Below are 72,089 nucleotides of genomic sequence, written 5' to 3' on the forward strand. Positions count from 1 at the left end.
TCTTTCTTTGGGCCGTGCCCTTCTGAACTCTATTGGTGTGGGACCCTCATCATTAAGTACAGATCCTGTAAAGCACCTTTCTTCCTTGACATCCTTTCTTATGAGAATCAGCTCTCCTGGAATTTTTAAGAAAAAGTTTGCTACATGTCTTGATCAGCAAAAATAGGACCATATTATCCATATTGTTCAGTTAACTCCCTTTTTTTTCACACCTTGCTGCCTCATGGATATGTTTCCATGCCTGTGCATTCAAATCTGCCAAATCCTTATTAAGTCTGGTGGACTGTTCCATTGAATGGGGGGTTCACAATTTATTTAAACACTCCCTTGCTGTTGGACATTTGGTGGTTTCCAAATTCTGCTACGAAGAAAAATGCTGCAATGACCATCTCTATGACTTTGAACTTGTATACCTTTTCTTTTGCTTCCATATTGACCTCTTAGCCTGCCCCAAGTTTCAGTGTTCTAGAAAGATGTCTGAGAAAGTTACAGGTTTTTTTTTTGTTTTTTTTTTTTCTTTCCCTCCAACACATATTTTCATTGTTTTCTTTGTGGTTCCTTTGGGAAACTCCATCCCACCCCCACTCTATGTGATCCTGGGAGGCACTGTCATGATGCCCCGCCCCTGGGATATGGGCAGGCACATCACCTGGCCAATCAGAGCACCCCTTCCTGCTGGCCACTGTGATAATCCAGTCATTGTCACTGTCCTTCTCCACTGCCCTTGCCCTAATGCCACCCTCATTGTTCCTCACCCAGATGACTGCAATGGCTTTCTCTCTGCTACCTCTGCTTCCAGGCTGCCCAGCTTTCATCCATTCTCAAACAGCTGCTCATAGTCTCTGACTCTCATTGCTGGGCTTAAAACCTGTCATCGACTCCCTGATTTATATCAATAAAGTCCCACGTCCTCGGTTGGCCATCCAGAGCCCTGAGAACATGGCTCCTCCTTACTGCTCCACCCTGTTTCATGTACCACATTCCAGGCATATTGTAGCACTTCCTTGTGTTTTCATTTTCCTGCTTCCATCCTTTTGGCCATGCTGTTTACACCACAGAAGTCTTACACCCCACCCCGAACAATGTAGGTCCATGTCCTACCTAAGTTTTAAGACAGAGCTCAAGGTCCCCAAATCTCCATCAGCACCAACAGGAAGTAATCAATTTCCTATTTCCTGGAGCTCCCTGAACATGTTGGCAACCTTCCAACTTTTTTTTGCATTCCTTGGGGATCACTGGTGGCAAAGGAACAGAAACCTACTCAAGACAGCTCAAATATGGGGAGGGCGACTATTGCAAGGATTGATCATATCATAGAAACCAAACTCAGGCAAATCTCCTGAATTGAAACTGGGACCTGGGAGACCATCAGAGGTTGAAACAGGCTCTCTCCAACTCAGCAGGCACATGGCTCACTCTCTCTACACTTGCATCTATTTCATCATGTGTGATGGCAATTTATGTCCAATACTTGCCTCCTCCCGCTCCTATACTGGAAATACTTTCAAATTTATACTCCTCCCCAGGGTCCAACCCAGTGCCTTATATACTGTAAACAGGAAAAAGCAAGCTAACACCATTTGTGCACTTACCATGTGTGATACACAGTGATACATGTTTTCATGCTCTTGTTTAATCTCCCAACTCCCTCCAAGAATAGGTACTGTTGTTTTCTCCATTTTACAGTTGAGGAAACTGAGGCAATACCTTGCCCAAGCTGACAAAACCAGCAAGTGAGAGAACTAGGATTTGAATCCAGGTCTGTCTGCATGAATTCAGTAACTCATTAATTAACAGAAAGGATTTTGAGGTTTATTCCAGACTCCTCCCTCTAGATAAGGATCATATGACCACCACCATCCCCAAATGAGAGGCAGCTAGCTCTTTTCACCTTAAACAGCTCCATGGCGAACCCACCTTTTGTCACCTGCTCCAATGGTTTTATCCTTCTGAACGCCAGGCATTTCTTCCTTCTGCTCAATCATAATCATTTTGCCTGGAAGTTCCTTTCCTCTTGTCAGCCTTCTTCAGATATGAAACCTGCTCTTGACTAGCAAATAGTCACCTTTTTTTTTGTTTTTTGCAATAGCCCTATGAAGTAGATAAGAATCTCAAAGCCTAGGAGGTGAAGAAATTCAACTGAGGTCACACAGGCCAGACATGGTGGATCTACAACTTGAACTCAGGCCCTTGGAGGCTGAATGACTACTCACATCAATCACTTCATGCCTCACATTAAGTTTAAGCCACAGTGATCTATCTGGGACCTTGGAAGCAGCAGACTTGGCTCTTTCCAAAATGGATAAAGGGGAATAAATAGCAAGGTTGAGAGAGGGGTGCATGAGAGGGAAAGAGCTATCTCTTAGGTACAGGGTGGAATGTGTAAGGGTAGGATGGAGAAGGACAGGGATCAGCCTGGAGATTGGAGAGAATAAGGAGAAAACACAGTATTAAAAATCACACTCTTTACCATGGTCTACAAGTAGGGGGGAGCCGTATAATTAAGCTGGAAATAACAGCTTAAACTAGGACTATTCCGGGTAAACTGGATCATATTCCTACCCTGTCTAAAAGGCTCTTCCTGATCTGCCTTCTTCCTGCCTTTCTGAACTTATCTCCTTCCATCCTTCTCCTCATTTTATTATGCCCCAGCCGTGCTGGCCTTCTTGCTTTTTTGTGAACCTCTCAGGATGTTGTTACCCCACGACCTTTGCCTGAAACGTTCTTCCCCCATATCTTCACATGGCTGCTGTTCTTGTAATTCAGGTCTCAGCTTTCATGTTACCTCCCAACAAAGACTTTCCCGACCCCTAATGTAAAGTAATCCCTTTCCTCTAGTCACTCTCCATTCTTGGTATCTATTGGTGTATAATAAAAAAAACCCAAATTTAGTGGCTTATTCAATGATAACCATTTCATTATGTCTCAGTTTCTGTGAGCCAGGAACTTGGGAAGGGTTCAGCCGGGCTGTTCTGGATTTCTCATGTAGTCACAGTAATGGTGGCTGCAGCTGGAACAGTAGAAGGCTGGAGCAGCTGGAGGCTGGCTGGCTGGCATCTCTCTCTGTTTATGTGGTCTCAGGGTCTCTCCATGTGGTCTCTTGGGAAAGTCTAACTCAGGCTCCCTCACAACATGGCGGCCTCAGGGCAGCTGGACTATTTTCATGGCACTTGGGGCTCCAGGGCAAGTGTTTTTTCAGACAAGACAGAAAGAGCATCATCTTTTCTGACCAGCCTTGGAGGTCACACAGTTTCACTGCCACAACATTCTATTGATTACAAGTGAGTCACAAGTCTGCTCAGATGCAAGGGGAGGGGGATTTGATTTTCATCGGGACTTGATAAGTTTCTAGAAGGACATGTGGTATCAGAGATATTGTTGTGGCTATCTTTGCAAAGTGCATTCTGCTGCACTCTCATAGTACCCCGTGAAACTTATCAGTTCTGGAAATTGCCTTAATTATGCATGTTTAAATGGTTTAATGTCTTTCCCTCAACCTCAAACTAAATAAAAAAACCAAACCCACTTCTGTCGATTTGATTCAGTCTCATAGTGACCCTATAGGACAGAGTAGAACTGCCCCATAGGGTTTCCAAGGCTGTAAATCTTTGTAGAAGCAGTTGAGCAATTTAACCACTGCACGCACCATTAGGGCTCCTTTCTCCCACCCACACCCCGCTAGGAAATAAGATCTATGGAGGAAGCCATCTTTTCTGTCTGAGTCACCTTTGTATTCCTAGTGCCTGCCTTACAGTGGACACATGAAATTTTTATTGAAATGATGAATGAAATGCCACAAAGTACACCAAAGATGTGAGATAGCCTTTCAGAGAACCTGTAGCTCTAGCCTTCCAGAAGTGACTAAAAAAGCATCACTGGAAACTCTGAAATATATTTTCTGGGTTGTTTTGTGGGTTGCAGTCCTGGGCTTCATTAATCTGAGCGTCCCAGTCCCCAACTGCCCCTCAGCTGCCTGCTAAGTCTTAGCATCAGGGCACACACAAGGCAAGAATTCTTCTTCATCTTCGAGGTCCCCCAGAGGCACCAGGCATCCCCAAGTATCTGCCTCCAGCTTTGCCTTGGCTTGCAGACACTTCCCTTTGGTGAAGGACACACCAATTTCCCAGGGAGTCTGACTCAGAGGAAAGTGCCCATCTACTCTGAGCTCCTGGGCCTTCCAGGAAATACTTCTTGCTGGTCTTTTGGGTCTGAAAGAAAATTTTACTAAGGCTTTTTTACAAAGGCCACCTGTGAACCCCCACCCAGAACTCATGCAACAAACACTTACTAAGGGGCCAATGCAGAGGATAGAACTGAAAAAGACCCTGGCCATGTGAAATTCACATCCTAACAGGGAGACAAATGACCACCTTAATGGTTCTTAAATGTATACCCTGTCGTTGTTGTTAGCTGACGTTTCATTGATTTGGACTTATGGCTACCCCATGTGTGCAGAATGGAATTGCTCCATAAGGTTTTCAAGCCGTGACCTTTTAGAAGCAGATCACCAGGCCTGTCTTCCGAGGCAACTCTGGTGGGTTTGAACCACTACCCTTTTGGCTAGTAGTTGAGCCCTTATCCATTTACGCCACCCCAAGGATTCCTAACATATATCCTAATGCACACAAACACACATTTCAGAGCCATGCCCTAGGAGATTCTAACTTGAGGCTGGTAGTCCATGGACCATATTTGGTCTAACACTAACACAGCAACTGTAATGAATTAGGGGTAAAAGAGGAGTGTGTGGCTCATTCTGAAGGTGAGAGAAGGCTCTTTGGATGGGTCTTCCCACAGTTTGGCCCTGAGATCTCAACGGTGTAAAGATAAGATGGAGAAGAGTGTTCCAGGCAGAGGGAACGGTAGGAACAAAGGCATGATGAGAGAGGCTGGAGCACGGAGTGTAGGGGAGGTGGAGGCAGGAAATGAGGCTGATAATGAGATATGGAGTCCACTGAGGCAGTGTGGTCAGGTGGCAAAGTCCATGCCTTTTAGAATCACACAGACTTAGAGGTGAACACGCACTCAGATACTTAGAAGCTCTGCAACTCTGGGCACAGTCACGTAATCTCACCAAGACTCAGTTTCTGCATCTAGAAAACTAAAAGTGGGGGTGGGGGAGGGGGAGAGGCTGTGATAATCACATTTTATGGGTTTTCTATTGTTGCTGTAACAGATTACCACAAATTCTCTGGCTTAAAAGAGCGGAAACTTATTATATTACAGTTCTGGACGTCAGAAGTCCAAAATAGGTCTCACACAGCTAAGACTGAGGTCTCAAAAGAGCTGTGTTCACCCTGAAGGCTCTAGAGGAGAACCTGTCCCTCATCTTTTTCAGCTTCTAGAAGGCCACCCACACTCCTTGGCTCATGGCTGCATCACTCTAACCTCTGCTTCTGCCGTCACATCTCTTTCTCTAATTCTGAGCCCCCTGCCTCCCTCTTTCACTTACAAGGACCCTTGTGACTACATCGGACCTACCAGGATAATCTCCACATCCCCAAATCCTTAACATAATCATACCTGCAAAGTCCCTTTTTTCCATGTAACACATTCACAGGTTTGGGGAATTAGGATGCGGACTTCTTTGGGGGGCCATTATTCTGGCTGCCACATGTGTCTACTTCACTGAGTTGTAAAGAAGAAATGAGACCACGTGTGTAAAGCATTGAGCCCTTGCCTGACACATGGAACCTGCTGGCTAGATGTCAGTTACCATTCTTACAAAGAGTTGTGCACCTACTACAAGAGGCATGGCCAGGGAAAGATACTACTTTTTCTGTTTTTTTAAACTATGAGTTTCAGGCCTTTTAACAATGACTTTTCCTCAAAAAGTTAAACACAGTATTATCATATGGCCCAGCAATTCCACCCCTGGGATTTTACCCAAAAGATTTGAAAGCAGGGAGGCAAAGAGAGTCTTGGACACCAGTATCCCTTGCAGCATTATCCACAATAGCCAAAAGGTGGAAACCACCCCAGTGCCCATCAGGAGATGAATGGATAAACAAAAGGTCATATAGCCATTACAAAGAAATAAACCAAACCAAACCCAGTGCCATTGAGTCGATTCCGACCCATTGCGACCCTATAGGACAGATTAGATCTGTCCCATAGAGTGTCCAAGGAGCACCTGGCAGATCCAAATTGCCGACCCTTTGGTTAGCAGCCGTAGCACTTAACCACTACGCCACCAGGGTTTCCATACAAAGAAATAGTCAGCCATAAAGAGAAATGAAATTCCGATACCTGCTACAACTGGATAAGCCTTAATACCACCATGCTGAGTGAAAGAAGCCAGGCACGAAAGCACACATACTGTACGATTCCACTTACATGAAAGATCTGGGATAAGCAAATGCATAGAAGTATAAGTTTATTAGCAATTACCAGGGTGAGTGGGAGGGAGTAAGGGGAGATACTACTTAAGGGGCACTGAGTTTCTGTTGAGGATGATGGATAAATCTGGAAACAGATTGTAGTGATGGTTGTACATCTTTATACTTAAAGATGATCGAAATGGCAAGTGTTTTGTTATATACAATTTATCATGCACACACACACCCTATGTATATGTATTTATTAAATACATAAAAGAGTAACTTGCTGTCTCCTCACAGCATGTGCCAGGCCACACAGATGGAGGAGGCCTGGGCCGAGTTAGTTCCCGAAGTTCTCTTTCTAGAGCTGATGCAGGAATTGGTCATTGTCTGACCTGCCCTCCTCTTTCCCTCTTTGGTTCCCTGACACTGGTTTGGTTCTCAGTTTGAACAAATTTCCAGTCTTCCTCTTTTGCTGCCCAGAATCTGCTTAGTGCTCTTCTACCTGGCACAGAGTCTCTCCCACCTGGCACAGATTAATAAGCTGATGATGGACATTTACAGGCTGGGCAAGATCACAAGGCCTCCACCCTGGCCACTCTCAAGGGCATCACTGACCAAGCGCATCTGGTTCCAAGAGTTGGCCTTGAACGGGCAAATCAGATTCCAACACAGCAGAGTCATGAACGGGGGGTGAGGCCTCTGCCCAAGATCCCCAGCCACCTTCACACAAAGCAGGAGACCTTAACCCGAGAGTCAAGGACCCTGGAGGAGGTCAGAAAGGGCTCCCCCTGAAATTGTAGGCAGGCTTTGCTCCTGAAGGGGTGTGCATTTTTCTAAGGAGTGAGGCCATAATTTTCAGCAGATTCTTCAATAGATCAGTGAACCTCAAATTGTTTACAATCACAGAGGCATGTCATCTCTTACATCCTTAACTCTTGTTGATCTTGCTTTCTATTTGCTTATCCCAAAAGTCCAGACAATCATATTGTGACCCTGTGGTGCCAGAAAGGACCAAATGCTGCTTCATTTTAGCTGGGAGAAGCTCCATCCTGCTCTGGTTTGGAGGAATTTAATTGTCCCGCAGACCCAGAGCCTTCTCTTTTCTGCTGAGCTCTGCCACTCAGACCCCCATTCATTATGTGGGGGCTTCTGGGCAGAGGCCCCGGGAGAGAGAGAGATGGCTTGACCCACCCCAGACGCACAGGGTCCCCCGGTCATGGCCTCTATTAGAGCCCAGCTGGGCAGACCCCTCGGCCTTTCTCCTGGAAGCTGAAGGGATCAGGGTGAAGGCTAAAGCTTAGATTTTTGAACAGAGGTAATTTCAGAGGGGAGAATCATAGCTTAAGGAACTCTCTGGAGGATTTTTCTGATGCAAAACTAACAAGACATTGTGATAATTTCTCCGGAGCTGGCCTCATTCCAAGCTGGATTTTAAACGCAGATTATAAAGCAAACACCATCCCCCACCAGTATTAAAGGAGGGGGAAATAACAGAACGGGGGCTGCAAAAATGGTCTCTATTGTGGGACCAAAAGCCGTCAATCATGCAGGCTGACAGGCGTCAGAGATTGACAGACAGGCCCTCGCTCCTGACTTCAGTTATCAAGGGGAATGGGAAAAGTGTCTGCAAGAACATGTTAAATTGCCAAAGTCATTACCAGTCACCAATTACCAAAGAAAAGATAACAAGGTGTATTTTAGAAAAATCGATGCAACAACATGCATTTCAATACAGCAAGTTTTTTAGAACTTTAGAAAACAAAACAAACTATTTAGGGAATACACAATGGTTTTCAGTGAATACCAAACACTGGGCTTTGTAAAGTCATCAATATTCACTTTAGATTTTGCTCTGCTTAAGGGGAGCAAAGAGCAAGTAAAACTAATATACTTCATTTTTTTCTCCAGTTCTACCCAACGGATAAAAAGATGTGTGGAGGGCCAGGTGGCTGTTCTGTAAACTCCCCAAAGAAGTCCGGGCTGATCATTGATGGCCCCTCCTGGGCCCTGGATGTGGAGGTGACACAGGTCAAGTAGGCAGTAGTGTGCTAGTGAAGTGTGGGTGTCTGTCCCCCCAGAACCAGAGGATGCAACAGAACTTCCTAATCAACTGCTCTGAGCCCTGCCCTGTGCTGGGCTCTGGGAATGAAGAGATGAGGGAGTCCCTGCCCTACTGGGTCTCACAGCCTGGAGGAGGAGGAGACGTGGACCCAGTGAACCACAGGACAAAGCAGATGTGAGTTTCGATGTGAGTTACAAAACACAAGTATGAATGTAGTGCACCAGGGAAGCAGGCAAGGGAGAGGCTACTGCAGCCGGAAGGAATCAGAGAAAGGAACAATCAAGCTGAGAGAATAAGGACCTCTCTAACAGAAGAATGCAAATGCCTGAAAGGAGGAATGTTATGGATTGAACTGTATTCCCCAAAATTTATGTCGAAGTCCTAACCCCTGGTACCTGTCAATGTGACCTTGTTGGGAAATGTTTGAAGATGTTACCAGTTATGTTAACACAAGGTCATATTGGAGTAGGGTGGGTCCTAATCCAATCTGAATGGGGTGTCTTATAAAGAGGACACGGGATACAGAGAAAGATATAGAGGGAAGACGGCCATGTGACACTGCAGCTGCAAACCAAGGAACACCTGGAGCTACCAGAAGTTAGCAGAGGAGTATAGGACAGATTCTCTCTCAAAGCCTCAAAAGGAATCAGCACAGCACCCTGATCTTGCACTCTCAGCCTCCAGAATTTCTGTTTTTATAAGCCACCCAATTTGTGGTATTTTATTATGGGAGCCCTAGGAAACTAATCTCAGGAGAGTGCAGCCAGATGTAGGTGAAAAGTCTCAAAGTGGAGAGGGCAGTGAAATGACAAAGAAAGGGCAGGGATGGCATCTATTGTAGTAGGCCTTAAATGATAGGCTGAGGTATTCAGCCATTTTGGAGGCAGGGGGGAACTACTGGAAATGTTTGAGCTGAGGAGTAAAAAGACCGGAGCTGGGCTTTGGGAAGACAGCTCTGGCAGCCACGTAGAGGATGGACAAGAGGATGACACATCTGGGAAAAGCTGGAGTACATTCTAGGAGAGGGGCCGAAGTCCTGGACAAGGGTGAGGGTAGTGAGGAAAACTCATGGGTTGCCCTCATTGCGTGCATGAACCCAAGGTGCCTGTTCCTGGTCTCTGCCTCCAGAAAGCCTTCTCACCTCTCAGGCCCTGCTTAGACACCATGTCTGTGATGGTTAATTTTGTGTGTCAGCTTGGCAAGGCTATGGTTCCTAGTGGTTTGGCCAAGTACTAGACTAGTTGTTGTTCCATAATGTAATCTAATACAAAGCAATCAATCAGTTGAAAAGAGAATTTCCTTAGAGTGTGGTCTGTCTCCAGACTATGAACAGATATTTTGGCAGAACTCACTCTCTCTCTACTTTGCACTCCTCCCTCACCTGACCTATGGATCTTGAGACACAAGCCTGCAGAATTCTTCTGCTCGATGCCTGACCTACAAAATTTTGGACTTGCCAGCCACTCACAATCCTATGAGCCAGCAGGAGTCTTCAGCCAATTGCCTGACCTTTGGATTTTGAACTTGCCAGCACCCACAATCATGTGAGCCAATCCCTTGAACTAAATCTCTCTGTATATGTATATATATACAAATCTCTCACTGGTTCTGTTTCTCTAGAGAACCTTGATTAAGACAATGTCCTCATGCTGCCTCTCCCCATCCACTGTTAGAACATCTTGGCCTCCAAGGCTCTCTGTTGAGGGGCCCACCATGTATGAGCTTCAGTTACTCACCACAGTTGCCACACTAGTCCAGGTTAGAAGCTCTGCAGCCCCATCACATACTCCATCTCTGTGGCTTTTCCAGTTCAGGGTGCAGCCTGACAGAGGGAAAGAGTTAAAAAGCAAAACCCTGGACAGGGGACGCAGTCATAGGAATGCTCAAGAAACATCAGGGCTGTTGTGAATTTGCCCAATGGGCCACTTATTTTCAGCTTGGATCCAATCTGCAAAAAGGAACTTATGTGACTGGATAAAATAAGCTTATAAACCCTTCACAACCTTGCCATGTGAGCAGGACCTGGAGGCAGGAGGCTGAAAGTACCCAGGGAGAGAGAAAAAGCTGCTGGGCCTCAGAAATAGGAAGTAATGGGAAGGAGGTAGAGGCCTTTGCAGTCGTCGGCATTGGAGGAAACAACCCCTTTACGTTTGATTGGTAGGTAACATGATCACATCGTTAATTGTCCAAACAGGGGCACTTTTAAGGGTGAAAAGGGCGCCATCTGTAATTACTACGTGACTGCAGGCTTAAACTGGGATTGTCCCTGAAAAGATACAGTATGTGGTCACAGCAATGACAGGCATTTCTTATCTCCCTGTCTCCCACCATGACTCCCTATATTTTAGAGGTGGGAGACAGCCTGGCCTCTCTCCACTCCTTACACCCTCCTCCTTCTCCCCTGGTGGGTGGGTTTGGAATGAGGACTGAGTGAGGCTCAGCCCCTCGCAGGCTTTTTGTCTATGGAGCAGCTGTCTTAGGGACCCCGCATTCTCTACTCCTCAATGTACTCATCATAATAGGCAGGTCTGCCCTTGTGCAAGGGGCAAGGTTGTCTGATTGGCCAGTGACTTGGTGGGGAGAAAGTATTTAGGAGTTCAATTGATTATTGACCTAAACACAGTCTTAATCAGGCTTAGCAAAGACGGACCTGATATTTTCAGTTCTGTTTGTCTGGTTCCAGTATCTTCTTCTCAGTTGATTCTTTACTTAGAGTAGGGAGTGCGATGATCATTCCCCCAAACACAATATCTGTCACATATATGTATGTATGCATGTATACATATATGTACATTAATATATACATACATATGTATACGTGTATATATACAGAGAGACAGAGAGAGATATTTACTTTAAGAAAATGGCTCACGCAATTGTGAGGCCTGGCAAATCCCAAGTTCATAGGTCAGGCAGGAGGCTGGAGACCTCTGCTGGCTCACAGGATTGCGGGGACTGGTGAACCCAAAATCCGTGGGTCAAGAGATAGGCCGGAGGCTTCTACAGGCTTATGTCCCAGGAACCAGAGGTCAGGCAACAAGAAGAATCCAGGGATAAGAAAGAGAAAGTTTTGTCAGAACATTCATTTATGTCCTGGAGGCAGACTACACCTGAAGGAAACTCCCCTTTCAACTGATTGGCTGGTCACATCAGATCATATCATAGAATAAAATTATATTATATTACAATATGGAAGAGCAGCCAGTCCTGTGTCTGCCAAACCACTGAGAATCATAGCCTAGCCAAGTTTACATGTTACATTAACCATCACGAAAAGGATCCTTAGAACCTTAACAAGCCAAGAAAAAGAACCATCTGAGCTAACTTTGTCTTTGTGTCCATATCTGAGTGTTAGTTTTCACCAATTTCCATTGGGAGGAGCCTTAGTTATCTAGCACTGTTATAACAGGAATACCACAAGGGGGTGGCTTTAACGAACAGAAATTTATTTTCTCATAGTTTAGGAGGCTAGAAGTCTGAATTTAGGGCACTGGCTCTAGGGGGAGACTCTCTCTGTCTGCTCCGGGGGAAGGTCCTTGTCTTTTTTCAGCTTCTTTCCTCAGTGATCTTCATGTGGCTTCACATCTGTCTTCCCCCATGTCTGCTTTTTATATCTTAAAAGACATTGACTTGAGACACACTAATCCTGCCTCATTAACATCACAAAGGAAGCTCATTCCCAAGTGAGATTATAACCACAGGTACAGGGATTAGGATTTACAACACATACTTTGGGGGGACACAATTCAATCCATAATAGGAAGCCATAGAAATTAATTATCGGAACTCCACAATATTTACATATTTTTAAAAATAAATTTTAATGAGGTAAATCATACAATAAAATGGATCAATTAGAGTTTTGACAAATGTATACATTTGTGTAACCACCACACCAATCAATATATAGAACATTCCCATCTTCCTAAAAAATGTCCCTTTACCCCTTCCCAGCAATGCCTCCCTAAAACTCCCCGGGTCACCACAATGGGATTTTCATCAGTATAGATGAGGTTTGTCTGCTCTAGAATATCATACACATGGATTCATACAGTATCTTTTGTGTCTGATTCATTCACGTTGTTGTGTAATAGTAGTTCTCATCTTTTCATTGCTGAGTAGTATTCCATTGCAAGAATATAAAAAAACAAAAACTTGTTGCCATCAAGTCGATTCTGACTCACAGAGACCCTGTAGGACAGAGTAGAACCGTCCCATAGAGTTTCCTAGCCTGTAAATCTTCTGGGAAGCAGACTGCCATGTCTTTCTCCTGTGGAGCAGCTGGCTGATGAGTTTTAATTGCTAACCTTTCGGTTAGCAGCTGAACGCTTAACCCCTGAGCCACCAGGACTCCTCTTGTATGGATATACCACAATACATTTACCCATTCCCCTCCTGATGGACATCTGGGTTGTTTCTAGTTTTAGGCTATTATGAATAAAGCTGCCAGGAGCATTTGCATACGACCCTTTCTGTGGACATGCATTTTTCTTGGATGAATACCTAGGCATTGCTGGATCATACAATAAATGTATATTTAAATTCGTAAGAGACTGTCAAACCGTTTTTAGAAAATGGCTTTAGAAATGTCTGTGCAACTTCACACCCTCTACCAACAATGTATGAGAGTTCCAGTTGCTCTACATACTCACCAACACTTGATATTGTCAGTCTTTTAAATTTTAGCCATTCTAGTCTTTTTTTTTTTTTTTTTTGTAGTGGGTGTGAAGTATTACTGCATTGAAATTTTAATTCGCATTTCCCTGGTAACTAATGATGCTGATCTTCTTTTCGTGTGTTTATTGGCCATACATATGTCTACTCTTGTGAAGTGGCTGATAAAATATTCTGCCCATTTTAAATTGGCTAATTTGTTTTCCAATTGAGTTGTGAGAGTTCTTTATGTATTCTGGATACAAGTATTTTCTCGGATACATAGCCCACTGCCGTCAAGTCAATTCTGACTCATAGCAACCCTATAGGACAGAGTAGAACTTGCCCCATAGAGTTTCCAAGGAGCGCCTGTCAGATTCGAACTGCCGACCTCTTGGTTAACAGCCGTAGCACTTAACTACTACACCTCCAGGGTTTCAGGTCAGTTATATAGTGAATATTTTCTTTCAGTTTGTGTTTGCCTTTTTTTTTTTAATGGCATGTTTTGACAAGCAGGAGCTTTCTTTTTTTTTAATAATATTTTATCGTATTTTTGATGAAAGTTTACACAGCAAAATAAGTCCTCATTCAACAGTTTCCACATACCTTGTTCAGTGACGTTGGTTACATTTTCTACAGTGTGTCAATATTCTCATTATTTCCGTTCTAGTTGTTCCGTTTTTGGTACCTAGTCTCCCTGCCCCCACCTTCTTATCTTTGCTTTAGAGTAATTATCGACCATTTGGTTTCATATATATGATTTTTTTAAAGAAGTACAATACTCACAGTGATATTCTTTCTCCTATGAGCCAACTTGTTATTTAGCTAAAAGATGACTTCAGGGGATATTTTCGGTTCAAGATTTAAAGAGTATCTTAGGGCAATAGTCTCAAGGATTCCTCTAATTTCAACCAGTGCAGTAAATCTGTATTTTTTTTTTTTCTTCCCCTCTATCAGGATCAATCTACTGTGGGCCCGATCAGAACAATTGGTAGTGGTAGCCAGGTACCATCTAGTTTCTCTGGTCTCAGGGTAAATGAGGCCATGGTTCATGTAGACAATTAGTCCCGTAGACTAGTTTCTTCTCTGAGTCTTGGATTTTATTCTTTCTCTTTTGTCCCAGACCAATAAAGACCATATATCATTTGTGATTGTTGTAAATAAATGTGCTTGAATTAAATGTATAATAAGTTGTATGCATTATCCTTCCCTGGTTGTGTTATGCAATCACTCTTAGTCAATATGCTTGTGCTCTTCAGAGAGTCCTGAGTTAAAGCACTCATTAAGGTTTTGTAATAAATAAAGATCTGTACTGGTGGATTCACTGGCTATAATAGCAGTCAGGATTCTGGTTGCAAACCAGACAACCAGGTTCCCTTACAGGATTTTCTTTAACAAAGTGGATTCCTGTCTGGCTACCCCTCACACTGGCACATAAAAAGGTATCAATGCATCTGTTGTCTGGTTTTACCAGCTATAGTGTGGTGGAAAGAATTTGGGACTAGCTGGCTACAGAGTAGACATCTTTGGCATTCACCACAAGGTTACTGGGGATTTTCACAAATAGCCTTAAAAAGGCCTCAGTCAGAAAGTTGCCTTGAGGACTCACAAAAGCCTCTGCACCTGGGTGGGTCCAACCCTTCAGTGGATCTGCTGGTGTCCAGCCAGGAGCTGCCCTCAGATGGGGTTTGCCAGCTACCCAGACCTGGGATACACAATAGATCCTGATCAGAGCCTGACTCCTAGACAGGCATTGACTGGAGGCCCAAGCAACTATCATTTCATTCCAAAGGGATTGTTTTCCCAAACTACAATTTGATTCCAACGGTTCTTATTTCCCTGTGGCTGGTGTGTTTAGCAGAGTCTTCTACTTAGACTGCAGGGTAGACTTGGAATCAAATGATGTGGGTCAAGTCCTGGTTCTGACACGTACTAATAGACCTTGGGCAAAGCAGACACATTTCTAAGAGTCTATTCTTCCCCTGCGGAGTAGAGACTGACATCTTCCTCACAGGCCTATCGTACCCACATGTGAGTGTTTGATCAATATAAACCATAGCACAGGAATCCATGTGAAGGATTTTTTTTTTTTGCGATTATTTTTCATTCCAGCCAAAATGTAGGTAACAGGCCCATGAGTAATGTCAATGGTTTCTATAAGAGAAAAGATGAATTTTTTTCCTATGGCGACTGTAACAAATTACCTCCTCAAAATCTTTAGTTTACTCACACCTGCAAAAACTACCATTTAAGGTAACATTCACCAGTTCCAGGGATTAGGACCGTTCAGTCCACCACAGCATGCATGTGTGTGTATGTGCATGTGTGTGTGTGTGTGTGAGAGAGAGAGAGAGAGAAAATGGTGGTGGGCATGATATGGAGCAGGAAAAGAAAGCATACCCTCTGTATCATTATATAAATTACCTTCCAAGACAAAACACCTTGTGATTCTGTTTAAATAATCTTTTTGAAAGCTTGTCCCAAAGTTTCTTCTGTACTTCCTGGGAGGAATATCGCTTTTACAGATTCTTAGAACACGAGAGCTGCCAGGGCCTTTATTATCCAGCAAACTCTAGGCCCGTGGGCCAAATTTAGCCCTGCTTGTTTTTCAGAGTTGTGTGGTTGTGACAGAAACGGTATGTCCCTCAGAGCCGTCTAGTGGATCCTTTACAGAAAACGTGTGCCATCCCTGACTTAGGCCAATGCCTCCACTGTACAGATGGGGGAACCTTCCAGGAAGGAAGGCTACTTGGAGGCTGATTCCAGACCTTCGAGCACAGTGCTCTTTCCCAAGCCGACACTCCCCCAGGGCTCCTCTCTGCTAGGCCTTGCCTTCTCCTTGGGCATAAGGATGGGTAAGGAGCCCTGGTGGTGTAGTGGTTAAGTGCTCGGCTGCCAACTGAGCAGCTCAAACCACTAGCTGCTCAGGAAAAAGATGTGGCAGTCAGCTTCTGTAAAGATTACAGCCTTGGAAACCCCATGGGACAGCTCTACTTTGTCCTATAGGGTTGCCATGAGTCAGAATTGCATATGTGGATGGGTGGAGCCCAGTTCCTCAAAAGTCAGATTCAGGTAGATTTCAGCCTTCTATAAGGAAGACCTTTTATCAGGGGCCGCCTTGGGAGAGAATGAGCTCCCTGCCTCTGGAGAGGTTCAGGAAGATGCTGGATGTCTTCTGGGTGAGGATCCTCAGAGCCTGCCATGGTGTTGGGCAAATGAAGGAATGGATGAGCAATTGGATGAAAAAATGATGTGGTCAAAGTGTTTTCAAGCTTTAAGCTGGGATGGTGCCGCCCAGGCCTAGGAACACTGGAAACCTTGAGCTGGGGCAGCAGGAAGGATCCTAGAGACCCCACCCAGCATGTAAACCTCTGGCCTGGGACCAATACGGGGCTCAACCCGCAACTCTCCACCTTGTGGGAGGCCTCAGGAAAACAGGAGAGTTTGCAGAAGTAGCGGAGCTGGTGAGTCCCACTGGTGACTCTTAGAGAGGTGGGGAGGGACCGTGGGGCCTGTAATGATGACTAATTTGCAGCTTATTAATATGGCGGTAATTAAGAATATTCATTTTATTAAAAGCCGTTTATTGTAATAGTGCATGCAAATCTGGAGACTGCCATTGTGCTCACGTACCAATCGACACAGGTCTATTGTGGCTCTGTGGATGGCAGGTCGCTGCGTCACTAATTGTTAAGAGTTTAGAGTCTAATTTTAAACCTTTTTAATTCCATTTGAAATAATTGCCCTAATGAAATTCAAAGCACTCAGAGGCAGTCTTGGAAAAGGTGGATGAGGCCCCCCCCCAACCCCCTGGGAGTTGGGCTCTGAGAGCTATGGAAGGAGCTGTACTTGTCCTGGGGCAGTGCTGCTCTCTCTTCCCACAAGAGGAAGGGCCCCAGTGAAGGGTGGTGAAATCCCATAAGGCCAGACTCTTGTCTGCAGTGGGCTGAGGCTGGGGAGAAGCTGGCCTGGATGGAGAGGGCCTGAAGGAAGAGACCATGGTCCGGATAAGCCACCTCTGTAAGCCACACAGGTCCCCTGGGTGGTGCAAATGGTCTGCGCTTATTCTACTCTGTTGTATAGGGTCGCTATGAGTCAGAATAGACTCATTGGCACAAAACAAGAACAACTAATGTAGAGGTTGGCAGTTTGAACCCACCCCATGGTGCACTGGAAGAAAGGCCTCGTAACATGCTTCCATAAAGGTTAGAACCAAGAAAACCCTATGGAGCACAGTTCTACTCTAACACATTGGGTCATCACGAGTCAGAATCGGCTTGATAGCAAAGGGTTTGGTTTATTTGTTTATTTATTTTTGGTAAGCCACAGAGGGTTAGGATTTGCAGAGAGGAGAGCAGAGCCTCTGCCCAGATAACAGATGTCCTCACCTCCAGTGGCATCATTGACTCACGGGGACATGCCAGCTGAACCCAGGAATTGTCTTCAATATGACAGAACTCATTGAGAGCTCCCTGCCTTCAGGTACTCTATCAAACACTTAACCTGTATTACCTCAGTTAATCCTCACAGCCACCGTTTGAGGTAGGTAGCATCACTTTCTCCATTTTGTCAATGAGGCAACTGAGTCTGGGAGAGGATCAGTGTCTCTTCAAAAGTTAAACAGGTTTAGTGGCAGAGACAGACTCGAATGAATTTTTTTTTCATCTATCTTCTCAAGGTTGTCCATGCAGTCCACATCCTGCAGAGGTGGGTCTGGAGCCAGCATGGAGTAGCTCCGGGGGAGCCAGCATCAGCTATTACACAGCAAATCGTGTGCAATGTGCGCTTTCCTCACGTCAATCCTTCCAGCAACCTGGTGACCTAGAAGTGAACCCTTTCTTCCTCTGGTCGGGGATCAGATTCACCTGGGGAGCTTTTTATAACTGCGGGTTGCTGGGTCCTACCCCAGATACAAGGAGCCCTGGTGGCACAGTGGTTAAGCACTTGAGAGCTAACTGAAAGGTTGGCAGTTCAAACCCAACCAGTGGCTCTGTGGGGGAAAAGATCTAGCGATCTACTCCTCTAAAAATTACACCCTAGGAAACCCTATGGGGCAGTTCTATTCTGTCACATACGGTCACTAATAGTTGAAAACTGACTCAACAGCACCTAACAACAGCAACCCCAGAGGCAAGAATTCAGGATTTTCAGGGACTAGGGCCTGAGAATCTTTACCTTTTACATGCTCCCCATGTGATTTTAATGTGACCAGTCTGTGAACTGGCTTTAGGGAACCCTCACCACAGACTGCCATCTTCTTGCTTTTTTTTTTTTTATCCCCAGCACTGAGCTTAGTCTATGGCATGTAATGTGTGCTGCCTAAAAGCCTGTTACAAGGAACCCCGGTGGCCCAGTGGTTAACTGCTTGGCTGCTAACCAAAAGGTTGGCAATTCAAACCCACCAGCTGCTCCACGGGAGAAAGATGTGGCAGTCTGGTTCCGTAAAGATTTACAGCCTTGGAAACCTTATGGGGCAGTTCTACTCTGTCCTGTTGAGTCACTATGAGTTGGAATCAACTCGACGGCAATGGGTTTTTTAAAAAGAGCCTCTTGAGTGCTGCTCACTATCACCAGTCAACACCTTTTGCTGAGGGCCAGTGCAGCTTTAGAACTAATTCCAAAAAATCAGCCATTGAAAACTCTATGGAGCACGTTTCTACCCTGACATGCATGGCGTCTCCATGAGTAGGATCAACTCCACAGCAACTGGTTTGGGGCTTTCAGAGTAGCTTTATGAGCAAGATGTCCCGGAGCACAGTGATAAGAAACTACTTTTGAATGAAAGCAGAGGTAGAACTTGGCAGGACTTCACGAAAGTAAGTAGGATCCAGGGAAGAAAGCGTGAGCAAAGGCTTCGAAGCTTGAAAGTCCATGGCATCCCCAAAGAGATCCCCAATGATGTCCACCTTCGAGTGTTTATGTCCTTTTGTAATTCCTTCCCCTTGAGTTTTAGCGGACCTGTGACTTGCTTTTAACCCATAGACTAGGGCAAATTTGACAAATGTATATACCCTGTAATTATTATGTTCCTAAGGCTCCATCTTGCTCTTGCTCTCCTGCTGACCTAGAAGAAGCAAACACCCATGTTGTGAACTGCCTGTGGGTGGACCCATATGGCAAGAAGCTGTGGGTGGCTTGTAGATGCTGAGGGCCTCAGTCCTACAGCTGCAAAGAACTGAATTCTCCCAGCAATCTGAGTGACCTAGAAGTGGACCTTTCCCCAGTTAAAATTCAAGATGAGAATACAGCCCAGTCAACACCTTGGTCGCAGCCTTGTAAGACCCCGAAGCCAAGAACTCAGCTAAACCATACATTTACCCCTGACCAAAAGAAACTATGAGATAAAAAAATGTATGTTGCTTTAAGCTGCTAATCTAGTGGTAATTTGTTACTTGGCAATAAAAAACTAATACAGCATCTAAAAAGAATGACAAGAAAAACAGTGGCTAAGATAATTTTAAATCTTTTTGCCCATCTGACACGTTTTTCGTCAGAAACAGTGGCTTTTGATGGCAATAGCAGAAAGTGAGGGTGCCAAGAGGGGAAAGCTTTCAGTATGAAGGACTTTGTGTTAAGGATTTTGGACTTTATTTTGGAGTATATAGTGGAGTGGAGTTTGAGGAGCAACACGGATATATGTTACAGAAAGAAGACGCTGGTGGCCAGAGCCTAGATCAGTTGGAGAGGTCAAGACTGAAGGCAGGGAGACCTGGAACGCTATGTAAAAACATGATTGAAGCAAAAGATGATAAGAGCTTAGACCAATGGAGTAGTGAAGATAGAGAGGAAGGCAGTTTGCATTTCGGAGGCAGAAAGTGGAACATCCGGGAGGACAGCATTTCTTCTACTGTTAAAAGTCTTCAGGGTCACGTCTTCATTTCGTCCAATACTCCCGCAAGGCTGACTTCATTGACTTGGTTTCAGCAGCACTTCATTAGTGCTAATGGTCTTTTTATAAAGAGTCTCCGTGTTTTGGGATGCCCTTCTTCCACCAAGCATGTTGCATGGTGGCCTCACTTTTTCGGGGGCAGCCATGACTGTTTTCATCTTACAGAGCCCCAGAGAAAGACTGCAGTGAAATCACTCCTGTAGGGTCTTCTTGGTCAAATGCCTCTTATTATACCTGCTGCCACCACTCCAAGAATGTAGCATTTCTTTTTCTGCAGAGAACTTATTTGAACCTTAATATGATTTTGCAGGAGGAATGGTGATCACAGAGAGAGGAATCTTGCTCTGTCACCATCCATCCATTTTTTTTTTGACATTATTGACACAAGGCATAGGGAGTACCAGAGTTAAATAAGAAATAGCTTTGCCCTCAAGGCATTCACAATCTACTGAGAAAGACAGATGTGTAAAGCAAAGATTATAGAAAGATTCCTATACTAGAGGCACACACTAAATGATCTGGGATTCCCAAAGAAAGGATTCATACATCAATCAAGTCAGGTCTTTAAAAATGAGTGGGAATTTTCCAGGTGAACAAGAACTGGAGTGATTTTCTAACCAGAGGGCTCAGCTAATGCTAATGCATGGAGGCAGGAAAAGACACAGGACCTTGGGATATAAATGAAGCAGAGGATTCAAGGGAGGGAGAAAGGGAGAGTGATGGGACCTGAAGTTGGAGAAGTCAGCAGATTATATAGGGCCTCAGGTGTCTAAGAAAACCAAAAACCAAGCCTGTTGCTGTCAAGTCGATTCCGACTCATAGCAAAGAGGCTTGGATTATGTTTTGTAGGCAGGTGGACCCACTGAATGCGGGTAAGCAAGGGAGGAACATGATCAGCATATCATCCTAGAAAGCTCACTTTTGTGCATTGTAATCTTTTCAAGAGGGACCAGTCCCTGGAGAAGGACATCATGCTTGGTAAAGTAGAGGGTCAGCGAAAAAGAGGGAGACCATTAATGAAATACATTGACACAGTGGCTGAGACAATGGGCTCACTCAAACACAGCAACGATTGTGATGATTGCACAGGATGGGCAGTGTTTGGTTCTATTGTACTTAAAAAAACCAAAACCAAGCCCATTGCTGTCAAGATGATTCTGGCTCATAAAAAAAAAGAGACCCTATAAAGCAGAGTAGAGCTGCTCCATAGGGTTTCCAAGGAGTAGCTGGTGGATTCGAACTGCAGATCTTTTAGTTAGCAGCAGGGTCACTATAAGTTGGAACTGAGTTGATGGCACCTCACAACAACAACAATCTTACCTTACAAACTGGGTGCTCCTTTGGGGTTCTCCATCTTCGTGCATGAAGCCAGAAGCCTGGAAGTAGTCCAAGACACCCCTTTTTCCTCCAATTACCAAGCCCTGTCTATATTACCTCCTTAATATATCTGAGCATCGTTCACTTCTCTCCAATTCCGCCACCACCACTGTTCTGCAATCACCATCAGCTCTCACCTGGTCTGTGCAATAGCCGCCTGACTGTTCTCCCAGAATTCACTCTACACTTCCTCGAATCCATTCTCCTCAACCAAATCTATTTTTTTTGTTGTTGTTGTCATTGTTTTGTTTTAAGCAAAATTTACCTACAGCGAAATGCACAGACCCTAACTATAAAATCTGATAAAATGTGACAAATATATATACTCACGTACCCATCACCCTGTCGATACAGGACATTTCCACCACTCTAAAAAGTTCCCATTTTTTCTTTTCCAGTTATTCTCTACCCACCACAGGCAACCCCTGTTCTGATTTCTAGTATCAGAGGTTGATTGTGAATCAGAATTCTTTTGCCCAATATGTTTTTAAGATTCATCCATGTAGTGGTTAAGAGCTATGGGTGCAAACTAGAAGGTTGGCAGTTTGAATCCACTGGGCACTCCTTGGAAATCATGTGGATCAGTTCTACTCTGTCCTAGAGGGTCACTATGAGTCGGAATTGACCCAACAGCAACGGGTCGGGTTTTGGAAAGATATCTGGAGGAAGAAGCGGTATCTTAACGACATTGAGACATCCAATTCATGAATATGGTATATTTCTTCATTTATTTCAAAATTCTTTTATCTCAGCAATGTTTTGTGGTTTTCAATGTAAAAGTCTCACACATCCTCTGTTAAATTTATTACTGAATATTTTGTTTTTTATACTATTGTAAATAAAAATTTTAAATTTTCTAATTTGCTGCTGATATATATGAATACAGTGGTTTTTTTGTATATTAACTTTGTGTCCTGTGATATTGCTAAATTATTTATTAGTTTGAGTAGTTAAAAAAATATTTCTAAGAGTTTCTACATAAGTAATCATAACCTTGTTGAGTAAAGACAGTTTTACTTCTTCTTTTCCAATATTTATTTATTTTTCTTCCTAATTGTACTGACCAGAACCTCCAATGTAACATTGCACAGAAGTGTTGAGAGTAGACATCCTTATATTATTCCCAGTATTAGGTGGAAATCATTCTGTATTTCACCCACTAAGTAAGTTCATTGTAGGTTGTTGTTTTTATTACAGTTGTTGATGATGTCCTTTATCAGACAGAGGGAGTTTTCTGAGAACTGTATGGGTACTAAGTTTCTCAAATGCTTTTTCTGTATCTATTAACATGATTTTTCTCCTTTATTATTTTTTTTAATGTAATGAATTGCATTGATTTTCCAGTGTTTAATCAGCCTTTCATTCCTGGGATAATGAATAAGATGTGGTATACTTTCTATATATTTCTGATTCAATTGGTTAACATTTTATTAAGGAATTTTGCACCTTTGTTCATGAAAGAGATTGGTATATGACTTTCTTTTCTTGTAATATCATTGTCTGGTTTTGGTATCAGGGTTATGCTGGTGTAATGAGTTTTAATTTACATTTAAAAATGCATTTTTTGTGGACATAAAATGTTCCATCCTTCTCCATTTTCTGAGTTTGTGTAAGATTGATGTTATTTATTCCTTAAATGTTTAATACAATTTGCCAGTGAAATCGTCTGGGTCTAGAGTTTACAGAAAGTTTTTTTTTTTTTTATGACAAACTCAATTTCTCTAATAAACATGGGCCTATTCCAATTTTTTATTTTTTCTTGTGTGAGTTTTGATAAGTTGTGTTTAGTATGTTTGTTTTTAAGGAGTTTGTCCATTTCATCTAATTTTGTCAAATTTATTGGCAAAAGTTATTTGTAATATTGCTTTTTCTTTTAATAGTATCTTTGATACAGACATTTCTATTCATTCTTGATATGAATCATAAGATTTCCTACTTTCTCTTGCTCTTTTTTTCTCATCAGTCTTGGCAGAGGCTTATCAATTTTCTTAACCTTTCCAAAGAATCAAATTTGACTTAGTAAATTTTTTCTCTTCTTTGCCTTTTTTCCTATTTATTTCTGCTCTTGTCTTTAGTATTTCCTTCCTTTTACTTACATTGACTTAATTTTCTCTTATTTTTCTAGCTTCTTAAGGCAGAAACTTAGATCATGTATTTAAAAACCTTTCTTCTTTTCCAATATGAGCATCAAAAAATATATGCATACCAAACCCAAATCTGTTGCCCTTGAGTTGATTCCGACTCAGTGACTCTATAGGACAGAGTAGAACTGCCCCATAGGGTCTCCAAGGAGCAGCAGGTGGATTCAACTACTGACCTTTTGGTTAGCGGCCGAGATCTTAACCACTGTACCACCAGACTCCATACATACACCCAAAACCCATTAACTCATTGCCACCAAGTCTATTCCAACTCATAGTGACCCTATAGGACAGAGTAGAACTGCCCCACAGGGTTTCCAAGGAGTGCCTGGTGAATTCAAACTGCAGACCTTTTGGTTAGCAGCTGAATTGTTAACCACCGAGCCACCAGGGTTTCCCCATGCATATACATATGTATATATTTCCCTCTGAACATGTGTTGGCTACATCCCATAGATTTTGGTATGTTTCATTTTCATTCTGTTGCAAATATTTTACAAGTTCCTTTGTGATTTCTTTTTTTTTTTTTGATACATATGGTTACTTAAAAGTACATTGTTTAAATTTAAAATTATGTGGCACTTCATGTTATTGATTTCTAATTTAATTCCTCTGTTGTCAGAGAACATATTCTGTAATTTTCCAATCTTTTGAAATTTATTAGAATTTGTCTTACGGTCTATCTTGGTGAACATTCCGTGTGCACTCAAAAAGAATGTATACTTTGCAGTGGTTAGCTATAAAAACTATAAATGTGAATTAAGTAAAGCTGGTTTACAGTGTTCTTCAAATTTTCTATATCCTAACTGATTTTATTTTTTTCTAGTTCTTACTGAGAGAGCAGTCTTCAAATCTTCAACTATGATTGTTGATCTTTGCTTCATTTCTTTTGAAGATCCTTTAAAAGGCTTGTACACATATGAAATAGTCATGTCTTTCTGATGAATTCACCCTTTTATGAAATATCCCTTTTTTATCTCTGATAATATTTCTTATCTTGCAGTCTAATTTGTCTGATATTAATATAGCCACAGAAGCTTTCTTATGCTCACTGTTTACATAGAAATTGCATGGTCTATCTTTTTCTGTCCTTTTCCTTCCAACCTATCGGTGTCTTTACATTTAAAATGCATTTCTTTTTTACGGGCAGAAAACAGATGGGTCTTGCCTTTTTTTAAATCCAATCTGATAATCGCTGGACTTGAACTTTTCTAAAGCTATCTGACGAGAGGCTTCACCCAGCTGATTGTGAGTTGTCTTCCAGCTCTGTCACTATGACTCTGATCAGTTGGGAGAAGAGTCTATTGAGTCTCTGGGGGTCCTTGTCCTTAGCTAAGGAACCTACTTGTCATCTGGCTTGTCATAATTTGGAGCCAGGACTCAGAGTGGTACCATCTAAGGGGAGTGAGCTGAGGGTGGGGTTGGTGATGTGGTTATTACCAGTATGTAAAAAAAGAAAAGAAAAAGAAAAAATCCCCCTCTGACAACTTTCTTCACATGTCCCATGGTCCTGTTTTCATTACGGTTGTTTTAATCATAGTTGTATTCCCTTAATTATATCTTTGGCAACACATTCCCTTAATTATACTTTTGTTGTGGTTGAAATGTGCTGCTTTGCTTTAGAAAAAGGTACTTAAGGAAATTACTTCTTCTACCTCTTTCCCCATTGCTTTTAGTCCTTCCAAAGCCCAGAGAGTTGTTTTGAGTAACTTGCTGAGTTAAGAAAAGAGAAAAGAAAGCAAGAGGAAGAAACTAGAGCAAACTGAGGGCCTACTATGCTTTGCAGTTGTTAGTTGCCATTGAGTTGGCCTGACTCATGGAGATCTTATGTATAACAGAAGGAAATGTTGCCTGGTTCTGCGCCATCTTCACGATCGTTGGAACGTTCAAGTCCATTGTTATGGTTATCATGTCAGTTCATCTCACTGAGTGTTTCCTCTCTACCAAACATGATGTCTTTTTCTAGTGATTGGCCTTCCTGGAGATGTGTCCAAAGTAAGGGAGCTGAAGTCTCACCATCCTTGCTCCTAAGGGGCATTCTGGTTATGTTTCTTCTAAGATTGATTTGTTTGTTAAGCTTTGGCTCTATATTAGAAAATCCTTACTACAAATGTATGAGGTGGTGCTTTATTGTCTCCATTTTACAGACAAGGAAACCGTGCTTCAAGGAAATAAATAACTTGCCTAAAGTCACTATAGTGGATACCCCAAACCCAAACTCATACTCCGTCCCTATAGGGTAGAGTAGAACTGCCCCAGTGGGGTTTCCAAGCTGTAAATCTTTACAGAATCAGACTGCCACATCTTTCTCCCATGGAGCAGAGTGGCAAGTGGGTTCAAACTGCTGACCTTTCAGTGAGCAATTGAGCACTTTAACCACTGTGTCACCAGGGCCTCTTGTAGTGGATACTGCTTGTTTCCTATTCATCATTCATGTCTCTGCTTCTTCCTTCCTAATAATATCCAGTCCCAACATGATTCAGAGGGAAGCACACCCCATCCTAGCCCTATGGAGGTAGATCCTGATTAGTCTAACACTCCATGTGTGACCTTCTCCTGGGGAAAATTATTGCTCCAGAGGTAGACAAGTGGAATAATTAGCTCAGTAGACTGAAGGGAAGAATTTATGTTCAGTGCTAGGGGGACAGTTTCACTTCTCCTAGATGAGAACCGGGAAACTTGTCTCCTCATTTGCCTCTGGCAACCATCTTACAACCTTGGGCTGTGGGGAGGACCAACATTAGGGTAAAGCCAATGTTGAGAATGGCAGAGTGGAGAGAGAAAATAGATCTCTGATTATATTGATCCATTAATTGTACCACACCTGGAACCTGCACTAGAACTAGTGTTCTTCTCATGCAAGATAATAGATTTCCTATTGCGTAAGCTTTTTTTTTTTTTTCTCTAAGCCGGTTGAGGAAACCCTCATGGTGTAGTGGTTAAGCGCTACCGTTGCTAACCAAAAGGTCGGCGGTTCAAATCTATCAGGTGCCCCTTGGAACCTCTACTCTGTCCTGTAGGGTTGCTATGGGTCAGAGTCAGCTCTATGGCAACGGGTGTTTGTGTGTGTGTGTGCTAAGCGAGTTGAAATAGCATCTGAAGCTTCCTGAAGTGTAAGGCATCCTAACTGGTAAAGTCACAGAACAAGTAAGTGGTGGACACGGATCCAAAAGTGGGTGTGTCCAGCTCCGGAGCGTAAATTACCAACTGTTCAGCTTTAGACTCGCTCCCTTCCAGTTAGAGTTCGTGACCCACGTCCTACAGCTGAGAAAGCTGAAGTTTCAAGAGGGGAAGTGATTTGTCCAGGGTCAAAGAGCCAGCAGGTGGCTCACCCAGGCTCAGAACTCATGTTTTTCTGACTGCAAAGCCCATGCTCTCTGCCTACACCCGCACCCTTGCCACCCGTCTAGCTGCCACCGTTTCGGTACCTTTGACTCCAAACAGAGGCCTCTCCGTCACCAAATAATGTGATCAAATCAAACCTTCTTTCCATACAATTAGAAAACATAACAGGTTACGGCAAAAAATGCAAAAGCCTCCAAGCCGCTCAAAGCTAATTAATTTCTATTACTAGTGAGAGAAGAACCACTTAACACGTCTTTTCTTATTCAAATCACCATTGACGGCACCTGCTTTTTTATTCTTGGGAAATCCTGCTACAATGCGGGGTAAATTATGTAAGACTGCAGAATTTATGAAGATAAGGCAATTAGCATTACAAAACCGAGTCCGGGCTACAATTTCTGGGGAACAGAAAGAGTTATGATGCTCCCTTAAATGGCCCAGTGAAGTCTCACATATTGAGTTAATCCTTGTGGTAGTCAGGAAAATTGAAGGCTAAACGGTGCCATGATGGTGGGTAATTAATTGTCTGGGCCCTTTGGAGATGGGGCTGTCTGTGCTGAGGAGGACAGCAGCCAGGGCTCTGCCTATTCCTTCTGGAAGGAAAAGGGATGAAAAGGCTTCTGGGGTCCAGGTGGGAAGAGAAGGGAAACTTCCCAAGGTCTCTAGCATTTTGGGTCAAGCAGCATCCAGTAGCTTGGTGGCCACCCTCCCATATTTTTTCTAAAGTCTTCCTCCTGCCCTGCACCCCAACCCCCAGCACAGCTGCCATGGCTGTTGTGGCAGCTGCACTGAGCAGGTGCCACCTTGGAGTGTTTTGATGGTGCCTGGATTTTGCATCTGAACTGGGAGGACTCTTTGAGACATTCTGGATTCCAGGGGTACTTGACTTAATAGTCACAGGAAGAGAGGGTGGGGCAGATGGGTGATGTAGATCCTGGGAAATTGTGTGCAAATTTTAGGATGTGTGTATATGTGTCTTTTTTTCTGCAAATGGGTCTGCAGCTTTCATAAAATTCTGAACAAGTTTTAGGCTGCATCTGACCCTGGCCTAGTTGGAACCCACCTTATATAGTTAGGGAGGCAGAAAGAGGCAGGGATTTTCCCACAACCCACCTAGGTTCCCTGCCTGTTGTGGGTTTCCCACTGCTAGGCTCATTCAGAGGAGCCCTGGTGGCACAAAAGTTTAAATGCTCAGCTACTAACTGAAAGACTGGTGATTCGAACCCACCTAAAGGCTCTGTGGGAGAGATACCTGGTAATCTGCCCCCATAAAGATTAAAATCCAAGTAGATTCTGACTCAGAGTGACCCCACAGGACAGAGTAGAACTTCCCCATAGGATTTCCAAGGCTGTAAATCTTTACAGAAGCAGACTGCCACATCTTTCTCCTGTGGAGCTGCTGGTGGGTTCAAACCACCAGGCTTTTGGTTAGCAGCCGAGCACTTAACCACTGAGCTGCCAGGGCTTCTCCCATAAGGACTATAGCCAAGAAAACTCTATGGGGCAGTTCTACTCTGTCAGATGGAGTCACTATGAGTCGGAATTGACTCAACAACACCTAACAGCAACAACAGACCCACTCGGCACCCACCGTTTCCAGGATTAGGACTGAGGCTACAGCACCTGCCTTCTGAGCTTCTTCTCACTTGGATGCCAGCTGCCTCCCAATCAGCCAGCTCCTATAGCTGGGTCAGCTTTGCAAGCAGGTCGCTGTTGGCTCACATGACACCTTTGTGTGGATTAGAAAATGCACCCTTCCTCTGAAAGAATTCAACCCTGTTCTAGGGCACACTGGTGGCAAGCTTGGCAAGCAGAGCTCATGTTAAAATTCAGTCTTTATTTGATCCCTTGGCTGGTGTCCTTGTGCAGTGTACAACTTGTACAACCATACATGGGTGCCCTGTTCTCAAATTCTTACTGGCTTTTTCTCTTGGCAAGGACCTGAGCAAGCCCTAGGTAGTCCTAGCCAGCTTAGAGTTCAAGAGACCATTTAGCTGGAAACAGAAATTTCGTTACAGCAGGACAGGTGCATTGAGTATAACACACATCTCAAGCTGACCTCAGAGCCAGGCCAGGCACATCTGGAAATATCTAGGCAGAGGGAAGAGCAAGCATGGAAGCCCTGAAACTAGAACATAGATCATACCTGTGTGTTTGAGGACTGGCAGCAAGCTACAGTGGCCAGAGAAACTGGAAAGGAATGAGTGAGGGGAAATTGGTCAGCAAGATAATGGGGGCCAAACTCTGGGGGCCAAACACTGCAAAGATTTTTTTTTTACTCTGAGTTGTGATGGAAGTGGAGGCATTGGGGGATTCTTTGCAGAAGAGTGACATGATCTCACCTAACTTTTTAAAACAATTTCTGTGGCTGCTGTACAGAGACTAGAAGCACGGAGTCTGTTAGGAGCTGCTGAAACTATCCACATAGAGATGCTAATGGCTTAAATCAAGATGGAAGCTGTTCAGATGGTGAGAAGAATTGCAGTTGGGACATTAATGCAGGAGCCAACAGGATTTCATGATGCAGTGAACGTGTGGTGTATGAGGAGAGAGGCATGAAGAATGGCAGCAAGGTTTTTCACCTCCTAAAATGGAAGGGAGTGGAGGAGGGGTGGTTAGATGTTATCTGAGAGCTTGGCAGCACAAACAGACTCTGTCTGTTTTTTTATGACTCTGATTCCAGGCCAAGCGCTCCCACCACTGGCCTTCCTCAACGGGCCTGCACAGGACGACCCTACTCAACTGTCCACCCTCTGCCCCAGGACTGTGCCCTGGCTTTCCTTCTAGAATGTCATCTTGGCATTTTTTTTTTTTTTTTGCTAAACTGCCTGTACATGAACATTGATGTCACTCACTCATTCATTCATCACCAAATACTTACTGAGAACCTGTCATGCTCAAGACACTGATCTAGGCACAAAAGATGCAACAGTGACCACAACAGGTAGGTTCACTACCCTCACAAAGCTTAGGTTTCCCCTAGACACTTGTGCTAAGAAAGTACCCTATCTAAGTAGGGCTCACCTACCTACCCAGGGCTCACCTACCTACCCAGGACTCACCTACCTATCCTATCTGCCTAGTTCCACCCCAGTTCTTTGTAGTTTAACCATGTTCATCATTCAGGGCAGACCTGAGAAGCCCTTGTGCTTTACCTCTCTGCCCCTTGTCATTTCTTCAGTAATCAGATGCTCAGTTATGGCAGTATAGGAAGAACTGCAGGCCCTCTGAAACATGAATCTTAAGCACAGGGTTTTTTGTTTTTTTTTTTCCAACCCTATCTGCAAACCATGTATTCCATGAAGTTCTGTGGAAGGCTTAGAAGAACAGCTGAGAACACAAGTTCCTGTAACTCTTTCCAACTGCTCGCCTGGGCTATCTTGGGACCCCAAACTAGCATGACCCAGGCTAATGTGCTGACAAGGGGTGTTTGGACTTGGAATTTGACCTGTTCACTGGAGAGGGCTTGTGACTTACCTGGAAAGAGCCATTTGCGGGTTCTGAAAGGAAGTCCAGTCAGGCAACAGACTATAGAGGTGGTAGGAAGAAGATTACATTCATGGTGTGGGAGGGTGGTGCCCCATACCACCAAGATGGGAAGCTGAGGAACATGGTCAAGGTCAAGGTTAGCAACCCCCATCTGATTGCCAGGACCTCAGATGAGGCCATCCCTGGGGAGTCAGGGCACAGCTTGGGAGATGTCCAGGTGGTGATGTGAGCGTTCACATAGGCCATGGCACTGCTTATGGATTTGAAACTTCAAAGAGTCTTTGAACCATTAACTCATCACTCAACACACTGCAGCTTTGAGCACAATTATCCCTCATTTTACAGACAACAAAGCAGATGGTGAGAGGATGAAGCACCTGGGGGCCCCATACGGCCAGACAGAGCTGCAAGGATTTCCTGGTCTTCGGTCCCATCCCCAAAGAGCTCTGGTAGTGAAACGGTTAAGTGCTCCCCTGCTAACTGAAGGAAGGGTCAGTGGTTCAAACCAACCAGCTGCTCTGTGGGGGAAAAGGCCTGACAATCTGCTCCCATAAAGCTTACAGCCCGGAAAACCCTATGGGGCAGTTCTACTCTGTCACATAGGGTTACTATGAATGGAAATCCTCGATGGTACACACCAACAACAATATTCTCATCCCCAAAGCTGCTGCTTCTGTCCAAAGGCAGACTTCTGGACCATACTGCCTTGGCTCTATCAAAGGTGGAAGCTGGAAATGAGTCCCTGAACTGTCCTTGCATACTGAGCCCTAGCCGTGTGCCAGGCCCTTGGGTGATTATGTCACATACTCCATCTCATTTAGTCCTCCGTGTGAGGCTGCATTGTGATCATTATAATCATGTCCCATTTCATAGAGGAAATAGAGGCTTACAAAAGTAACATCACTAGCTCTGTTCACTCTCTCTGGAACCTATCGAGATGGATTCAGGCCTTGGTCCTACCACTTATAGGGTAAGTTTGAGGAAGTTAGGAAAGTTCCCTGTGAAACAGGGCTATGGATACCTACCTGAAAGGGTTGTGATGGGGATTAAAATGACTTAGAATATGCTAAGTACCCAAGGGAGGGCAGTGGTGGCTCCATAGCAGAATTCTCGCCTTCAACATTGGAGATCCGGGTTCAATTCCCAGCCAACGCGCCTTATGTGCAGCCTCCGCCCATCTGTCAGTTGGTGCTTGTGTGTTGCTATGATGCTGAACAGGTTTCAGCAGAGCTTCCAGACTAAGACAGACTAGGAAGAAAGGCCTATCATCTACTTCTGGAAATTATCCGGTGAATACCCTGTGGATCACAATGGTCCAATCCACAACTGATCATCAGGATGGCGCAGGACCAGGCAATATTTTGTCCTGTTGCACATGGGTTGCTATGAATCTGGACCGACTCGATGGCAGCTAACAACACAAGTACCGAAGAGTGCCCCTCAGCCTCCACGGATCTGAGGGAACCCACACCACGGAAAGTCCGGGGGAAGAAAGGTGCTGTTACCCCAGCGTCCCTTCATGATCTGAAGGTGCCAGAGGCAGGGCTCATGGGAAAGGGGTGGGTGGCATGTAAGGATGCCAAATTTAGCAAATTAAAGTACAGGACGCCCAGTTAAATGTTAATTTCAGATAGACAACAAATAATTTTTTTAGTTAAATAGGGCCCCCACTGACACATCAATATTTTTATCTGGTAACCCTCGTGGGCAATGACCTTTCAGAAGCAAATCACCAGGCCTGTCTTCTGAGGTGTCTCTGGGAGGGTTTGACCAGTGAACATTTTGACTAGTAGTCGAGTGCCTTGAAAACTCTATGGAAGAGTTCTCCTCTGCACACAAGGCATCACCATGAGCTGGAATCGATCAGGGAGCAACTAACATCAACAACAACCCTTGTGGGATGTAGACAAGCTTTGGGTCTGTTGCTGGTCTCTCCTGGAACCCAGCAACTTCTAACTGGTTCCTAGACTGAGCTGCTGGAGTAGCAGGGCAGGGCCGTGTTGGGTCTGCAGGCACCACCCCCTCAAGGTGCTCTGCTGGGCCCAAAGGCTTCACAAAAGAGTAATTGACCAGTAATTATCATCAGTTAGAAGCTCTGAGCGCAGGCTTTTTCAGCGTAGAAGTGAATTCTAGTTCTTAAAAGGATTTGCAGACTTGAACAAACTCCTTTCCTAATCAGTACAAATTGTTCCTTTAAATGGGAGGGAGCTGTGGGCCCGCTCTTCCTCCGTCCAGCCAGTTAATGAGTAGTCTGCATCATTTCTGGGGGACTGGACTCTCACTCTTCCTCCAGTGCTGCTGTTGCTGGTGAAGGAGGTGGGGGTTGGCATTGCTTGTGGGTGAGGGGGCTCAGACTGGAGCAGGCTCTGGGCTGGAGCCAGGAGAACTGGGGTTCAGTAGAGGCACTGCCTTTAAAACCTATGTCACCAAGGGCAGGTTCTAATCCCTGCGGGTGCAGTTTTCTCACCCGTAGATAGGAATAATATCACCCTACCCTACCAGCTTCACAGGACTGTCCTGACTATTAAACAGGAGAATGTGTTACCAGGCTTCCCTGGTAGAGGGACCCTCATCCCGCTCTGCATCCCTGCTCCCTCCTCCCCATCATTTTCATTTCTAGGACTGCTGGAAACACATTGGCATCCAAACCAGCAAGAGATGGAGAAAAAAAAAAAAAAAACTGATTCTGTACGCATTCCTCCTCTCCTCTTGTGTTGTACCCACACGCCCCTGGCCCAACTGTATTTGTTCCTTTAGGTCCCCATTTCAGTTTAAATGCAGAGGCACATTTATCGGTTGATGTCACATTGGAGCTGTTCTGACTTTCTTTGATCCCCAGCCTCGCCACCAGGACCACCCTTCCGCTTCTTCTGCCCAAGACGGAGCTCCGCTTTCCCCACCCCAGGCAGCCTGCTCCTTCCTGCCTGGTCCTGGCCATGCCTCTCATACCTGTGTCCCCTTGCACAGGCAGCTGGCAGAAATAAGGAGAGGCTAAAGCCTCTCGTGTAATCCTGAACCAAGGGGACCCGTTCGCATCTTAGAGGCTGGGATTCCTGGACCGCTAAGGGCTTTAGTATTTTGATTGCTCTGTAAACGGTGCTGAACTAGGGCTACGGAATGCGTAGTCATTATAATCCTGATGAGACTTCCGGGTGTCTATTCTATTCTCTCTGCTTTAGCAGAAAAGAGAAAGCAGGGGAAAGAGGAAAGGCTGGCAGAGGCAGATTGTCCAATAGGCAAGGTAAGCACGGTGCTTACCTGGCTTACCAGGTCATCTGTAGTGAGCAATCTCACATTTTTTTCACATCAAAGATTCTGCTTCTAGGTATGGCTGGCATCTGTTTCTCTTCCAACCCCACAGCATCTTCCCACAGAATCAAAGCTGCTTTTCAAATTTAAAATGCCTGACAGGCACCCAGTAAGCAAGGTAAACATAAGCTTACTTGTACTTATGTACTAATCTATAGAAAACAATTTCACGGGGTTTCATTTTCATGTGACGAGGTGAAACTGAAGTGAAATTTTTCACTACAGATTAGTAATTGTGGTGAAACTCACATGAAATTGTTAACTACAGATTAGTAAGTGAGGACAAGTAAGCCCCTGCTTACCTTGCTTATAGGATAATCCGCCTCGATAAGGGAGAAAGGAAAGGGTGGCTGACAACTTCCACATTAGGATGGTTACCCCACATGTCTGTCAGTTTGTTGTACTGTAGTGGCCTGTGTGTTGCTGCGATGCTGGAAGCTATGCCACCGGTATTTCAAATACCACCAGGATCACCCATGGTGGACAGGTTTCAGCAGAGCTTCCAGACTAAGACAGATTAGGAAGAAGGACCTAGTGGTCTACTTCTGAAAAATTAGCCCGTGAAAACCTCATGAATAGCAGAGGAACATTGTCTGATATACTGCCAGAAGATGAGCTTTTCAGGTTGGAAGGCACTCAGAAGATGACTGGGCAAGAGGGTGGGATGTCATGGATTTAATTGTGTCCTCCCAAAATATGTGTCAACTTGGTTAGGCCATGGTTCCCAGTATTGTGTGGTTGTTGCCGGGTGAAAACCCCAGGTTTTGCTCAGAGTGACTTGTTACAGCCAATAAACAAGAGGCCAAGGTGGGAGATCAGAAAGACACCTTTATTTTCTTGTACAAGGAAAGGAGTAATCAGGGCTGTTGCCTCCAAGGCTTGCTCACAGGCAGCTAGGGGAGGTGAGCTTTTACAGAGAGCAGACAAGGAAATGTAAATTCATCATGAATATTCAGGACTGACCTTCACGCTGGTGCTCAGAGCTTTGGGATGACTATGCATTTTCTTTAGACAAGGGTTTGATCCCCCAGCATGGAGGAAGGGATGATTTTTTCTTCATTAGGATGTTAAGTCTCCACCCAGAGCCAAGCTGAGGCCATCTATGGTCCATTCTGTAGTTATCTTGTCAAGGACAATTTCAGAAGAAAGGGAAGCTTATTTGCTTGGTGTAGGAGGATAAATCAGAGCAGTTTATCTCTTAGAAGGGCTGGGCTCTGAGGCTGCCTGCCTCATGGTTGTCCTCCATTTTGTGATTTTCCTAAGTGTTATAAATAATAATCTCTGACTGTGGTTAAACAGGATTAGGGTGGAATGTAACACCCTTGCTCAGGTCACATCCCTGATCCAGTGTAAAGGGAGTTTCCCTGCAGTGTTACTTGCACTACTTTTTATCTTACAAGAGTAAAAGGAAAGAGAAGCAAGCAGAGAGTTGGGGACCTCATACCACCAAGAAAGCAGTGCTGGGAGGGTATCCTTTGGGCCTGGGGTTCCGATGTGGAGAAGCTCCTAGTCCAGGGGAAGATTGATGATAAGGACCTTCCTCCAGAGCTGAAAGACAGAAAGCCTTCCCTTGGAGCTGATGCCCTGAATTTGGACTTCTAGCCTACTAGACTGTGGGAAAATAAATTTCTTTTTGTTAAAGCCATCCAGTTGTGGTACTTCCATTATACAAGCACTAGATGACTAAGAGAGTTACATATGGTGCACAGGTTTCAGCTGAGCTTCCAGACTAAGACAGACTAGGAGGAAGGACCTGGCATTCTGCTTCTGAAAAATTAGCCAGTGAAAACCTTATGAAGAGCAGTGGAACATTGCCTGATACAGTGTTGGAAGATGAGCTCCTCAGGTTGGAAAGCACTCAAAGTACGATTGGAGAAGAAAGGCCTCCTCAAAGCAGAGTCAACCTTAATGATGTGCATGGAATCAAGTTTTTGGGACTGTCATTTGGTGAGGTAGCACAACTCAAAATGAGAAGAAACAGCAGCAAATATCCATTAATAATAGGAATGTAGAACGTACAAAGTCTGAATCTAGGAAAATTGGAAATCATCAAAAATTAAATGGATCCCTTGAAGGTTGATTATCCTCTGCATTAGTGGGCTGAAATGGACTGGTATTTGCCGTTTTGAATCAAACAATCATGGTCTATTATGCTGGGAATGACAAATTGAAGAGGAACGGCATTGCAGTCATTTCAAGATCTATCTTGAAGTAAAATGCTGTCAGTGATAGGATAATATCCATACGCCTAAAGGAAAGAGTAGTTAATATGATTATTGTTCAAATTTACACACCAACCACTAAAGCCAAAGATGAAGGAATTGAAGATTTTTACCAACTTCTACTGTTTGAAAGGGACCAAATACGCAATCATGGTGCATAAATAACTGCTGGTGATTGGAATGTGAAAGTTGGAAACAAAGAAGAAGGAATGGTAGTTGGAAAATATGGCCTTGGTGACAAAAATGACACGGGAGATTGCATGATAGAATTTTGCAAAACCAAAGACTTGTTCATCGCAAATACATTTTTTCAACAACATAAATGGCGACCTTGCAGGGTGGAATACACAGGAATCAAATTGACTACATTTTTGGAAAGAGACTATGGAAAAGCTCAATATCATCAATCAGAAAGAGGCCAAGGGCCGACTGTGGAATAGACCATCAATTGCTCATATGTGAGTTCAAGTTGAAGCTGAAGAAAATTAGAACAAGCCCACCTATTTAAAAAAAAAAAAAATTGCTGTCAAGTCGATCCTGACTCATAGTGATCCTACAGGACAGAGTAGAAGTGCTCCCATAGTGTTTTCAAGGAGCAGCTGGTCACCTTTTGGTTAGCAGCTGAGCTCTTAACCACTGTTCCATCAGGGCTCCTGAGAGCCAAATTGCCATCTTGAGTATATCCCACCTGAATTTAGAGACCATCTCAAGAACCAATTTGATCATTGAACACTAATGACCAAACATCAGGCGAGTCGTGGAATGACACCAAGAGCATCATACATGAAGAAAGCAAAGAGTCACTTAAAAGACAGGAAAGAAAGAAAAGACCAAAATGGATGTTAGAAGAGACTCTGGAACTTGCTCTTGAATGTAGAATAGCTAAAGCGAAAGGAAGAAATGATGAAGTTAAAGAGCTAAACAGAATATTTCAAAGGATGGCTCAAGAAGACAAAGTAAAGTATTATGGCAAAATATGCAAAGGTCTGGAGTTAGAAAACCAAAAGGGAAGAACACACTTGGTATTTCTCAAGCTGAAAGACTGAAGAAAAAATTCAAGCCTCCATTGCAATACTGAAGGACCTACAGGAAAATATTAAATGTCGAAGAAGCATCAAAAGAAGACAGAAGGAATACACAGAGTCACTGTACCAAAAAGAATTGGTCAACATGCAAACATTTCAGAAGGTAGCATATGATCAAGAACCTATGGTATTGAAGGAAGAAGTCCAAGCTGCACTGAAAGTGTTAGTGAAAAACAGGGCTGCAGGAATTGACAGAATACCAAAATGAGGTGTTTCAACAAATGGATACAGCACTGGAGGTGCTCACTTATCTATGCCAAGAAATTTGGAAGATAGTTCCCTGGCCAACCAACTGGAACAGATTCATATTTGTGCCAATTCCAAGGAAAAGCGATCCAAGAGAATATGGAAGTTATAGAACAGTATCATTAATAACACACACAAGTACAATTTTGCTGATGATCATTCAAAATCAGTTACAGCAGCATATGGACAGGGAACTGCCAGAAAGTCAAGCCAGATTCAGAAGACTACATGGAACGAGGGATATCATTGCTGATGTCAGACGGACCTTGGCTGACAGCAGAGAATACCAGAAAGATGTTTACCTGTGTTTCATTGACTATGCAAAGGCACTTGACTGTGTGGGTCATGACAGACTATGGATAACATTGAGAAGAATGGGAATTCCTGAATACTTAATTTTTTTTAATTGTACTCGTTAGGAAACCGTACACAGACCAAGAGGCAGTTGTTTGAGCAGAACAAGGGGATAGTATGATTTAAAATCAGGAAAGTTTTGTGTCAGGGTTGTATTCTTTCACCATAGTTATTTAATCTATATGCTGAGCAAATAATCTGAGAAGCTGGACTATATGAAGAACAAGGCATCAGGACTGGAGGAAGACTCATTAACAACCTGTGACATGCAGATGGCACAACCTTGTTGCTGAAATTGAAGAGGACTTGAAACATTTACTGATGAAGGTCAAAGACCACAGCCTTCAGTACACCTCAACATAAAGAAAACAAAAATCATCACAATTGGACCAATAAACAGCATCAAGATAAATGGAGAAAAGATTGAAGTTGTGAAGGATTTCATTTTACTTGGATCCACAATCAACACCCACGGAAGCAGCTGACAAGATATCAAAGGATATATTGCATTGGCAAATCTGCTGTAAAAGACCTCTTCAAAGTGTTAAAAAGCAAAGTCCTTTTGTAGTTCTTAAAGTGCTCCTGACCCAAGCCATGGTGTTTTCAATTGCCTCATATGTATTTGAAAATTGAACAATGAATAAAGACCAAAGAAGAATGCCTTTGAATTATGATGTTGGTGAAGAACATTGACTATACCATGGACTGCCAAAAGAACACACAAATTTGTCTTGGCAGAAATACAGCCAGAATGCTTCTTAGAAGCAAAGATGGCAAGACTTCGCCTCACATACTTTGGACATGTTATTAGGAGGGATCAGTCCCTGGAGAAGGACACCATGCTTGGTAAAGTAGAAGGGTCAGCAAAAAAGAGGAAGACCCTCGACAAGATGGATTGACACAGCGGCTGCAACAATGGGCTCAAGCATAACAATGATTGTGAGGATGGCGCAGGACTGGGCAGTGTTTCATTCTGTTGTACAGAGGGTTGCTATGAGTCAGAACCGACTTGAAGACACCTAAAAACAACAACAACCCCTATTGTCCCAAAGAGAGGGGATATTTAGACCAAGGAAATGGACTGAAGTTATTTTAAATTTGATAAAGAGTATGAATTACAGAACCTCTCAAGACTACTCCTAATTGAATTCATTTAATTCCAGCAGGGAGTAGATGGGGAAGCCTTGAAGGGGACTACCTCCTCTCCCCTCCATCTCAGTGTTGCCTCGAGATTTATTCAGAAGCCCGTAAGCTACACTTCACTGTGCAACACCCTTATAGATCACATCCATTATTGTGTCAGGAGCCCTCATAACTCCATGAGGTGGGCAGGCCAGAATTATGATTATTATTATTCCCATTCTAGATTAGAAAACCGAGGCCCAGTTTCCTGAGAAATATAGTTAATGAGCAGCAGAGCCGGGACCAGAGCCCAATACCCACACCGCTGCACCAAGGATGCCTGCCCGGAATCTGTTAGTATTTGCAGATTTTTTTTTGATGCATTATTGTTGGATTGTTGGCATTTTAAACAATGTGTACTGATAAGAAAAGAAGTCCTGGTGGGGTAATGTTTAAGCGCTTGGCTGCTAACCAAAAGGTTGGCGGTTCGAACCCATTGGGTCAGGAGAAAGACCTGGCGATCTGCTTCCATAAGGATCACAGCCTGGGAAACCCTATAGGGCAGTTCTACTCTGTCACATAGGGTTGCTACGAGTAGTAATCTGAAAGGATCCCTGGTGGTGCAGTGGTTAAGGGCTTGGCTGCTCACCAAAGGTCGGCGGTTTGAACTCACCAGCCACTCCATGGGAGAAAGACCTGGTGATCTCCTCCTGTAAAGAATTGACTTGACAGCACACAACAACAATATAAGTGGAATCTACTTGATGGTACACAACAACAACTGATAAGAATGCTTCCCTGGAGGCCAAGCAGACCCATGGGGTAACTCAGACTCAAATTCTACTGAGATTTATTGAGTGACAACTTTGTGTTTTTACAGATAGTTAATCCCCACCATTACCCTGTAAAGTAAATGTTATTATCCCCATTTTACAGATAGGGCTCAGAGAGGGTGGGGAACCGCAAGTCAAGTGGCAAAGCCAGCCTTCAGAGCCACTTTACATCTTCCACCACACCCACTCAAGCACCTATGCATCCCAGAAAGAAAGACTGTGTTTATTTGCATGTAATAATGTAAAACACTGCATTTCTTTACAGCAAAGAGTTTTAGCACATACAATAAGATCTAAAACCTTCTCAGCGTCCACAAAGCCCTACAGAATCTGGCCCACGCCTACCTTTCCAGATGGATTTCTTATTTCCTCTTTCCTAACTCAGGTCACTTCAGCACCACTGAATTTCTTCCTGTCCCTTTTGCATGCTGAGTTCATTCCAGCCCCAGGGCCTTGGCACTCGTCATACTTCTCCCTGTTGTTGTTATCATTAGCTGCTCTCAGGTTGGCTCTGACTCTCGGCAACTCCACATATGCCAGAATGAAACTTTGTCCAGTCCTGCATCATCTTCACAAGTTCATTGTTGCAGCCACTGTGTATTTTAAGTCCCTTCCAACCTAGGGGGTTCATCTTCCAGCACTATATCAGACAATAGTCTGTTGAGATCCATAGGGTTTTCGCTGGATCCATAGGATTTTAATTTTTGGAAAGGAGTCCCTGGGTGGCAAACACAGTTAAGCACTCGACTACTAGCTGAAAGGTTGGTGGTTCAAACCCACTCAGAGGTGCCTTGGAAGACAAGCCTGGAGATCTGCTTCTGAAAGGTCACAGCCTTGAAAACCCTCTAAAGCACAGTTCTATTCTGCCCACATGGGGTTGCCACTGAGTCAATTCTGAATTAACAACAACAATTTTTGGAAATAGATCAGTAGGCCTTTCTTCCTAGTCTGTTACCTTAGTCTGGAAGTTCCATTGAAACCTGTCCAGCATGGTCGCCCTTGCTGGTGAAATACTGATGGCATCATTTCTAGCATCGCAGCAGCACGCAAGCCACCATAGCATGACAAACTGACAGGTGGTAGACTCTCTCCCTACAGCCTTCTCTCCCTTCGTGTCTGCATGGATGGAGCCTTTTCCTCCATTAGGTGTCAACTCATAAGTTACCTTCCAACAGGAACCTTGACTGGCCTGTTTACATGATGTCCCCATCCCAGACGATGACCCAGCCTACTAACCAATCTTCTTTTTTCTCACAGTACTCACAATTACCTGAAATTACCTTGTTAACTATTCATTTCTCTACCATGTGTCTCACTAGAGGGAGAGATTTTGTCTCCCTTGATCCCCCTTCTTTATTCCAGTGCCTACAACTGTGCCCGACACATATTTGTGCTCTGAAAATATTTGGTGTCCTGAAAATACTTGTTGAATAAAATAAATACTGAATGTATGAAATTTAAGAGCGACATCATTCCTTTCAAAGACGTGGGACAATTTTATCCCGATCTCCATCCTGACCACAGTTATTATTAGCAGTGGGAGAACTTTTTTCTTTCCTAGTAAAGTTCACTAAAATCAGTCTTACCCCCAAAACTTTAGGTGGAGCTTTAGACAGGTGGTTTAATCAAACCAAAGAGTGGAAGGTTTGGGGCAGTCTGGATTCCCCACAATGCAGTCCTACACTGGCCTGGGAGGAGAGGGAGTCTGTAAACAGGTGTGGGGCTCTCAGAAAGATCCATCCGGCTTTCTGCAATAAGGTAAAAAGAAAACTTTCAAATACCACAATTTGCAAATGAAGACCTTTAAAATAATGGGACGGCGGCTCTGGAATGGGATTATTAGGATAATGCGATGTTTAAGTGGATGCTTTTCCTCTCAAGGACCTGCCTGAATTCTGCTGAGCTCATTCCACAGGAGACCTCAGAAAGATCAGTTATGACTTTTATTAAAGTCAAACCAATACCTGTATTCTTAGCCGCCTGGAGGAAATTTCTTTCCGTAACTCTGATTGAAGTTTAATGGGAACTACACAAAGAAAATTTACTTAACCTCCTCACCTATCTCTTCCACGGTGGAAGTCTGTTCATCACGTGCCCGGTTCCCAAGAGACACTATCAAAGAGAGCACTTCTCAATTTCATGGTATTTTTTCAGAGTAAAAGAGGGAAGGCAGCTGCAGACCCCAACTACTCCAGAATACCATGTAGTCGACGTCTGATTTCCCTTACAGGAGCCCTGCAGACACCCTCTTAAGGTGCTGCACAGTAGTCGTTTCCAGATTTCAGAATAAAAGGCATACGAACTACTAAGAAATTATGTTACATGCATATGAAAGTACATGGAGACAAAGCCCTGGCTAATATGCTCCTGATACGTTCATGTTGCTGGTCGGTCCCAGCTCCCAGAACATTGGGCAAGACAGGCACCTACTCTTACAGGAAAAATAAAAATCGAAAGACTCACCTTTCATTCTAGAGAGACCCAGTATCATATTATTAACACCTGTCATATCTATCTGTAGCACTTTACTGGTGAAAAGGATTTAAAAATCCCACACTTTTCTTACAAAATTTATACATGTAATTGTATAAGAAATGTGTAAAAACATACATACAATTTCTGTAAATTATTAAAAAGTGAATATCTATGTAACCATCAAGTGGGTCAAGGAATAGAATGTCGCCAACACCGAAAATCCCACTCTGAGCCCGTTTGTGATCACCACTGCCTCCTTGTTTCTGACTTTCATGGCAATTGCTTATTAGCTTTACTTGACAGTTTTACTAAGTACGCACTCCTAGACAGCATAGTTTAGTTTTGCTAATCAAACATCGGATGGCATGCACACCATTGTTTCTGGCCACTTTTATTGTGTATGTACTCCTGACACACTGAACCAATTGCCATCAAGTCAACTCTGACTCCTGGAGGCCGCATATGTGTCAGAGTAGAACTGCCCTCCACAGGGTTTTCAATGGCTGATTTTTCAGAAGTAGATCACCAGGCCTTTCTTCTGAGGCAAATCTGGGTGGACTTGAACTTCCAACCTTCTGGTTAGCAGCTGAGAAAGTTAATTGTTTGCACTACACTGTGTCTGGATACTTTTGTCTGAGATTTTGTTTTTAAGATTCATCCATGCTGTTATATGTAGTTATAAAAGTAATTTGATTTGCTGTTTGATACTTCATGTATAAATATACCATGGTTTTAAAATTGCTTGTACTGTTGATGGACCTTTGGGTTTAAGTCGTTTCCAATTTTGGAGTTATTACAGACAATGCTACAATAATATTGTTGTACCCATATTTTGGTGCACATCTGCATGAGTTTCTCTAGCAGGAGTTAGCAAACTACAGCTTGTGGCCAAATTTGGCTCACCACCTGCTTTTGTAAATTAAGTTTTATTGGAATACAGCCATGCCCATTTATACGGTATATCGTCTATGGCTGTTTTTACACTATGAATGAAGAGTTGAGCAGTTGTGACAAAGAACATATGGCCTACAAAGCCAACAATATTTACGATCTGTCCCTTTTAAGGCCCTGCTGAAGGGCATATATTTATGAATGAATTGTAGGGTTACAAACTTTGCATGAGGAACCCGGGTAGTACAATGGTTAAGGGCTCAGCTGATAACCAAAAGGTTGGCAGTTTGAACTCACCTAGTGGGTGGTAGGTCTATCCGCAAAATAGCTCTTGCTCTTGGTGGCCAGCATTTGCTCTACTGCCTCTTCTGTGAACATAGGGCCCTGGAAGCCAGTGGCAACAGTGAAGGAGGGCCCACATCTTAGCTCATGTACTCAAGTCATATACTTAGCATGGAACATTTTCTGAGTGGGTTCTGGCTCTAAGAGGGTCCTTTACCACGAACTGTCTCTGGCTTTCGAGGGGGCGAAGCTGGCATAAAGAAGTGGAAGACCATGTTCACTGTCATCTGCCAGAGATCTGCATCGAGCTGGCCCAGGAATTGCAAACAGGGGTGGCCCCACTCATGGTGGCAACCACCACGAGGTTAGATCTTGATAGGTTGGAATGGTAAGCTTCAGGGCATGGGAGCAAATGTTATACTAGCTTTGTTATCAATGCAGTGTGTTCCTTTCCTAATTTCTGCCTGGGACATGGATGTGGTGTCTAAAACTACAGCAACAACATTGAACCATGAGGTGACTGTGAAGATAGAAGTCATGGGCTAAAGATAGAGGAGGTGAAGATAGAAGGAACCTGTTTCCCTGGTAGTCATTAAGTCACCATACTGATCCTAGATTGCTGACTTTCTGAGAGAGAGAGAGAAAAAAAAAAAAAAGAAACTTCTATCTTATTGTTATCACTCAAGATACCCAAGAAGATAGAAAGAATATTGACTTTAGAGCACAGGCTGAGAGATTTAACCTGGTTGGAGGTGGGGTGTGGGCAAGAGCATGAAAAGTGGCTCAGCAACACTTGGGTAAAAGGAAAGAAGATAAGGTTGGGAACAGACATAAGTTTATAATTTCAGAAGTGTAGCAATTCTGGGTGAAGACAGGTCCATGATTTCTAGCTTCAAGATCATGTCATGGTTCAGAATTGCTGCTGTATTTTGGCCATCACACCCGTGTTGCAGACAAAATCACAGGGGTTGGGTTTTGGGATTGTCTGAGTCATCCATAATGATACTGAGTTGCCCAGGATAATGGCAGGGGTGAGAGTGAAGAGAAAATTTGTAAGCCAAGACCTACGTCTTTAGTCAATGTGCAAGAAAGGGGATCAGGTTCTGGAATGTTCTACAATGGGGTTGTCATGCACTCCTGGCTCAAAGGGGTTGGGTTCAATGCTGTGAACACCTCCATGTGTTTCCTGACAAGGTCCCTATTTCTGGCCCCATAGTGATGAGGGTGGAAACCCTGGTGGCACAGTGGTTAAGAGCTACAGCTGCTAACCAAAAGGTCAGCAGTTCAAATCCACCAGGTGCTCCTTGGAAACTCTATGAGGCAGTTCTACTCTGTCCTATAGGGTTGCTATGAGTCAAAATCGACTCAACGGCAATGGGTTAGTGATGAGGGCAAAATTGGAGTCACAATGAAAGTCACAAAGCCAGAGACTCAAACTTTTAAGCCCTGTGCTATGTTGCCTCCCATATTTGACCTTTGAAGTCATAGATGATCTTCCTTGTTCCCTACTCAAAAGCAAGTGATCTAAAAAAAAAGAAGAAAAACATAAAGCCTCAGTAAGCACAAAATCTATAATAACAAAAGAAAAGAAAATCCACAAATGATTCAGCATGGGAAAGTAAGAGGAACAAAGACAACATCAGCACCACACACACACAAAAAAGCACAACAATATGACAACAATGAACTCACACCACTTGATAATCACACTGAATGTGAATAGCTTAAATGCATCTGTAAGGAGACAGAGTGGCAGAATGGATAAAAAAGCATGACCCATCAATATGCTGTCTACAAGAGACACACCTTAGACACAAAGACATAAATACATTAAAAATCAAATGATGGAAAAAAAATATTGAGCAAACAGTAACCAAAAAAGGGCAGGAGTGGAAATACTAATCTTAGATAAAACAGACTTTAGGATAAAATCAACCGTAAAATACAAGGAAAGACATTAAATAATGATTAAAGAGACAATCCACCAAGAAGAAATAATCTTAATAAATATTTACACACCCAATGACAGGGCTCCAAAATACATAAAACAAATTCTAACAGCATTAAAAAAAGAAATGGACAGTTCGGCAATAATAGGAGACTTTAACACAATACTCTTGATAAAGGACAGAACATCTAGAAAGAAAATCAACAGATACAGAAGATCTAAAGGCCAAAATCAACCAACTGGACCTCATAGACATATATAGAACACTCTACCCAATGGCAGCAAAGTGTACTTTCTTTTCCAATGCACATGGAACATTCTCCAGAATAGACCACATTTTGGGCTACAAAGCAGCCCTCCAAAAAATTCAAAACATGGAAGTAATACAAAACATTCTCTCTGATCACAACGCAATAAAAGTAAAAATCAGTACCAAGAAGACCAAGGGAAAAAAATCAAATACATGGGAACTGAATAACACCTTGCTCAAAAACAACTGGGTAATAAAGAGGGAATAAAAAAATTTTCTAGAATTAAATGAGCATGAAAACACATCATACCAAAACTTTTGGGACATAGCAAAGGCAGTGCTCAGAGGTCAATTTATAGCAATAAATGCACACATCAAAAAAGAAGCCCTACAACATGAACAATTAGAAGGGAAAAAGCAAAAGAAGCCCACTGCCACCAGAAGAATGGAAATATTAAAGATTGGAGCCAAAATAAATGACATAGAAAACAGAAAAACAATAGAATCAACAGGATCAAAAGTTTTTTTTTTCCAAAAGATCAACAAAATCGACAAACCATTGGCCAAACTGACAAAGAAATATAGGAGAGGAAGGAAATAGCCCAAATAAGAAATGAGATGGGGACATTACGACAGACTCAACTGAAATAAAAATGATCATAATAGAATACTATGAAAAATTGTACTCCAACAAATTTGAGAACCTAGAGGAAATGGGCAAGTTTCTAGAAACACACTACCTACCTAAAATAACACAAGATGAGACAGAAAATCTGAACAGACACATAACAAGAGAAGAGATTGAAGAAGTTAAAAAAAAAAAAAAAAAAACAACTCACAAACAACAACAAAAAAGCCCTGACGGGGACGGCTTCACTGGAAAATTCTACCAAACATTCAGAGAAGAGCTCCCACTGGCACTACTCCAACTATTTCAGAGCACAGAAAAGCAAGGAATACTCATGAATTCATTCTATGAAGCCAGCATAACCCTGATACCAAAGCCAGGCAAAGATGGAACAACAAAAACAAAAAGAAAATTACAGACCAATATCTCTCACGAATACAGATGCAAAAAATCTCAACAAAATTCTAGCCAATAGAATTCAGCATCTTATCAAAAAAATAACACACCACAACAAAGCGGGATTCATACCAGGTATGCAAGGATGGTTCAGCATTACAAAATCAATCAAAGTAATTCACCAGATAAATAGAACAAAAGAAAATAATCACATGATCATCTCAATGGTGCAGAAAAGGCATTTGATAAAGTCCAACACCCATTCCTGATAAAAACTCTCAATAAAATAGGAATAGAGGGGAAATTTCACAACATAATAAAGGGCTTCTATACAAAACCAGTGGAAACCCTGGTGGCACAGTGGTTAAGTGCTATGACTGCTAACCAAAGGGCTGGCAGTTCGAATCCACCAGGCACTCCTTGGAAACTCTATGGGGCAGCTCTACTCTGTCCTAAGGGGTCTCTATGAGTAGGAATTGACTTGACGGCACTGGGTTTGGGTTATACAAAACCAACAGCCCACATCATTCTCAATGGAGAGAGGTTGAAAGCATTTCCCCTGAGACTGGAAACAAGACAAGGATGTTCTTTATCACCACTCCTATTTAACATTGTGCTGGAAGTCCTAGCTAGAGCAGTAGGCAAGAAAAAGAAATAAAGGTGTCCAAATTGGAAAGGAAGAAGTAAAACTATCCCTATTTGCAGAAAATATAATCTTATACATAGAGAACCCCAAAGATTCCACAAGAAAACTACTGGAACTAATAGAAAGGCTCAGCAGAGTAGCAGAATACAAGATCAGCATTAATAAATCAGTTGGATTTCCACACATCAGCAAAGAGAACTTCAAAAAGGAAACTGGGAAAACAATACCATTTATAATAGCCCCTAAAAATAAAATACTTAGGAATAAATCTAACCGAGCACATAAAAGACCTACACAAAGAAAACTACAAAACACTATTGAAGAAACCAAAAGAGATCTACATAAATGGAAAAACATACCATGCTCATGGACACGAAGACTCAACATTGTGAAAATGTTAATCCTACCAAAAGTCATCTACAGATATAATGTGATCCTGATCTAAATACCAACAGCATTCTTTAATGAGATGGAAAAACTAATCAACTGTATGTGGAAAGGGGCCCCACATAAGCAAAGCATTATTGAAGAAAAGGAACAAAGTAGGAAGCTTCGCACTACCTGATCTCAGAACCTACTGTATAGCTATGGTAGTCAAAACAGCCTGGTACTGGTGCAATGAGAGACACGTAGACCCAAACGCATTGCTGTCAAGTCGATTCCGACTCATACTGAGAACCCAGATGTAAATTCATCCGCCTGTGGTCAGCTGATCTTTGACAAAGAATCAAAGTCCATTAAATGGGGGTGGGGCTGGTGGAGGGAATCAAACTCGTTGCTGTCCAGTCGATTCTGACTCATGGCAACCCCACAGGACAGAGCAGAACTGCCCCATAGAGTTTCTAAGGAGCAGCTGGTGAATTTGAACTTTGACCTTTTGGTTAGCAGGCAAGCTTTTAACCACTGCATAACCAGGGATCCAAAAGGGGAAAAGATAGTCTTTTTAACAAACAGGGCTGGCAAAACTGGATGTCCATATGTAAAAAAACAAAACAGGACCCATACCTTACACTATACACAAAAACTAACTCAAAATGGATCCACAAAACCAAACCAAACCCACTGCTGTCGAGTCGATTCCTACTCATAGTGATCCAATAGGACAGAGTAGAACTGCCCCCTAGAGTTTCCAAGAAGCGCCTGGTGGATTTGAACTGCCAACCTCTTGGTTAACAGCTGTAGCACTTAACCACTACACCACCAGAGTTTCCCAAAATGGGTCAAAGACCTAAATATAAAACTTAAAAATGATAAAGATCGTGGAAGAAAAAATAGAGACAGTTTTGCCAGCACCATTTGTTAAAAAGACTCTTTTCCCCTTTTGGATCCCTGGTGGAGCAGTGGTTAAGAGCTTGCCTGCTAACCAAAAGGTCAAAGTTCAAATCCAGGGGCCCTAATACATCGCGTAAATACAATACAAACCATAATTTACAGTGCACAAACATCAGAAGATAAACTAGATAACTGGGAGCTTCTAAAAATTAAATGCTTATGCTCATCAAAAGACTTCACCAAAAGAGTAAAAAGAGAGCCTACAGGCTGGGAAAAAATTTTTGACTATGGCATATCCGACAAGGGTCTAATCTCTAAAATCTATAGAATACTTCAACACCTCAGCGACAAATAACCGAATTAAAAAGTGGGCAAGGAATATGTACAGACACTTGGCCAAAGAAGACATCCAGGCTGCTAACAGACACATGAGAAAGTGCCTGCAATCAGTAGCCATTAAAAACAAAACAAAACAAAACCTCTTGCCATCTGGTCGATTCCAACTCATAGCAACCGTATAGGACACGTGTTTCTAAGGAGTGGTTGGTGGATTTGAACTGCCAATTTTTTGGTTAGCAGCCTGAGCTCTTAACCACTGGGCCACCATTAGCCATTAGAGAAATGTAGATCAAAACTACAATGAAATATTATTTCAGCCCAACATTACTGGCACTGAAAAACAAACAAAAAAACAGAAAATGGCAAATGTTAGAGAGGTTGTGTGGAGACTGGAACTCTTATGCACTACTGGTGGGAATGTAAAATGGTACAACCACTCTGGAAAACAATATGGCATCTCCTTAAAAAGCTGGGAATAGAAATGCTGTAGGATCCAGCAATCCCACTCCTAGGAATATATCCTAGAGAAATAAGAGCTGTTACATGACTAGGCATATGCACGCCCATGCTCACTGTAGCATTATTCACAATAGCAAAAAGATGGAAACAACCTAAGTCTCCATCAACAGATGAATAGATAAATGAATTGTGGTACATGCACACAATGGAATACAATAATAAAACCAAAAAAATCAAACCTGTTGCTGTTGAGTCAATTCTGACTCATAGCCACCCTACAGGACAGGGTAGAACTGCCCCATACGGTTTTTCCAAGGAGCACCTGGTGGATTCGAACTGCCGAATTTTTGGTTAGCACCCGTAGCTCTTAACCACTATGCCACCAGGGTTTCCTATACAATAATAAAGAACAATGATAAATCCACAAAACATCTCACAACATGGATGAATCTGGAGGGCAATCAGAAAAGGACAAATATTTTGTAAGACCGCTATTATAAAAACCCAAGAACAGGTTTACATACAGGAAAAAAAAAAAAAAACTTTGATGGTTATGAAGGAGGGGAGGGGTGGAGAGGGGAAATTACTAACTAGATAATAGACAACTGCTAACTTTGGTGAAGGAAAAGACAACACACAGCATAGAGGAAGTCAACACAATTTGACCAAGGCAGTCATAGAAGCTTCCTAGACACATCCAAACACCTTGAGGGACCAAGTTACTGGGATTGAGGGCTGGAGACATGGTCTGGGGGGACATCTAGGACAACTGGCATAATATAGTTCATAAAGAAAATGTTTTACTTCCTGCTTTGGTGAGTAGCATCTGGGTTCTTAAAAGCTTGTGAGCAGCCATCTGAGAGAGATGGTCCCATCACATCTGGAGCAAAGGAGAATGAAGAAAACCAAAGACACAAGGAAAATATTAGCCCAAAGGACTAATGGACCACATGAACCACAGCCTCCACCAGCCTGAGCACAAAAGAACTAGATGGTGCCCAGTTACTACCACCAACCGCTCTGATAGGGACCACAATAGAGGGTCCCAGGCAGAGTGACAGAAAAATGTAGAACAAAATTCAAATTCACACACAAAAAAGACCAGACTTACTGGTCTGAAAGTGACTGGAGAAACCCCTAGACTATAGTTCCCTGAAATAATAAAGAAAAAAAGAAACCCTTGCCATTGAGTCAGTTCTGACTCATAGCAACCCTATAGGGTCCCATAGGGTCCCTGGAGACCCCGCTAACTCAGAACTGAAGCCATTCCTGAAGTCCATCTTTCAGACAAAGTTTACGCAGACGTATAAAACAATCAGTAACACACATGAGGAATGTACTTCTTAGTTCTATCAAGTATATGAGACCAAATGGGCAACACCTGCCCAAGAGCAAAGACAAGACAGCAGGGAGGGACAGGAAAACTTGATGAATGGACACTGAGAACCCAGGGTGGAAAGGGAAAGGGGGAGAGTACCGACACATTGTGGGGATTACAACTAATGTCACAAAACAATTTGTATACAAAATTTTGGAATGAAACACAACAACAAAAGAACCAAGATTGGAGGACATTTTACAAAATACTTGACCAGAACACCTCAAAACTATCAAAGTCTTGGAAAACAAGGAAAAACTGAGAAAATGTCACAGAGCAGTGGAGGCTATGGAGGCATGATGAGTAAATGCAATGCGGCATCATGGATTGCATCCTGAACACAAAAAGGACATTACTGGAAAAGCTGGCAAAACCCATGTCAAGTCCGGGATTTAGTTAACAGTAACGTATCAACATTGGTTTCTTAGTTTTGACAAACGTACCACAGTAATGTAAAATGGCCTTGTGAATGTATACTAAAGCTGGGTGAAGGGTGTATGGGAACTCTCTGTGCTATCTTTGCAAATTTTCCATAAATTTTAAAGTATTCTAAAATAAGGTTATTTTTAAAAAAAGAAAAACAACTTGCCATGGATATTTTCATTTCAAATAAACTGATTTCATTGCTTTTTACTTATACTCAAAACTTGTATTAGTAACAATATTTTAAGTTGTGACAGAAACTCAAATCCAATTAGTAAAAATTTAATAAGGAATTTTAGGTGAGATGAATCTCACCTTAGGGGCATGGGCCCATCGCTGTACTTCATTTGCTGTGAAGTGAGTTCCTTGATCAGAGACAATGCTGTGTGGAATACCAGCATGGTGGATAAAGTATTCTGTGATTCTAAGGATGGTAGTTTTTGCAGAAGCATTGTATCCAGAGTGTCTATTCCAGTAAGAACAAAACTGTCTGTTCCATGAAGGAAGCAGTCTGAGGTAATAACTTGCTACCAGGTAGTTGGCTGACTACCCTGGAGAATAGTGCCATATAGGAGACTCATTGTTGGTCTCTGATGCTGGTAGGTTGGGCACTCAGTAGTGGCTGTAGCCAAGTCAGCTTTGATGAGTGGAAGTCCATGTTGCTGAGCCCATGTATAACCTCCATTCCTTCCACTATGGCCGCTTTGTTCATGAGCCCATTGGGCAATGACAGAAGTAGCTGAAAGACGCTGATTGTTATTCATAGAACAGGTCATCCTTTCCGCTTGATTATTAAAATCCTCCTCTGCTGAGGTCACCCTTTGATGAGTATTCATATGGGACACAAATATATTCATATTTTTTGCCCATTCAAAGAGGTCTATCTACATACCTCTTCCCCAGACCTCTTCGTCATCATTTTTGATTAATATTTCTTCCAAGTGCCTGACCATCCACCCAAACCATAGGCCACAGCTTATAAATTAGTATATTTATATCTCTGCCATTTCTCCTTCTAAGAAAAATGAACAGTCAAGTGTACCCCTTGAACTTCTGCCCACTGGGAGGGTTTCCTTTCACCGCTGACCTTCAGGGATGTTCCAGAAGGGGCCTATAGCACTGCATCTGTCCACTTTTTGGTGCTACCTACATACTATGCAGCAACATCTGTAAACCAGACCTGAGTTTTCTCTTCCTCAGTCAACCGATCATAGAGAACTACTCATGAAGCTGTAGGTACAGGTTGGAGAGAGAAGGGCTGTGGGTATTCGGGTCACTTTTTCATATAACTTATGCCTTCAGGGTCTGCTCAAGCCCAGTCTTGTATATACTTGTGAGTAACAACCCAGTGGCGTCTGGACCCAAGGTCTGCTGCGTCCCTAAGAGACCAAAGACAGACTCCAGAACTAGTGCTGGGACATAAGGTTTATTAGAGGAACTTTCATATGGGATGGTCCAGGGCAGCAGCTGGACCAGTGTAGCACTCCACTACCACCTAGCAGGGGACACAAGTTATATACCATTCCCGCTGGGGCTAAGACTTATTGTTTTTCCTCCCAAGTCCTTGGGCAGCCAGCATTCCCAGGGACTTCATGTCCAGGCCCAGACATTTTTCTTCTTGTTGCTAAGGTGTTCCTTGGCCTTGGCCACCAGCCCAGCCACGCCACTCTCAGCCTTGTACCTTAGCCCGAGTATATCCTGAGTTCATCCCAAACATGCTTTGGGGAAGAGCAAAGCTGTCTCCATTAGAAGGGGATGCATATAGCTGAATAGCATTATCCTACAATATCACTTCCATTTGATGATGGAGTGCTGCTGTGCATGCCCAACTTTATAACCAATACCCAGCTTTTGATGGGCATCTCAGGTCACATGGCAAATTGATGGCTCATAGTCAAGAGTTCAGTCTCTACTAAGGCCCAGTAGCAAGCCAAACACTGTTCCTCAAAAAGGAGAGTAGTCATCTGCAGAATATGGCTTTGCTCCAAAATCCTAAGGTGGTTCACCTATAGGGGGCCACTAAAGGCTCCAAACAACATCTATCTGCCCCTGCCACTTCAAGCACCACTGGATCTGCTGGATAATATGATTCATATGGCCCAAATGGCAGAGCAGTGCTCATGGCAGCTTGGACCTGCTGCAGAGCCTTCTCTCTTTCTGGGCCCCACTCAAAACTCGCAGCTTTTCTGGCCACTTGGTAAATGGGCCAGAGTAGAACACCCAAATGGGAAATATGCTTCCTCCAAAATCCAAAGAGGCCAACTAGGCGTTGTGCCTCCCTTTTAGTTGTAGGAGTGCAGATGCAATAACTTATACTTCACCTTAGAAGGTGTTTCTCAATATGCCCCATACCACTGACTCCCTAGAAATTTCACTGAGGGGTAGAAAGCACCTGAATTTTTGACAGATTTATTTTCCATCCTCTGGAACACAAATATCTCACCAATAAGTCCAGAGTACAGGCAGTTACTGGGTTACAAACAAGATCCATTCCTAAGTGTGTCTTTAAGTCAAATTTGTAGGTAAGTCAGAACAGGTGCATATGGTTCTTATTTAGCATTACTTTAGTGCAAGAAGGAAACCCTGCTGGCATAGTGGTTAAGTGCTATGGCTGCTACTCTAAAGGTAGGCAGTTCAAATCCGCCAGGCACTCCTTGGAAACTCTATGGGGCAGTTCTACTCTATCCTATAGGGTCGCTATCAGTCGGAATCGATTCGACGGCAACGGGTTAGTGCAAGAAAATATTCAAAGCCTTTTCAATGACTTAAAAGCTGCACATGCAGCCAGCGAAGGTGACTGCGATAAAGAATTTGTTACGAGCAGGAGTTGGTCCAAATGTTTTAGGGTGAGGGAAAATTTACGTAACATTAAAGGCAAGTATGAGTTGTCCCTAAGTTGGATGTTCATGACCCAGGGACTTACTGAAGTTGCTATTTCTTGTTCACTAGGTCAAATCAAGGTCCAGAATTCCCATTCTCTGCAATGTTATCCATAATTTGTTACGATTCACACAGTTGAATGCCTTTGGATAGTCAATAAAACACAGGTAAACAACTCTCTGGTATTCCCAGCTTTCAGCCAGGATCCGTCTGACATCAGCAATGATATCCCTGGTTCCACATCCTCTTCTGAATCCAGCTTGAATTTCTGGCAATTCTCTGCCAGTATACTGCTGCAGCCACTTTTGAATGATCTTCGGCAAAATTTTACTTGCGTGTGATATTAATGATATTGTTTGATAATTTCCACATTTGGTGGGATCACCTTTCTTGGAAATAGGCATAAATATGAATCTCTTCCAGTCAGATGGCCAGGTAGCTATCTTCCAAATTTCTTGGGATAGATTAGTGATCACTTCCAGCACTGCATCCATTTGTTGAAACATCTCAATTGGTATTCCGTCAATTCCCAGAGCCATGTTTTATTTGTTTTTTGCCAGTGCCTTCTCTGTAGCTTGGACTTCTTTTTTCAGTACCGTTGGTTCCTGATCATATGTTACCTCCTGAAATGGTTGAACAGCAACATCAGGAGAGGTGTGCATCAGGGTTGTATCTTTCACTGTACGCTGAGCAAATAATCCGAGAACCTGGGCTATATGAAGAACAGAGCGTCGGGATTGGAGGATGACTCTTTAACAACCTGTGTTATGCAGATGACACAACCTTGCTTGCTGAAAGTGAAGAGGACTTGAAGCACTTACTGATGAAGATCAAAGACCACAGCCTTCAGTATGGATTACACTTCAACATAAAGAAAACAAAAATCCTCACAGCTGGACCAATAAGTGACATCATGATGAACGGAGAAAAGATAGAAGTTGTCAAGGATTTCATTTTACTTGGATTCACAATCAACACCTGTGAAAGCAGCAGTCAAGAAATCAAAAGACGCATTGCATTGGGTAAATCTGCTGCTAAATGCCTCTTTAAAGTGTTGAAAAGTAAAGACGTCTTCATGAAGACTAAGATGCGTCTGAGCCAAACCATAGTATTTTCAATTGCCTCATATGCATGTGAAAGCTGGACAATGAATAAGGAAGACCGAAGAAGAATTGACGTCTTTGAATTGTGGTGTTGATGAAGCATATTGAATACCATGGACTGCCAAAGAATGAACAAATCTGTCTTGGAAGAAGTACAACCAGAATGCTCCTTAGAAGCAAGGATGGCGAGACTACGCCTTACATACTTTGGACATGTTATCAAGAGGGATCAGTCCCTGGAGAAAGACATCATGCTTGGTAAAGTAGATAAAAAAATATATATATGCGTAGGGTCACTATGAGTCAGAATCAACTTGACGGCACCTAACAACAACAACAACACAGTCCAATCAGCTTAATGAACAAATGTAATGTCTTGTAGAAGGGAAAGGAGCTTGAGTCCCCTGCAGACTAAATTATGACATAGTGCTGAAGAGTTGATATATTTCTGAAGTAGAAGAGTGAAAGTGTATTGCTGGTCTTGCTAGCCGAAAACAAACCTGCTTGGTGGCCTTTACTAACAGGTATTGAGAAAAAAGCACTTTCCCAGTCAATAGCTGCATAGTAAACTCCAGGGTATGTATTAATTGGCTCAAGCAATGAAACCACATCTGGAACAGCAGCTACTCACCACCTGATTGAGTTTACAATAATCCACTAGTATTCTCCAAGATTCATCTGCTTTCTATGCAGGCTAAATAAGCAAGTTGAATGGGGACGTGGTAGGAATTACCACTCCTGCATTCTTCAAGTCCTTGATGGTGGCACTAATTTTTGAAATCTGTCCAGAAATGCAGTATTCCTTTTGGTTTACTATTTTCCTAATTTGAGGCAGTTCTAGTGGCTTCCACTTGACTTTTCCCACCATAATAGCCCTCATTCCACAGATCAGGGAACTAATGTGGGGATCCTACTAGTTGCTGAGTATGTTTATTCCAATTTTGCCTCTGGAACTGGGAAAATAACCACAGAATGGGTTTGGGGACCCATTGTGATGTGAACCCGAGCTAAAACCCCATTGATCACCTAATTTCCATAAGCCCCTACTCTGACTGGGGGACACAGTGACATTTTGGGTCTCCTAGAATTAGTGTCAGCTTAGAGCCAATGACTAGTAATCCCTCAACGGTCTGATTATTACCTTTTCTCCAATGCATAATCATACTGGTAAATCCTTGCAGATCCTTTTGGAAAGGCTGGGAGAAAGATTAGTAGCATAAAATTTTGGATAACTTCCTCTATAGTACCATTGCAGTTCTGGCATTTCGACTTTATTTAATGTAGCCCAGCTTTTGTTCTATGCTACAGCCAACCAACTAAACAAAATATTAGAGCCCTTTCTAGCTCCTTGACCTACAACACCGAATTCAGAACCTCTGCTGAGTGGGCCCATATCAATAAATTTAACCTGATCTGAACTTATGTTCCTTCCAACACTATCCTACACCATTAAAATTTATTTTCACACATATTCCCAGATTTACGTCTGTATAAAATGGAAAAATCATGCAATTCTTTGGAGTACAGACCCATGGACCTTTTGGGGCCTGCAATAATTGTTAGACCAATAGACATAAAATCAGTAAAGATACAGAAGACTTGAACAGCGCTATCAGCCAACTTGACCTAATTGACATTTACAGGACACTCCACCCAACAACAGCAGAATACACGTTCTTTTCAAGTGTACATGAAACATTCACCATGATAGACCATATTCTGAGCTATAAAACGAGTTTCAGTGCATTTTAAAGGATTCAAATCATTCCAAATATGCTCTCAGATCACAATTAAGTTAAATTACAAACCTACGACAGAAAGATATATGAAAACTCTCCAAATATTTCAAAGCTAAATAGCATACTTCTAGATAAACCATAGGTCAAAGAAAAAATCAAAAAGAAAACTAGAAAGCTTTTTGACCTGAATTAAAATGTAAACACACCTTATCAAAATTGTTGTAAAGCACAATTGTGTGCTATTGTATGTGCTAAAGCAGTATTTCCAGGGAAATTTATAACTCTAAACTCCTATATTAAAAAGAATGGTCTCAAGTAAATGGTTTTAGTTTCCAGCATAAGGACCTATGAAACAAAGAGTAACTGACACTGAAAGTAAGCAGAAAAAAGGTAATAATAAAAATCAGATTGGAAAGAAATGAAACAGAAAACAATAGGGAAATTTGATGAAACCAAAGCTGGTTCTTTGAGAAGATCATGAGATCATCTAGCCAGACTGAACAAAAAATAAAGAGAAAGGACACAACTTCATTAGTTATTAAGAAAATGCAATGAGATACAACTACACATCTATTAGAATGTCTAAAACTAAAAAGACTAACCATCCCATATATAGGCAAATATATGGAAAGTTGGTACCCTCATATGCCGCTAATGTGAATGTAAAATGGTAGAATCACTTTGAAAAAAAATTAGTAGTTTCTTAAAAGGTTAAACAGTCACCTACCATATAACCTGACCATTCCACTTGTAGGTACTCAAGGGAAATACAAGCATGTGTCTGTACAAAGACTCGTTCTTGAATGTTCACAAAGACTTATTTGTAGTAGTCCAAACCCAGGAACAATCTAAATGTTCTTCAACAGGAGAATGAACAAGCAAATACTATATCGGTGCAATAGATTACCATTCACTAATAAAATGGAGTTAAATATTGATACATGGAAGAATATGAATGAATCTGAAAATAACTGTGTTGATTAAACAAATCCAAAAAAAAAAACAAAAACAAAAAGAGTACATACTATACATAAAAACTGTGTGGGGCTGTGTCTGACTTCTTCTAACTTCATGAGAGGGAAGGAGAATCAAGATCAACAGCCCAAGGCTGATTTCCATGAGGCTGAGGTCAGGCATGCCTCCTCTCTCCGCCATCTTTACCAATTCTGACAAGAACCATCCCTCCCACGGCACTCTCTACTTCTCTGCTGGGTTCGATAATTCATTGCAGTGGCTCACACAATTCATAGTCATAATCACGATTATGGGGTTTATTACGAGAAGTAACAGGTTACAATTCAGGTTCAGATGCTCAGGATGTGGTTCTTCCCTCAGAACAGCTTCTTCCCAGCAGTGCTTGTAGGCATGCCTCTCTCTGGCCTCGTGGCCTCTGCCCTGACCAGGCAAGTGTTACAAAGCTCTTTTAGCTCTGTCAATAAGTGCCTGGAAGCACCTCACTTCACCAGAAAGCCTCAACCCAGAAGGCACTCAGTTTTCTTGCTCTGTGGGCCAGGAAGCCCAGTGCACCATCTCCCGCTCTCATTTCTCTGCCACTGCTTCTCTAGAGCTCTCTCTCCCTTTCTGTCTCCTGGTTCCAGTAGCTTCTTAGCGCAGGAATTCCAGGTCCAAAGGATGCACTCTCTGCTCCTGACTGTTCTTCCTTGGTGGTGATGGGATCCTCTCTTTCCAGCCTCTGGGGCGGCTCCTTTGAAGCCCAATGGAATGGCAAAACTGACCAATCTCCTCAGTGGGGCACAATTACCCTATTTGCACAGTCCCACCCAATCACTTAGTTGGGAGTTACAAGACCATGGCAAGACAGGCCACATGAGAGCAAGCCATTGCACTGTACTATATGATTTCATTTATACAAAATTCTAAAAATTCAAAATAAATTAGTGTCAGAAAGCAGATCCATGGTTGCCTGGCAGTGAGAGTTGGGGAGAGAGGGAAAGAAAGGAGAGATTACAAAGGGGTACAGAGAAACTTTTGGGGGGTTGTGTTAGTCTGGGTTCTTTAGAGGAGCAAAACCAGTGAAGGATAGGCAGGCAGGCAGGCAGGCGGGCAGGCGGGCAGGCAGGCAGGCAGACAGAAATTTACTTCAAGGAAATGGCTCACAATTGTGGGGGCTGGCAAGCTCCAAATCTGTGGGTTAGAAGATAGGCTGAAGATCTTTGCTGGCTCATGTGGCTGCAAGAGCTGACAAATCCAAAATCTGCAGGTCAGAGGGCAGGCTGGAGGACTCTGCTGGTTTATGTCCCAAGAGAATGAGAAGCTGCAGGGTTGAGAGAGAGAGTGAGCTTTGCCAGAATATCCATTTTGGATACAGGCCACATCCCCAAGGAAACTCCCCTTCCAACTGATTGGCTGCTCACATCAGATCACAAAATGGAAGATGATTACATAGTGTCTGCCAAACCAAGTTGACATGTAATATTAATCATCACAGGGGTGATGGACATGTTTATTTTCTTGATTGTGATGATGGATTCACAGGTGTATATGTAGGTCAAAACTCTTATCAAATTATCTACTTTAAACATGTGCCATTTACTGTGTGTCGGTTGTGACTCAGTAAAGCTCTTAAAAGCTTAAAAAATCAGAAAAGAGCAAGAATATTTGAAGAAAAAAAAGTATCTTAAAAATAAAAAAATATAATAGTTGATATAGAAGACTCAATGGCTAGGTATACCAGCTGATTAAATTTAGATAAAGAGAGAATCAGTGAACTGGAAGGGAGAGGGGAAGAAGAAATAGTAGATAAAAGAATTAGACAAAGATATAAAATACATTAAAGATAATTTAGATGAAATTAACACATTCATCAAAAACATAACTTATCAAGAAGAAATAGAAAATCTGAATAGTCCTATAATCATTGAAAGAAGTTTGAATTAACATTTAGAAGTCTCCCCACAAAGAAAACTCTAGGTCCGGAAGGTTTTGTCAGTGAGTTCTACCGAACATTCAAGGGAGGAAATAATTCCAATCTTACATAAGCATTCAGAAGTGTCAAAAAGAGAGAATACTTTCTACCTTCTATATGAGGTTAGCATAATCTTGATACCAAAACCTGAAAAGGACTGTATGAGAAAGAGAAATTACAGACTGATATCATTCATGAAGCACAGGTACAAAAATCTTAAAGCTTTAGTAGAATTGAACAATGTATATAAATGATAACACATTTTGGACATGCTCAATTAATGCCAGGAATTCAAGGTTGGTTTAACATTAGTAAAAATCATTTCACTTAATTCACAACATTAATATTAAAGAGAACTGATTTAGTTTAGAATACTCCCTTTTTGCCCTTTAATTATTTCTTCTTCTTGCAGCTGTCATACCGACATGCAGGTGTAGCTCCAGAAGTAATCATGAGCCATAAGATGACCTTGAGCTACACTCTGGTGACTGTAAAGCAGGACGTTAGGATCCTGAATCCCTGATGGCACCAAGGAGCCACCACACCAGCCTTGGTCTATTGTTCTTCTGACTTATTTTATGTGAAAGAGAAATAAAGACCTATCTAGCTTAGGCCACCATCATGCTTCTTTTTTATTACATTAGCAGAACTAAATCCTGATTGATTCTGACACCTGAAGATTAATGAAGGTGAGAGGTGGAAGAAAGGCTTCACGAGCACATGATATTTGAGATGGGACTTGAAGAATGAGTAAAAGTTTGCCAGATAGAAAGGATTAGAAAAGATGAGGACATTCTAGATACAATAATAAATCAAAACCAAACCAAACCTGCTGCCATGGAGTCAATTCCAACTCATACCTACACTATAGGACAGAGTAGAACTGCCCCATAGGGTTTCCAAGGAGTGCCTGGTAGATTTGAACTGCTGACCTTTTGGTTAGCAGTCATAGCTCTTAACCACTATGCCACCAGGGTTTCCTAGACACAATAATAGTAGTGTACAAAGATGCAAGGCATGAAAAAGCATGGCTTGTTCAGAAAAATAGCAAGATGAGTGTATTCTATTTGTGTCTTGAGCTAGGACTGAAGCTGAATTAAGCTGGAGAAGAGCAGGGTCACTTTGCAGCTCCATTACATGCAAACCAGCACCTCTGGGGGAAGGCAGTGACCTTTTACAGGAGCTGTGTGAGTAAACAGATATTAGCCAGGCAGGACACAGCTCAATGAGGGGCAGTGAGTCCTTGACTTACAAGAAGGTGATTTGAGCTCAAGTCTTTGCTTCCAGAGCTGAGAATCTGCTTCTGACAAAAGTGACCACATCAGGCCTTTTCCCCTCGCTGCTCTGCATAAGCAATCCTGTCCCATCTCCCGACACCAATGAAGCAGAGTCCCCAAACAATGAAGGTCTTGTGAAGGAAGTCTCTACAGAGGAATGGAAAAAAGGGTTTTTCATCTCTATCTTGGATGATTCAGTTGCCTAATATTTTTTCCTCAAGAATCAAGAAACTTTATAAGAAGTCAGACTCCATGGCACTCAGTGACACAATGCCATATACATTCCAATTTTCCTAAGGCAGTCATGGTGTAATTATTAATAGTGCCCCCTTTCACTCTTAAAAGTATCCTGCTTTGGATAAGAGATTTTGTGATCACCAAACTCACTTGGGTAAGGGCTTTATAGTTTATAAAGAAACTGTTGTACCTTTGCTATTTCTTTCTCTCATTTGGAAAATAAACAATTCACTACCTCTCCTTTTCCCACCCCAAAATTTGGGAATTACCATATTTTTACCCAAATAACTCACACGTTCTACATCAGTTTGCCAACTGCACCCTCCCTTTGTGAGGTATTTGTAAGAATACTATGCTAATTTTTTTACAGCAATATGTAAAAAAAAAGAATTGGCATAATGGCATTTACGAAAATAACTCTTGGGGGGAGGGCACAGTTGGCAAACAAATGTAGAAGGCGTGTTATTTGTGTAAAAATACAACAGAGGGAAACATTTGGGGCATGTATCATTTGATCCTAATATTTTAGACAGAGACACCGAGGAGGGAGAAAAAAGCTTCTATAACATAATAAGTTCAGTATTATTTTGTAAGGGATAAGGTCAAAGTTGCAATAATAGGAAGAATATTCACTTCTCCAGTTAGATGAGCATGTAATGCATGGTCTTTGGAAGAAAAGTGAAATTTGCAATAGGAAGTTGTGAGAGTCCTTAGATAATTCAAGAGAAAATTAGCCATGGGCCTCACAGATGAAGAGAGGCTGAAGTAGGGTTATAAACCTCCCTTTCCCCTCTTTGTCACCATCACCAAGACAACCAAAGGAAGGGAAAACCAAAACCAAACTAAACCTGTTGCCATCGAGTTGATTCGGACTCACAGTGACCCTACAGGACAGAGTAGAACTGCCCACATAGAGTTTCCAAGGAGTGCCTAGTGGATTTGAACTGCTGACCTCTTGGTTAGCAGCCGTAGCACTTAACCACTATGCCATCAGAGGAAGGGAGCACCTGGGAAATGGAGATCTCCCCTTTTACTCTCCCACTAACATTTGGCTAAAATTTGAGGTGTCTGAGTTTGCAAGATACAAACTAGATAATGACTATTATGTCACTTTTCACATGGGGATACTGAAATTCAAAGATAAGTTGACTTGCTCAAAATGTGGAGCTTATAAATGGCAGAACTGGAGCTTGAACTTAAGACATTTTTCAATGAAGGTGGTAAAAGGGACTCCAAATTCCCTAGGGAAAATCTTGGTCTGAGAAATGGTGGAAAGAACTGGGATTTTTTATTTAGAAGCACAGAATATGATCTCTGTCATCAAATCCCCAGTGGGCCGTCACGTGGGAAAGAAATTGTTGTTATTAGTTGTCACTGAGTCACCTCAACTCATGGTGACCTTATGTATAACAGAGGGAAATGTTGCCTGGTCCTGTGCCATCTTCATGATCATTGGTTTTATCTGTAAGGATTTCATTGGCTAATTTTCAGAAGTGGACCACCAGGTCTTTCTCACTGGTCTACCTTAGTCTGAAAGCTCTGCTGAAAGCTGTGTACCATCAGTGACCCTGCTGTTATTTGAAGTACTGGTGGCATAGCTTCCAGTATCATAGCAACATGCAAGCCACCACAGTAAAATAAACTGACAGATGGGTAGTAGGGAGAGAAATTAGACCTGTAGAGACTGGGCCTAAAGAGCAAAACAAGGATTAATGAAGGGGGAGATAAAAGGAAGCAATTGGCAATTCAACACAGAGGAAAGGAAACTAACATTTTCTGAATATCTATCCCATGCCAGGTATTTACATGTACATTCCTATTTAATTCTCACATACAGAAAGAAAAAAAATAAACACTGTGAAGTAGGTATTATTCTCACTTTAAAAATTAGCAAACAGAAGACTTCCAACTTAGAATAATGGCAGAGTAGCTTGTGTTGTACTAACTCTCCTACTGATAACAATTATAAATTCAGGACAAAATAGGGAAAAATAACTATTTGAAAGTACTGGAAAATGACTAAAACCAGGCAGAAATTGGAAGGAATTTGACCCTTGAAAGAAGGGAACCTCACTGGGTGAGATCTGATTTTTTTTTTTTTTTTTAATCTGAGGGCACTCCATGCGGTGCCATGGTGTACTTCCGAGAGAGCTCAAGCAGAAAGCCGCAGTCATCTTGGCTTGAAGAGTTACAGGATGAACACTTGGTCTGCCAGAGCAGTTGGAAATTGAGGAGGAAATCCCAGAAAGGAAGGAGCCAAGAGAGGGGAGTCCTCCAATCTGCATATAAATTCCACTCAAATTCTTGGTTGTCATCTAAACTGTGTATGTGTAGGGTGAGACTTCAAAAAGCCTACACGGAAAACAATAACTAGAAGGATGAGAAAACTGAACAGAAGATTAAAGTTTGAATCCTACCAAGTTAGAAAAAAAGCAAACAAGCAAAAAAAGAAACCAGTTGCCATCAAGTTGATTCCAACTCATGATGACCCCATGTATGTCACTGTAGAAATGTGCTTCATTGGGTTTTCAATAGCTGACTTTTTGAAAATAGATCGTGAGACCTATCTTCTGAGGTGCCTCTGGGGGGACTTGAACTGCCAATCTTTCAGTTAGCAGCTGAGTGCTTAACTGTTTGTACCACCCAGACTCCTTACCAAATTAGTAGGCCTTGGCAAATACCTCATACTTTCCACTGAAACCCCAGAAAGTCCACACCCTAAGATTAAACACCACTTCCCAGGATTAAGGGATTCACACTAGGACTAAATAAAAGACCAAAATACAGTTCCCTTAATATAGCCTAAAACCAAGCCAGCACAAGACCAAGGAGATCTGGCAGTAATTTACCTGCCTACTAGAACAATACTCAATACTCTTCAGAGAGAGAGATAACAGAATACTCTATGTATAATTAAAAAATTGCTAAACGTGTGAGGAAACAAAAAAAATGCAACCCAGTGAAGAGGAAAATTTGTTGGTAAAAATGAACTACCAATGAACCAGATATTGAAATTAACAGAAAGGAGTTTTAAAATAACTATGATAAGTATGATAACAAATCTGTAGGAAAATATGCGTTTAATGTGTGAAGAGATGAAGAATTTGAGGAAAAACATAAATACTGTAAAAAAAGAACCAAAATGAAATTCTGGAACTGAAAGCTACAATATCTGAAATAACAACAATTCATTAGATAATATCATAGTTGATTGGATAAAACAGAAGACAGGATCAGTGAGCTGGAAATCATCTAACCAAAGCACAGAAGAGGAAGAAGGTTGAAAAACAATTAATAGAACCTCAGTGATTTGTGAGACCATTAAGTGGCTGAACAAATTAGCAATTGGAGTCCCAAAAGAAGAGGGAGAGAGAATAGGGCAAAAAAATATTTGAAGAAATACTGGCCAAATATTTTCCAAATTTGATGAAAAACAGAACAGAAACACACAGATTTAGAAAGCACATCATACCTCGACCAAGACAAATACAAAGAAAATCATATTTAGGCACATCAAAGCTAAACTGATGAAAAACAGGTGAACAGACAATCTTAAAAGTAGCCAGAGAACTGATTTCTCATCAGAAATAATTGAGGCTAGAAGATAACATCATTAAAATGCTAAAAGGAAAAAGCAAAAACTTCCAACTTTAATTTTATATCAAATATATAAAAAAATTTTTTTATGTAAAATGAAGATATTGTCAAATAAATGAAAGGCAAGATAATATGTCATTAGGAGACCTGACTACAAGAAATGCTAAAGGAAATTCTTCAAGCTGAAGATAAATACGACCTGATGGAAATTCAGATCTATAAGAAAGAGTAAAGAGCACTGAAAATGCTAACTATTTGGGAAACCATAAAAGAAAAAATTTCTTTTCACAAATATTTAAAAAGTATACTGACTGGACTTCCACTTCCAGCCAAGATGGAATAGTTGGGATTGAATTTAGTCTCCCACCTGAAACAAATAAAAAACTGGACAAAATATATAAAACGATGGCTGTAAACACATTGGACATCAGGCAAAGAAGGAGAGTGATCCCTAAAAGACAGGAAAAAAATGAGGTAAACCTTATGATTGAACAAATTTACTCCCTGGAGAAAGTTTCCAGGCCATGACACAGGGAGATGAAACCCTGGAGGAGCCTAGCCATCTCCTTGAGGTGAGGAGACAGAATTAGAAGCCCAGGAAAACCAAGGCATCTAGAATTCTCGATGTAGTATATCGAAGAGAAGAGCAATACACACAGAGATAACTTTAGAAGCCTACAGAAGTTTCCCTCAAGTAGTCAGTTGAATAATCATTAGTACATGCATGTGAGGAACTATCTGAGGTGGATGAAAGAATCACCCCAAATATTAGAAGAAACGGTGCCCGCAGCTCATATGGGAATAGGAATAGTGCCTGTTTCCAACAGCCATAATGAAAAACCTCATAATTTGTAGGGTATAAATACTAAGTAAGATCTTGCCTTAGTAGTGGGAAAAAAAAAAAAAAAAAACTCTAGATTAAATGCTGTTCTGGTCCCGTATAACTGAGCTTAAAAGCAAGAACCGAAAGGAACAAGCTATTTCCAAGTAACTTAACCACATAAAAGAACAAAGTTCAAGAATATTTTTAGGAATACAAAAGTATTTGGCGTCCAACAAGGTAATATTCACAATTTCTAATAAAAAGTTATCAGGCATGCAAGGAATCAGAGAGATATAACCTATAATGAGGAGAAAATGCCACAAATGATATAATTAATAGACAAACACATTAAAACAGTTATTATAACTGTATTCTGTATCTTCAAGACCTAGAGAAAAGATTTAGCATTAAGTTGAGACATGGAAGGTATTAGAAAACTCAAACCAAACTTCTAGAGAAGAAAACAATCATTTCTAAGATGAAAAATTCAATGGATAGCATTAACAGTAGATTAGACATTTCAGGGGAAAAAATTAGTAAGCATAAAGATACAGTAGAAACTATTCAAAATGAAACACGGAGAAAAATAATTTTTAAAAAGGAAAGAACAGAGGTACAGAGAACTGTGGAACAACTTCAAGTGGCCAAATACGTGTAATTGGATTTCCATAAAAGGAGTGGAGATAAAAAGTATTTGAAGAAATAATGGCCAAAATGTTTCCAAATTTGATGAAAACTATAAATTCACATATTCAAGAAGGTCAATGAACATTAAATACAGAAAACATGAAGAAAACTACACCAACGCATATAATAATCAACCTAAAACCACTGAAAAAAAGACAAAATTTGAAATCACACAGAGAAAGAAAGACACGTTACATACAAGGGAACAAAGATATGGCTAATAGCAGCTTTCTTGTTAGATACAATTCAAGCTAGAAGACTGTGATATAAAATCTTTAAAATATTGAAAGTAAAAACCAAAAAACCCTAGAATTTTTCACTAAGCAAATTTATCTTTAAAAAGTAAAAGTGAAAAACATTTTTTAGACATACAAAAGCTGAAAGAATTCATCAGCAGCAGACTGAAAAGACAAGAAATGTAAAAGAAAGTATTTCAAGCAGAAAATGATAATAATAATACCAGATGGAAACCTGGATCTGTATCAGGGGTCTGTAAACTCTGACCGGAGGGCTAAATCTTACCTGCTGGCTGTTTTCTAAATAAGGTTTTGTTTGAATATGGCATGTCCATTCATATATGTATTGTCTATGACTATTCTGAAGCTACAGGGGCAGAGTTCAGAAGTTACGACAGAAAACAATACGGCCCACATAAGTTACAAACCCTACGGGGCAGTTCCACTCTGTCCTGCAGGATCGCTATGAGTTGGAATTAGTTTGATGGCAATGAGTTCAGTTCAGTTCAAATGAATGGAATGATTTAAAGTGTTTATGGATTGAAAGATCCAATATTTTTAAGTTATCGATTCTGTCCAAATTGATATATAGATTTAATGTCATCTCAATCGTTTTTATAGAAACTGATTCTAAAATGTACACGGAAATTCAAATGGGCCTAGAGCAGCTAAAATACTCTCAAAAAAGAAAAACAAAGTTGAAAACTTACTCTACCTGAGTTTAACACTTGTTTATAAAGCTATAGTAATTCTGATACTGATATAACATAAAGATAGACACATAGGTCTGTAGATCAGAATAGCCAGTCCAGAAAAAGACAGACACGTATGCAGTAAATTAATTTTCAACAAAGTCATCTTTTCAAAAAAAAAAATTGCCTATCCATATGGAGAAAAATGAACCTAAAACATTATCTCATACTGTATATAAAAATTACTTTTAGATGAAGCATAGACCTAAATACAAAAGTTAAAGCTATAAAGCTTCTAGAACACATAAGAGAATATCATTGCATCTTAATGGCAAACAAGATTTCTTAGACAAGGCACCAAAGCACTAATCACAAAAGAGAAGAGAAAAAAAAAAAAAAAAAGCAACAAAAAACCCTGATATGCTGGACTTGATAAAATTAAAAACTTCTATTCTTCAAAAACAAAACAAACAAAAAAACACAATCAAGAAAATAAAAAGGCGAGCCACAGCCTGCTAGAAGTATTTGTAATGTGTGAATCTGAAAAGGCTTTTTATCCAGAATATGTGAAGAATTTCTACAATAATGGAAAGATGCGAACAAATGACTTGAAAATGAGCAAAATGAGCAAAGGAGCAAAAGACTTGAAAGGCACGTTACAAAAGAAGACATATGAATGGCCATTAAGGATATGAAAAGATGCTCAACATCAGTGGTCATCAGGGAGATGAAAATCAAAACCACAATGAGGGGATCAACAACTACTGAAAATAACAAGTGTTGGTGAGAATCTAGGGCAACCCAAACTCTCAGACATTGCTGGGGAAAATGCATAACGTTGCAAACACTTTGAAAAATAATTTGGCTGTTTCTTATAAAATTATAAATATACTTTCTCCATGATCCAGCAATTCTACTCCTAAGTATTTAAAAGTATGTTCAAAAAAAGGGTTGTGTAAGAATATTCATAGCAGCTTTATTCATAATAGCCAAATTGGAAACCACCCAACTGCCCATCAGTAGGTGAATAGATAAGCAGATTGTAATATATTCATAAAAATGTAACTCAGCATAAAAGAAGAAACTACCGATATGTATAACAACATGGATAAATTATTAAAAAAAAATTCAGTGAAATAATCTTGATGTAAAAGATTATTTCTGTATTATTATACTTAAAAGGAATTCTAAAACAGGTAAAACTAAGCTATGCTGATAGAAACCAAAATAGTAATGGCCTTTAGGAGGAAAATTAACTGGGACAGAGCATGAGTGAATTTGTGGGAGAAATGGAAATATTTCATATCTTTATTCAGGTGGTGGTTACACACGTGAAGATATTTGTCAAAATTTGTTTAATGGCAGAAATCTATGATCTTGGGTTTGGTGATAAGATTTCAGATACGACACCAAAAACATGATCCATGAAAGAAAAAAACTGACATATTAGACCTTATTTAAAAAAAAAAAAAAAAAGCTGCTCTGTGAAAGACATTGTTAAGAGAATGAAAAGACAAGCTACGGACTGGGAGAAAATATTTGCAAAACATATATCTGATAAAGGGCTTTTACGCAGAATATACAAAGAAATCTTAAAACTCAAAAACAAAACAGCTCAATTAAAAAAAAAAAATAGGCAAAAGATCTGAACAGATTCTGCACCAAAGAAGATAGATAGGTGTCAAATAAGCATATAAAAAGATGCTCAGCATCCTTTGTCATTAGGGAATTGCAATAAAAACAATGAGATACCACTACACACCTATTAAAGGGCTAAAATCCAAAGAACTGACATGATCAATTGCTGGCAGGGATGTAGAGATACAGGAATGGTGTTTCACTGCTTGTGGGAATTAAAAAAACTGTACAGCCCTTTGGAAGACAGTTCGACAGTCTCTTTCAAAGCTAAACATATGATTCAGCGGCCGTGCTTCTAGGTGTTTATCTGACTAATTTGCAAACTTTGTCTTCACAAAAACTTGCACGCAAATGTTTACAGCAACTTTATTCAAAATCATCAAAACCTGGATGCAACCAAGGTGTTCTTTAATAGGCAAATGGATAAATAAACTGTGGGAAATCCATACAATGGAATATTATTCAGTCATTAAAAGAAATGAGCTATCAAGCTATCTTAGTCATCTAGTGCTGCCATGACAGAAATATGAGTGGATGGCTTTAGCAAAGAGAAGTTTATTCTCTCACAGTCCAGTAGGCTAGAAGTCTGAATTCAGGGTGCTGGCTCCAGGAGAAGGCTTTCTGTCTCTGTTGGCTCTGGAGGAAGTACCTTGTCATCAGTCTTCCCTTGGCCTGGGAGCATCTCATTACAGGAACCTCAGGTCCAAATGATGTGCTCTGGTCATGGTGCTGCTTTCTTGGTGGTATAAGGTCCCCCCATGTCTCTCTGCTCGCTTCTCTCTTTTACATCTCAAAAGAGGTTGGTTTAAGACACTACCTAATCTTGTATACCTCATCAATATAACTGCCACTAATCTGTTTTATTACATCATAGTGATAGGATTTATAACATACAGGAAAATTACATAAAATGATGGACAATCACGTAAAATGGCAGACAATCAAACAAAACTGAGAATCATGGCCCAGCTAAGTTGACAGATATTTTCGGGGGACACAATTCCATCCACAACACAAGCCATAAAATGATATGAATGAATCTTAAATTCATATTGCTAAGTGAAAGAAACCAGTCCAAAAAAGTTACGTACTGTATGATTCCAATTATATGACATCCTCAAAAACGCAAAAAAAAAAAAAACCAAAAAACTGTACTGAGGGTGAAAACATCAGTGGTTACCAAGGGTTTGTGGTGAGGCCAAATAGGTGAAGCACAGGAGATTTTTAGGACAGTGAAACTAATCTGTATGATACTGTAGTGGTAGATACATGACTCTATGCATTTATCAAAAACCCATAGAACTTAAATCACCAAGAGTGAACCTTAATGTATACCAATTAAAAAGAATCATTTAGGAGTTAAGGGATCCAAGAAGAGAACGCAGAATGTGACAAAATAATCTAACGTATGAAACAACCTCACTGAAGGGAGCAGACAGAAAATGTGCTGGTCTCAGTAACTTTGGAAAGGAGCATTCCTCAGCCTAATCTGCCAGCTCCACTCCAGCAAAACCAAACTGCTTGCTGGTCCCACCCCATGCCCATGCTGTCCCCCCATCTTCTTGCTCTCAGCCCATCTACATCCATAGGTGACATGGATTGAATTCTGTCCCCCCAAAATATGTATCAACCTGAGTAGGCCATGATTCTTAGCCTTGTGTGGTTATTCGCCATTCTGTGATTGTAATTTGATGTTAAAGAGGATTAGGGTGGGATTTTAGCACCCTTACTAAGGTCACATCTTTTATCTTACAAGAGATAAAAAGAAAGGGAAGCAAGCGGAGAGTTGGGGACCTCATACCACCAAGAAAGTAATGCTGGGAGCAGAGAACATCCTTTGGGCCCAGAGTCCATGCGCGGAGAGGCTCCTAGTCTGGGAGAAGATGGCTGAGAAGGCTAATAGAGAAAGCCTTCCCCTGGAGCTGATGCCCTGAATTTGGAGTTTTAGCCTATTTACTATGAAGAAATAGATTTCTCTTTGTTAAAGCCATCCACTTGTGGTATTTCAATATAGCAGCACTAGATAATGAAGGCAATAGATCTGTTCCATCTTCTAAGATTTGCTTTTAAACTTATCTGCAGAAAGACTCCCTAGTTGACCAAGTTTACCCTTTGGTCCAAGTCTATTGATCCCTGCTCCCCAAGTGGGGGCTTGGGGCTCCCCTTCCATGTCAAATATAAAACGTAGGCCTCTTTCAGGTGTGGTGTAAAGGACACTCCATACTCCCACCCCAGGTGGCCACCAGAATCAAGGAGTCTACACAGAGGCACCAAGTCTGATATAGTTTGATCAGGTCGATATAAGATGATACAGATGGGACAACCCTCCTGACCAGCCTGAGGAGTCAAAGCTTTCATCCCAGAAAAATAGCTACTGGCGCAGACAAAATTATTGCTGTTGTTTTTATGGTACACTATTGTAGATTATTTTGGAATAGAGGTGGCATTTCTCCATGCTTCCTTGTACCCATTACTATTTCCACAACATTAATGCAGTTCCCTCAGAGGGAGGTGGAATATAGCCTAGAGTCCATTTCTTAGTTAGTGAGCTTTTAAATACATACTGTGAAACTACACTGAAAGAAAGTGTTAAACATTAAAAATTTTATCTCCAAAGCTAAGCTTTGGAGAAAGAAAGGTGATTATAGGCTTGTTTATTTTGTTTTTATCTAAAAGTTTGATTTTGAACACCAGGAAACATCCATTTATACCCCAAACCATACAGCATGAAAGAATACGTGATGCTGAAAGGTTATGGTAATTAGTTACAGCAAAAAAAAATAATAATAATAGAAAGACTCAGGACTGGAACTTGGAGTGCATAAACATGTAGAAGTTGATTAAAGGAGGGTAGGACAACAGAGGAGTTGGAGAAGGAATGTTGAGTGAAGTAGGAGGAAAAACTGCGTAGGGTAATATCACAGTCATCTAGAGAAGAAAGTGTTCAAAAAAGGAGATAGTGACCCCGATGACAATGAGCACAACTGGTGCTCAGATCTTGGTTTCTAAACACTATTCTCACTAAAAGGAACATGGTTTCTTGGAGAGAAAAGTTGGGGCAGGGAAAGTACAAGATGAGCCTGGGACATTGTGTGCCAAAGAATAAGGAAATTCTCAATAAATAAAATGATGGGGGAAGGTCAAAAGGGACATGGGAACCAACCTGACAGTGCTCCCACTGGGCAAACTGGGGATAACTGGAGTATCAACATGAATAATAACAGCAACAGATTGTAACACATTGAATAAAAAAAGAATCCATGAGCTGATATTGATACAACCAACCAGATAAATAATGAATAAAATGAGGAAGGACAAGTCTTCCTTGCAATAAAACGCTAATGAGTACATATGGAAAGAATGATAAAAGCAAGAAATTCAGCATTTTCCAATAATTGGTTCAGGTAAAAATCCTTA

The sequence above is a fragment of the Loxodonta africana genome, chromosome 3 (assembly GCF_030014295.1).
Source record: "Loxodonta africana isolate mLoxAfr1 chromosome 3, mLoxAfr1.hap2, whole genome shotgun sequence".
NCBI lineage: Eukaryota > Metazoa > Chordata > Mammalia > Proboscidea > Elephantidae > Loxodonta > Loxodonta africana.